This window comes from Amblyraja radiata, chromosome 3 (genome assembly GCF_010909765.2).
Source record: "Amblyraja radiata isolate CabotCenter1 chromosome 3, sAmbRad1.1.pri, whole genome shotgun sequence".
In the NCBI taxonomy this organism is placed as follows: Eukaryota; Metazoa; Chordata; class Chondrichthyes; order Rajiformes; family Rajidae; genus Amblyraja; species Amblyraja radiata.
In genome coordinates, this window is record NC_045958.1 from 56,637,808 (window position 1) to 56,709,896 (window position 72,089).

The window sequence follows — 72,089 nt, forward strand, 5'->3', positions numbered from 1 at the left end:
AATTGTCTGAAAAAGGTATAATATTTGCGGTAAAAAAATCATTTTTATGGCATTGATTTTGCCTACCATTGAGATAGGAAGTGTTTTCCAGTATTGAATATTCTTATGTAGTTTGTTCAGTAATGGGGGGAAATTTGCTTTAAATAATGATGTATATATCTTAGTTACATAAATACCTAGATATTTAAATTTTTCATTTACTATTTTAAATGGAAATTGTTGTATTATCTGTTTGTTATGTTCCCTTATTGGCATAATTTCACTTTTATTCCAATTTATTCTGTATCCTGAAAGTGAACCAAATTGGGTTATTAGCTTTAATAAGTTTGGAATACTAATTTCTGGTTTTGTAATGTAAATTAATACATCATCTGCGTATAGAGAAATTTTATTCACTGTGTCCTTTGTGTTATACCCATGTATTTCCGGATGCCCCCTTACTCTTTCTGCCAGTGGCTCAATAGCAAGCGCAAATAATAATGGAGATAATGGGCATCCTTGTCTACAACCTCTAGATAGGCTAAATTTAGATGACAACCTTTGGTTTGTAAATATTCTAGCCGTGGGATTTGTATATAACAGTTTTATCCATGTACAGAATTTCTCCCCTAGCTGCATATTTTCCATCACCGAAAATAAATAAGGCCATTCGACCTGATCAAATGCTTTTTCAGCGTCAAGTGAAATTATTGCTAGATCTTCATTAATAATTCTCTTGGAATATATAATATTAAATAATCTTCTTAGATTATAATATGAGTACCGTTTCTGAATAAAGCCTGTTTGGTCAGGGTGTATTAATTTATTCATCACTGTACTTAATCTATGCGCTAATATTTTAGTTTAAATTTTCTGATCTGTATTTAAAAGTGCAATTGCTCTGTATGATCCCGGGTCTTCCAGATCTTTATCAGCTTTAGGAATAAGTGTTATTATTGATTCATTTAAAGTGTCTGGAAGTTTCTGTTGAATATATATATACTCATACCGTCTTTGTAAACGTGGGCTAAGCAAATCATAATTTTTTTTATAAAATTCGGTACCTAAACCATCTGGTCCTACTGCTTTACCATTTTTTAAAGAGCCAATAGACTCCTCAATATCCTTTATCGTAATCTCCCTTTCTAATAATTCTCTATCGTTTGAATCTAAACCTTTTAAATTACATTTTATTAAAAAATCTGATATTCCTTCTGATTGTGCTACGGTTTTAGTTGAATAAAGGTTATGATAGTATTGGAGAAATCTATCATTTATGTCCTTGGGCATTTTTAATAATTCTCCTGTCTCTGTTCTAATTTTATGAATTGTTTTTTCCCCTTCCATTTTTCGTAACTGACGTGCTAATAATTTTTGTGGTTTGTCTCCAAATTCAAAATGTAATTGTTTGGTTTTTTGATAAAGTTTTATTACTTGTTCTGAATACATTTTATTTAATTTATATTTCAATACAGCAATTTTATTATGTTTTAAAGTAGATGGCATTCTCGCATTTTCTATATCTAGTTGCTTGATTTCACTTTCCAATGTTTGTTGCTTAATCCTGTTCTCTTTATTATAAAATGCTTGAGCAGAAATTAATGTACCTCGAACATACGCTTTAAACGTTTCCCACATAAGAGAAGTAGGTGTGTCAGGGTTGTCATTTACCTCAAAAAATATTTGAATCTGTTTAATAATATATTCCTGGCATGATCTTTCGTTCAAAATTTGTGGGTTAAATCTCCAATATGCTTGTTTCTCGGACATTCCATTTAATTTAATCATGAATGTTACAGGTGCGTGATCTGAGATTATAATGTTATGGTATTTTGAATTATAAATAAATGGGATAAACGTAGAGTCAACTAAAAAATAATCTATTCTTGAGTATGTTTTGTGTACTGGTGAGTAAAATGAATATTCCCGTCCAGTTGGGTTTTCTATTCTCCAGACATCCTTAATATTAGTGGTATTAATAAATGAATTTAGAAATACACTTGATTGAGATTTTACATTTTTTTGCCTTGATGATCTATCTAAGTATGGATCTAATGTACAATTGAAGTCTCCTCCAATTATTAATTTATATTGTGTAAATTCAGGAATTTTATTAAATGTTTTATTAAAAAACTTGGGGTTATCAAAATTAGGCCCATAAACATTAAGAAGAATCACTTTTTCTCCATTTAACTCTCCAACTAATATAATATATCTACCATCAATATCCACTATTGTTGAAGAGTTCTTAAAAGGTATTCCTTTACGAATTAGTATTGCAACTCCTCTGGACTTATGGGAAAAGGAGGAATGATATGATTCAGCGATCCACTTAGCTTTAAGTCTATGTTGAGATTCCTTTTTAAGGTGTGTTTCTTGAAGAAATATTATATCTGTTTTGATTAAATTTAGATGTGCCAAAACTTTACCTCTCTTAATTGGTTCATTGATTCCCTTGACATTCCAACTACAAAATGTTATTCCCTGACCCCCTCTTGTCATATTAACATCTTGCATATTGTTTCTAAGGTGGTCTATAACCGAGCAGAAGGTACAACACATAGAACCTGACCCTGCTCCCGAACCTCAAATAGATGAATTTAAAATCATATACATCGCTCTTCCGAACACATCTCCTTGTATTAGTCTTATTTTTCCATTCAAACATTAAGTTATAAAAATATTTAAAGTGAAAAAAGTGATAGAGTTGGTTAGTATAGGGTGAAAGAAAAAGAACTACATCTACAATTAGTGTAGTTAGTGATAGCCACACTAACGTGGCTAGAATTCTAAAGACTTCCGTAGCCTTTGTAAAAAAAAAAATTTCCAGCTCCGTGCCCGAAGAAAAAAAAAAAAAGATTATTTCTAACATTCAAATAACTTCTTTGGGAGTAACAAACTTATTTACATACCCATACATACACACACACAATATACATACATATATATATATATATATAGATATATATATAGATATATATATAGATATATATATAGATATATATATAGATATATATATAGATATATATATAGATATATATATAGATATATATATATATATATATATATATATATATATATACCCATATGTATACATACATAAGCACGTAACCCTGCAGAAAAGTTCAAAAACAGCAAAAATTCACAACGTTATTATTCTCTACATATCATATTAATTTTTTCGCTAAATCTATAAATTTAATTTTAAATCGAAAAATAAAGAGAAAAAACCGTTAAACTTTTTTAATGACGTAGGCTAATTTACCTCTTGCATATCTTCCTATATAATATAAGTATGTAATTCATTTCTACGTTAATCGAAGACTATTAATTATTAATCATTGTTATCAATCATATACAGTATTAAATTTTTATGAGAAATGTTAATGTTAATAATTTTAGTGGTAATATAGATATTTAATAAGTATTAGTTGTTACCTATATAGTTAGGTATGAATATACAGATAATAATATTGATTAATAAACAAAAATACAAAGATCACGGTTTTATCCAATGTCCTCCGTCCATTTCGGTTTCCGAATGTCCTTAAAGCTCTTAAAAAAACTTTAAAGGTCCTTTTAGATCTGGCTTGACTCCTAAGGAGTAATGTAAATTCTTCAGTCTATGGTCATGTTACCGACTTCTTTGGCATATTCCAGTGCTTTTTCATGGTCTGTAAAAAAGTGCTCCTTGGACTTGTAGAAGACTCTTAGTCTTGCGGGGTAAAACAAGCTGTATTTCAAATCAGGTACATTCTTCAGTATTCTCTTTGTCTCAGTGAACAGCGCTCTTTTCTTGAAGACTTCTGCCGGATAATCTCGGTAAATACTGAATCTCACACCTTCAAAAAGGAGCTGTCCGCCTCGAACAATTTTCTTCATTATATCATCAAATTCATGATCCAATTGCACCTTTACGATAATTTGTCTTGGATGGGCATCATCTTGTGTACGACGTCGCTGCGCTCTATGAGCTCGACCGAGTGAAGGTTTGTGATCCAATTTTAAGGCTTTTTGTAATAGGTCTGCCACAAAATCCCGAGTGCCCATTTCCTTCTCACTTCCTTCTTTCACCCCTACAATTCTTAGATTCTTACGTCTTTGACGCCCCTCCAAATCAATACACTTATCACTTAATTTGATCACCATATCGGAGAGGCGTTGGTTTTCAATAAGGAGTCGACTTACAGTTTCCGCACTTGTCGTCGCCCATTTCTCAAGTTCGGTTATCGCTGTTCTATGTTGATCAAGTACGTGATGAATGGGGTCCACCTCTGTTTTAACCTTCGTTTCCACCGAAACGAGCCTGGTTTCCAGCACTTCCATCTGATCCTTGATCTCTTCCTCCCTCGTCCTCTTCCAGATTTCCAGCATTTGTTGAACGGTAAAAAGCATTTCTGCTTTAAAATCTACCTTAAAAGAGTCAAGTTCCTCTTTAAACTTCTCTCCAAACTTCTCTCCAAAGGTTTTCATTTCGGCAGCGAGAAAGATTTTAAGATCCTCCATTTCAGACTTTTTCTGTTTCATTTTCTTCGGAGGGTCTTCCTGGGCCGTCGTTGTAACTGAGGCCGAGGCCTCTGTAGGGCCTTCCTCTTCCTTCTGCGGTTTCCCTTTACCGGCTTTTTTTTGTGTCCCACGGGGGGGGGGGGTATGTTGTAACGACATACCGTAAAGTAGCGCGCCTGATGACGTCACGCAGGCAGCCGTTCAGATCGCGATCGCTGCAGGTAAGACCCGATTTTCTCCCGTTTTTAATTTCTTCGGCCCGGAGCTAGTTGGCGCTGGACTCAAGCCTCCATAGCGCCACCGGAAGTCGAGATTGGGCATTTGAAACAGACAATGCAAGTACAACGGAAAGTTGTTCTCTTTCACAGACGTAATCAATGAGAGAGCAATCCACACAGAATCCATGTACAACAACGAAAATTGTGCCGTCTTCCCGAGAGATCCTTTTCAAACATCAGCTTGAAGCTCTCATACGACTCCATCAATGTGTTGAGATCTGCATTGGCCATGGCTTCAGCAAGTGCCTGCTTTGTTGGCGATCGGATTAGCTCTTGAAAGATGCCCTTTGATTCCTCTGGTATAACGGACAGCACTGCATCTTTTCCAGCCATAGACAGACATTCATCAAGAAGGAGCCTCTCCAAGCACTTCACCATTGTCTTGAGGCAGGGTAGACTTCTGTCGTAGTTCTTTCCTGTTATAACACCTTTCATTGAAGCAGTAGACATGAGTCCCGATTCCATGAGGACATCCTGAAGTCTGGATCCTTCCATTTTCTTTCCAAGCATTTTGAAGTATGCACAAATGACATGAAATGTGCCAATCAACACAATGTGTTTCTTGTAGACAAAAGTGCTGGAGAAACTCAGTGGGTGCAGCAGCATCTATGGAACGAAGGAAATAGGCAACATTTTGGGATGAACCCCTTCTTCAGACAAAGTGGTTCTTGTACTTTGCAGGATGACTCCTCACTAGAGGATATGCCTTCATGCAGACATCCAAGTCGAATGTTGTCATGGCATATTCTTGGCCAATATCATGACTTGCTTCTTCAGAAGCTCGTAAACACTCTTGAACTGTACTAAATTCTGTGATGGGATGATTGATCACAGGATAGTAGTCAATTGTGGTCACATTTGAAGGCACCTCACCTGTTGCTGAGACAAATCCAGCCCAATCTGGAAGCTCTTGACCTTTCTCACTACTCGCTTTCTGGGAAAACATCCATGCCAGATCTTTTCTTGTACACTGTTTGAATGCTTCATCCCCATCATCACGCTTCCAGTGCTGAACACGAACATCTGGATTTGCTTTCCGGTTGACATAGGATGATGGAAGAGGGCCACAAGAAAGAGGGCCACAGGAAAGAGGGCAAAGTGTGAAAAAACAAAATTTGACAGATTGAAATAAGGGGTTACAAATCATAGTCCAAATGATTTTTTTCTTGGAAACATCATTTTTCCGACAGAAGAGATACCAATTAACAAAATGACACCGTAGAAGTAGGATCATGGTGGGTGGGGGGGGGGGGGGGGGGGGGGGTACGGTAGGCCCCTCTGGCCCACGGACTATTAGCTTGCAGTGTTATTTCCAACCTAAGTGATTTCCTTGGGTTTACATCTCGTACTTACATTCTGTACCATTGATGCATTGAAGTTAAATCCACTAGATTTATATTGCATGACAAAGCACATTTGTTTCTAAGGTAAGGTAAGTTTTCCGAAACAATCTCTCACTCATCCTCACAACTCACAAAACCATGTTTATAATACCAAAGTCAATTCTGTATGAGTATCTATATTACTAAAAGTCTGATCTTGACCACTTCCTGTTGTTCTGTATATTGATTTTAGAAAAAACGCTGCCACTTACGGCTGTGATTTTTGGCCATCTTACTCAGTCCCCCTCCGCTGCGCAGGACAAGAGGATTTTTCCCATCGATGAAAAATTAAAGAGTTATTAGTGTTTAAAAAATGTTGCGATTCTCTCTCCTGAAGGCCACGCCCCCTCCGGAAGTGTTGAGTGCCTCAGTCAGTCTCTGCAAGATGGGGGAGCGAGAGGGTCACGTCTCTCAGTCGGAGCTGTGAATAACACTGAACACATGTCTACTAATATGTGAGTGGTTTTACTGACCTGTCAATGCCTTAATGTGGTTTGAAAATATAGTTTGGAAATGCTAAAGCTGTGTTGCCTTTGGTTTGGAAATGCTAAAGCTATGTTGCCTAATTAAAGTTGCCTTGCCTAATTGAAGTTGCCTTGCCCAATTAAAGTTGCCTTGCCCAATTAAAGTTGCCTTGCCTTCTATATAATTAAAAGTCTAATCTTGACCACTTCCTGTTTGCACTTTATATTGATTTTAGAATAAATGCTACTACATACGGCTGTGATTTTTGGCCATCTTACTCAGTCCCCCTCCGATCATCAGGTGCCAAGGATGTTTCCCATCAAAGAAAAATAAAAGAGTTATTAGTGTTTAATAAATGTTGAGATTCGCTCTCCTGTCAATCACACCATGAAGGCCACGCCCCTTCTGGTGGGAGGGGGGGATGGACTATACAACCCAGAAGTGTGGGTGTGTCTCAGTCTCTGCAAGATGGAGGAGGGAGAGGTCATGACTCGCTATCTTTAGTGGCCTTGCACCCTGCTTGAAATGGTATGAAACTGCACTTGAATTTGGTGGCCTTGCACCCTGCTTGAAGTTGTAAGAAACTGCACTTGAATTTGGCGGCCTTGCACCCTGCTTGAAATGGAATTTCAAGGAATAGCCATGAGTCAACTGGCAGCCCACCAGCCGTGAGTGAGTGAGCTGCCAGCACAACAGGCTTGAGTGACTGAGCCGCCAGCCCAAGAATCCATTTGGCCCACAATGTCGATACTAGTCCTCTAGAAACCAGTCCCTTCAGCCCACAACACCCATACTAGCGCTCCAGAAAGCCCCCCCCCCCACTGAACACCAATATTGGAATTGGTGGAGAGGTGGAATATTGCGTTGGGGGACCAGCTGTGATGCTGGGACCCAACGGGTCCCACTTAGTCTAGTTTCTGATATAATTGCATAGAATTCCCAATCTTTAATGAATCTTTGCAACTCTATTTAAATGCTGGCAAATTGTTTGTAAATCAACAGTGACATAGAGACCACCAAAATAAGAATGTTAATAAGAAATTAAATAAGGTTTCAGATGCTTAATTATCTCGACCAAGAGAGTGGTGGGAAAACAGATGTTTTCAACTTGGGGAAATGGCTGAGACAAAGACTCAAGGAATTTATGGAGAAGCTGGAAATGCACAGGAAGATGAAAAAAATATAGATTAAAATGACGGTGTTAAAAGGGAAAGACAATCATGTTCAAATAAAACAAACATGCCAGCATGGACCAGTCGGAATATCTGCAATTTTATGGGGAGATATTGTTTCAAATAATTCAATTTTGCACAAAACAAAACCAGGTACTTGTAACCTCTGAGATTGATGATATTGACCCAAAGAAAGAACCGTGACCCAAACTTCAAGTTTCATGTGAAGCAGTCAACCAAATGTCACCCACTTATTACTACCTTGAAAAACAACTGATTAATACTGGTGTCAGAGGTTATGGGGAGAAGGCAGGAGAATGCGGTGAGGAGGGAGAGATAAATCAACCATGATTGAATAGCGAAGTAGACTTGATGGGCCGAATAGTCTAATTCTGCTCCTATCACTTATGATCTAATGAACCCTTCTACCAAACTGCAGTAGACACAATATAAACTGCTCATTAAGTATATTCTAACCATTTATTTATTTATTTTATTTTTTAAGCAAAAAATGTATTCAATTATTAAAAATAATATTTACACTACAATAAAACAAGCCAGAACCCACCACCATAATACAATACAAACATGTATCCATAATAAACTACTATACAACTATGATACAATCCTTATTGAGGATACATTCAACACCCTGCGGAGCCCAGCGGTCCCGGAACGTATATTCTAACCATGGGGAAAATATTCCGGAATAGACCATCGTCTGCTGGTTGTCGTTGAAATAGAAACACCACTGTAGTACTCTCGCAGGTATCTTTGCCTGGGTTAAGCTGAGTGAGGGAACTTGCCTTCATTCGCCACTCAGATTTCCCACTGGCCCACATTCATCTAGTTCAGATCCAGAAGACTGAACCTGCTTGGTGAGTGTCCTAATGAGTGCGACCCATTGCAGCACCGCGGTCTTGACTGATGTAATCAGGTCACACGGCTGGGCCAGAACATGATTCATTGGGAAATCTACTGAGGAAACATTTGACTGACAGCAAAGTCACCCCCCAGGTACAAAATGAGTCCATCCTGCACCTTATTAGTCTCCTTGTTCTTAAGTAGGTTGAGTCAGGTACAATTGTATTTCTAGGTCATAATATCTGGCCAATTCATGCACATTAAGTAGTGGGATTGAAAATTGCCTTCAGCATAACTTGCGAAATGTATGCTATTGATTTTAAACGGGAAAAGTAAAATGTATGGGCGATAAATTGGGCTGTCAATTGATTATGGCCATTTTGTTTGATGCCAAAGACCAGTGCAATAGCCAGTAAATCTGTGTATTGTTTTACACTTACCTGTCAAGAAAATCAATAGCATTGCATCACAACTCAGAATTCTAATCATTGTTGTCTATGCAAGCACATGCATTGTAACAGAAGATGAGGGGATACATTACTAGAAAATCCCATTAAAACTATCTGAGCATATAAATTCAGCTAATTGACTCAGCTTCATTGGTGCACCCATGTGTGGAAGTATTTAATTAAAAGTGCAGGGTGTTTCAATAAATATGACATCTGCATTGGTAGTTCTCTTTGTAAAGAATAAACTAAAGGGGGGGGGGGAGAGGGGGTAGGGGTCTTCGAGAAAGCAATGATTCACCTGTCTACACGACAATTCATTTTTGAAAGTTAATAAGATAAGCTAATGGCTGCTGGACATTCAAAGCCACATTGGCTGAATTATTGAGCAGGGTTCAAAATGTGCAGTCTGCCTCTGTTGCCATCTTTAGAATCAAATTTTGGTAGGAACATGGTATGAGCAGTACTAGCAGCATATTGGAACCGCTCAGACTACCTTTAATCTGACTTTACCTTCCACTAAATGCTATTCCCCTTACGTGCTTTTGTGAACTTCATGACCCATCAAAAGTACTCTGTTTAAGCAGCTCCACAATTGCCCACTGGCTTTTCCATCCTCCACAGTCTGCAGCAACACACCATCCTCTAGCACCCTGTTACCACTTGGATTTTGACATGAGATCATCGTTTGGGCCCAGTCACCACCTGGACTTTGACCAGAGATCCTCAAGGTGCAACACCATTGCCTGGTCCACTGGAGGACATCATGTGGATGTCTCCAGTGATTCACATTCTTCATCATTGTCTATGTATCCTCACAATCTGGTCAACATAAGGGCACTGCAGCAACAAACAATAGAAAGAGGTAAATAATAGTTGTCAGACGGGGACAAAGAAAAGTCTTCAGTGGATATGGTATCAGGGACATCCTGAGAGGAGCCCTGTATTTCTGAAGAGACCTCCAATCCACAAGTCCATGGTACAAGTAGAAAGGTAATTTGCGACTGCACAGAGCAATGTCATGTCACCAATTAGACTTGAAATGGTAGATGATGTTCACATTACCTGGGTGCCTGTCAATGGTGATAGCCCATAAATGGGCATTTCAACATTTCCCCCTTACCTTCAACACCATGGCCATTGCACATTCCTCCACAGACAATGTCCTGCATATCACCAATGACCAGATAAGATCCTTGACCAAGATGCTTAACTTCCACAGCAGAAGTTGTGCATGTTGCACCAAGGGACTTGAATCCTAATTTTATGAAACCATTCACAACGTACAAATCAGACCTGTGGCTACATACAGCTCCTATGACTCTGAAGAAACAGACCCCCCCCCCATCCTTTTGGCAAATTAAAACATGCCCTTTTTTCTCACTTTATTAGTTTTGATGGAGGTTCTTAGGCAAACATATTTTCTTTGTCTCTTCATGGATGTTGCCTGATCTGCAGAGCGTTTCCAACATTTTCCATTTTAAGGCACTTTCTGCTAATTCTGTCACTTACAGGACTTCCTGTTTATTGTCGCTACTCTCCATGGCGGCTTCATTCTAGTCGCCGCTAATTTTTCAACATGTTGAAAAATTCACGGAGACCATAATGAGCCGCGACTAATTCCCAGAATGCGGGAACGCCTCACGACCATGAAGGCGACTCCCCGGCAACCACAGGCGAACATATGGCAACCATGTGGCGACTGCATAGTTTCCTGCAGCCACCTTAAAAGTCGCCTAAGTGGGACATGCCCATAAGAAGCACCAGCTGTTCTGCATGAAACTGATGATATATCCCAGCATGTTCCATCTGAATAATTCAACTACAATATTAAATATTAATCATTCACAAAAATGTAGTCTTTATCACTTCAGTATTTGCACTTCACCCACAATTCACACAGCAGCAACTGCAGATGTAATTTTCAATGAAATTTTCTTCTTAATAATTTAGGCAGCATCAACAGAGATCATCTTGTGCTGATAAGAGAAAGGAGCAGCATTGGTCCTTAGAGCCCACTCTGCCACAGTAACAAAAATCCACAGGAAATGAGACATGGAATAAAGCTCAGTTGATTCTGGCTTCATTAATTCAACCAAGTCATTATATTGTGTCACTGTTTCCATAAAGAGGGTAAAATTAATGATGTTGTTAGAAACATGTAGATTTAACAACCAACTGCAAATTTATGGGCAGAAATGAAAGAAAAATAGGAATTACTCTTCTTGCTGCCATGAGCATAATATTGTAAACAGGAGTACCGTTACAAAGTTAAATATGGACACTGACTTTTTATTTTAATCAACATTACCAATACGGGGTAAACAAGTTGCTGATTGTTTTCTCCCTTTTCACATCGGTATGTATCACGTTGAGACTGCAAGGATGATTTTGCAGTAGCCAGTAACATCAGCAGTATTGCTTCCCCAACATCTCCTCACAGGGCCTTCATTAGTCATGCTGTAACTGGCTAACGAAAAACTGCATTTTGAGAAGCCAAGAGTTCAAGATAACAGCAGTCAGTCAAAGATGAAGGGTGAGGGCCTGAGCTATGTAGTCAATGCAGCAAGAGCACAAGGGCACCAATTTTCATAGCTGCCATGAGCTGTTTTGGATGAAATCATTGCAAGGAATCAAAGAGGCTGAGCACTTGCCTTAGTGATTTCCCAGAGATAGTGGTCAAGATCCTTTTGAAGAGATTGACAAAACTTTCTGTGCTGCGCAATGCAAGAGTGAGGTTTTATGAATTTATAAGAGAGATCAGAGAGTGCCATGGCACCATTGCAATTCTACAATATGCACCACACATGGGGAAGGAAATTAGTGAAAACCTCAATTTGCTCTCTCAACAGTGGCAGGAAACTGTAGGCAGGAAACTGCCTCTGCAAACATTTACTAACATTAAGTCACTATGGCTTCATATAGTAGCAATGTTACAAAATATTGAGAATTAAAAAATAAGACTCCAATTTACCCCCATCAGATAAAGCATAGAAAGAAGTTTAATTTGACACCTAATTCACTTTTATAATCATCAGTATTAAAAAAATTATGGCCATTTTCATACTCGGAAATTAGCATCTTGTTCCCTATTGCTTTTCCATTGACAACACAAAAGCTGTGATCGTGGACAGTCAAAAGCCCATAACTTTCTTAAAAATAAAGAGAACTGAATGAAATTGTCAGATATTAAAGATTGAAGCATTCTGAAACAAATATAAAACATCTTACTTGGATGACCCGAAATTAAAGCATATAATTAGTTAATTACCTAATTGGAGCTAATTACAAAATTGACCGTTGTGACGGAAATAATAATAATAAACACCCAGACTGCCTTGAAAATTCAAAAATGTGATATTGTCAAGATCAGAACTTTAATATTATTGTATTATATGCTGTAGGTCCGTAACAGATAGGTAAATAAATTACAATTTGTAGCAATAGACCAAGTCTTTATGGAGAAGATCAGTTGCTAGCTGGTACATTGGCATTTCATAATCAGTAGCATCATCATACTCCTCAGATTGTAACCAATAAACAACTCTGTACACCTTGTTTTTCCTCAACTTTTCAATTTTGGCATTGTAAACTACAAGTTTTTGCTCTTCAAACCAAACATGACATGCCTTTCTGCCCACTACTTTCCCATTAAGAATGTCCTGTAGATTCCATTACTTAAGAAAAGGATAATTTTTAAAAATAGCCTAAGTATCCAAATAACAAACTAATCCCATTCACACAAGAATTCACAATATAACATGATTTTAAATCACACTGTCATGAACATATACCAGCTGGAAGGAATTTAATGTTTAATTCCCATAAATTAATCTAGAAACATCCACTCAATATAATAAAAATTATTATTTATTTGCACAATACATGGGACTAAAACTGATATTTAGTTTAAAAATATTGACTATGGATAGACAATAACACAAAATATGGACGATTTAGATGCTCTTATGACATGATTGTCCAAAAAAAAGAGCGTTTTAATCATCTTGCTTCTGGAACGTGATCGATTGGAATGTTGCATTTGCGGTGAATTTGAAGCCCATATCGGCAGGAAAGACACTGCCGAATCGTATGGGGCCCAAATATCATTTTTGCAATGTAAAATTAGATTAAAGCAATCCCAAGAAGCAAGACTATATGTAAAATAAACGACTTACCCTTTGTTTTGTCCCATTCTTGCGATCCGTCACGTTGAAGGCGTTGAGGGCGTTAGAAGTAGCTTTTTATTTTAATTCAATTATTAAATTGTCTCGCCATTTTAAAAAAAAACAAAAAAAACACTGTAACGGAAGTCCAATCGATTTTTCTTCAGCAGCTAGCTGGATTTTAATCCGGCCCCCCCCCCCCCCCCCCCTCAAAGACGCCAAAGTCACGCACACGACCAGTGGCAGAACTGCAGCGCCGCTGAAGGTAAGTTTTGGAACATCGCTACATATAGACACGCAGACCTTCTGAAGTTTTTCTCCATCTTCACAAGCACTTCATCTAAAGGATCTGGGGGCTTGAGCAGTTCCTCTTCAGATCCACTTGCTCATTTGAGGAAGGGAAGTCCTCTGAGCCATTCAAGCTCCTCTAGCAATAAGTAGCAACCGCCCTTGCTGTCTCCTCCCCTTCCTCAACCCTCTAGCTGTCTCCTCCCACCCTCCCATCCGCCCGCCCTCGGGCTCCTCCTCCTCCTCCTCCTCCCCTTTTCCTTCCTTCTCCCCCCCCCCCACCCCCCAACAGTCTGAAGAAGGGTTTTGGCCCGAAACGTCGCCTATTTCCTTCGCTCCATAGATGCTGCTGCACCCGCTGAGTTTCCCCAGCAATTTTGTGTACCTTCGATATTCCAGCATCTGCAGTTCCTTTTTGAACTCCTCTAGCAATAACCTCTCTTTCCTCTAAAAATGTTCCAAAACCAACAAAAGCCAAATTGAAACTAAGAGCATCTAGAATGAAGTGATCTAAGTCCAAAAGGTCTGGGATCTCAGAAAATAATAGAGAAATAAGAGGAAGCTGTGGGACCAATGATAATGTGAAAGCAGAAGTCTCTTCAAAGCAGGGCAACACTCATTATCTGTACCAATAACGTCAAGTCAAGTCTGAAGAAGGGTTTTGACTCAAAACATTGCCTATTTCCTTCGCTCCATAGATGCAGTCTCACCCGCAAAGTTTCCCCAGCATTTTTGTCTAAGTACATTCTCAAGTTGCCTTTCCCCTCACTGGCTATTTCTTATCTGAAAGAATAACAGAAGAAATGGAAGTAATGTAAACATGAAACAACAACAAAAAAGTGCAGAAAGTGTTGCAAATGGCAGATTAAGTATTATTTGTGAAAATGATAAACAGAGTACAGAGTTAATATTAAAAATTCACAAAGTGCTGGAGTAACTTAGTGGGTCAGGCAGCATGTCTGGAGAACATGGATAGGTAACATTTGGGTTGGGTTGGGACCCTCATGGAAGGGCGATTGCAAGATGAAGATTAAAGATGTAATCAGTCTGAAGTGGGACAGAACAATGAGCTACATTATATTTCTGGAAACAACTTGGAATCCATTTTCTTAAAATAATCTCAAAGACTTGCAAAATAGTTTAGAGATACAGCACGGAAACACACCCTTTGGCCCACCGGGTCCACGCCGACAATAATTCCCACATATTAACACTATCCTACATCCACTAGGAACAATGTTTACATTTACCAAGCCAATTAACCTACAAGTAGGTTGGAGTGTGGGAGGAAACCAAAGATCTCGGAGAAAACCCACGCAGGTCACGGAGAGAACGTAAAACTCCATACAGCCAGCACCCGTAGTCGGGATTGAACCTGGGTCTCCAGCACTGCATTCGCTGCATTCACTGCAACACTACCACTGCGCCACCATGCTGCTGGCTTGACTTAGATTTTTTTTTTTTAAATCTGAACAAATCCTGATGTGCAAATCCTGACCTTTTAAATATTACTCTGATGTGCAAAATTAAGTCCCACCTGAAAGGAATCAGATTGTCCATAGCACAGCAAAGAAAACTGGGAATGAAAGGCAATTCAACACAAGATCAACAAAGATGGCACCAAAAAAAAACTGATCTTGGTGAAAGATTTGAGTTTTATATCAACATGATAAACGGAAGGAGAATGGAAAGGCAACCAGGGATAAGCGAGAAGTTAAAAGTTGCTTAAAAGAGATGAATTCAGAAAGACCTAGTATGGAAGGAAAGGTCAAAGGCAAAGTCAGTCCCAAAGCTACTGTAACTGTTCGGACACCTTAGTTGCTACAATTTGCTTTGCATTAACACTGATTCTTGGCAGAGTGCCCTGATGGCATCTATGTCTTGTCTAGGAAACTACCAAGTGTTCCCAGTTATTAACTCAACCCAAGTCTGAATAATTCTAGGATCAGATGTGATCAGGCATCAGAGTAGAAACAAGCGAAAGATGAATTAGATGGTAAATGGGCATGGTTCAAAGATAAATTCAAATGAAAAGAGTGCATCTGGAAAATTCTACAGAGCATCTGTTGTTTGGGCACTGCAGGTGCCAACTTGTTGGGTGATGGAATTGTGCAGATTGTAGGGTGATTCAAACCATCTGCCAAATTGGGAAGAGCAGTAAACCATGTGATGCTCAAGTACACCGGAAATATAAAGAGTAGCAATCAGTTGCGACAATGATCAGATGCCAAAGCTGCCATGCTGGCCCTCAAGAATGCATCTAATGCCTTGCATTCAACTTGCGCTGATGATCCTGCACTTAAAACCAAGAAGAATTGCCCCAGCTGTGTTATCTTAAGGATCATCAATTACTTGCATGTCATTGCATACTGGCTTATGGGGTACAGGATTTGCATTAGGCATTTTCTAGAATTTATGACAAATGTTGTCATCTGCATTGACTACATTTGCCGGAACTGAATGCATGTTAACTTTATACCAGCGAGTGATTTCTTTATTCAGATAATTAGATTTTAGGCATGGCTTTAAACAAATCAAAGAGGGGAACAGGGATTCCACTGAAAAATGGTCAGCCTGAGAAATTCCATTCATTAAGTTGAAATAAGAGAGTCCAAGAAGATCTCTGCAAGCTCCAATATGGAATGATTAATTGCATACACACAATGCCATTTCCACTATTAAGTATTGGTCAAGAATTTGAAGTCAATAACATATAGATATATGCAAGCTCTTGGCTTCCAGCACCATTCTAAAGAGATTTCAGCATAGTTGGAATGACTGAGTTGAAGACTCATTTTCAGATCTTTAAGGGGCCAGCGCGGCGACCTAAATCGCGAGTTCAGACGAGTTTGCCCTCGACTCATACTCGCAGAATGGTCGACACGAGGTCCTAGGAGGTCTTTGTAACTCTCCTTCATGCTCGAGAGTAGTCCCAGCGTGCTCGAGGCCTCAGCTAGGTCGCGGCGTATTTTTTAACATGTTAAAAAATGCCCGCAAGTAAAAAAAAGGTTGCCATGGGAAAAATAGATATTTTTTACTCATGAGATTAGTTGAGATAGGTCGTAGTAGGTCATAATGCTATTAGTAGGTAGTCAGTCAATCGTATTTAATCGAAGGTAGTCGAAGGTAAAGCTCGTTGAAAAAAAAAGGTAAGTAAACCGACTTGTAATTGTAAATGCCCGCTAAATTTTATTAAACATTGTCTGGCTTCTTAAAATTGTCTCCACTCGTTCTTGGGACTACCTCCCCTCTCCCCTCTCCCCCCCCCCCCCCCCCCTCTCCGCGCTCTCTAATGAACTTACCGAACTGTGCCAGCCATCTTTTACCTTCCTGTTCATAGCGGGTGTGAATTTCAGACAGCGCTCCCCCACTTTCCCTGGCCCCGCCTTTGCTGTGTGTGTATGTGTGTGCGCACGCACACACATAGACGGTCGATCTGGCTCACAGTTTCATCGCTGACGATTGATCCAGTTAGAGGTTTTTCAGGCGAGTGCCCTCGAGCTTGAAGGTCGAAGACAGTCGCTGAAAAGTCACATGAGTGGGACAGGCCCTTTAAATACACTTCTTATGGTGGAATCCAAATATATAACAGAGCAGAACCAAAGCATTTCTTCTTCCATTATATGTGCGTTACTTACTTTCTGGTACTTTACACATTGTTTGGTTAAACTTGTCACTGATTATACTAACAAAAGAGATAGGAACAGGAGTAGAATAAGTAGACCCTTGAGACTTCCCTTCCATTTGTCAGGAATATGGCTGATCTGATTTTGACTTACATTCTACTTTCCTGCATGTTGTCCATAAACCTTGATTTCCCTAAAGATCAAACGTATCCATGTTGCAGCATAAAATAAAATCACTGGTTCAGCCCCCACAGCATTCTAGGGTAGAGAATTCCAAATGTTCACTTGCCTTTGGGAAAAAAAATTCCTTCTCATCTCCAACCCATGTCCTAGATTTCAACAGCTGGAGGAACATTTCCCCAGCAATTGTTGGCACAATGCCTTCACTTGAATCACATTTTCTCGATATCTTTCCTTACATACATTTGTAATTTTTACATTTTGATTCTGGAAAACATGCTCTAAAACCCAAGCGTTTCTGGGAAAAAAACATGATTTCAGTCCCACTACAACTTGCCATCGTTGCACTCGAGCTGACCTCAGACAATGTAGTCTTGCAGATAATTAGGCACAACACTCTTTAATCATCTTTTAAATGTTGTGATCAGGGATTTTCTGCCCTCAGAACGAGATGCTTAATCAATTTTAATTATGTTGTTTCTTATCTTTAGTAATGGTAGGTTACTATTAATTAAAAATTGTGATCATTTAATTAAGTTAGTCACAGCAATATAAAACCATCATCGTGATATTTTCAAGGCATATAATAAAGCAAATTAAGTTTTCATTTGTTAATTACTCTATCCTTTATAATACAATGTTTGGAGTTTGCAATGCAATATCCGGAATTGCGGAGAGACATTTAGGCTTCCAGATGGGTTGCACAGAAAAATATTCTCTGTTATAATCAAATTAAATGAAGAGGTGAGGGAGGAAGCAGAGTCAATTGTAAACACCTGTAAATACCAAATGGCCTGACTTAGAGTTTGACATCCCATAGAATGTGATATTTATGATATTCAATCAAATAAACATAGCAAGAGTCTGTTGCTTTTATACCCCAACAGAACTCACACACTAGTCAACTTCCTCGTGTTATGCCACCTTTTTGAGAGCATGGTACTAAATGGCCTACCCCTTATTCTTAAACTGTGACCCCTGGTTCTGGACTCCCCCAACATCGGGAACATTTTTCCTGCAGGGGATCTCTTTTCTGTACAGGGAGACTGGTCATTTTCAACAAAGGAATTGATTTGATTTTGTGCGGTCATGTAATACCAATAATAGCAAATCAGAACCCCCATTGACATTTCTGCAAACATTTTATTTTCAGTGGTGTTATTTCAGAATAGTCGGACGTTTCTGCTCATGTTCACAACATCCCTGCTTCATATACATAAACAGTAAAGTTACTTCTCAGCTTTGGTGGAATGAGAAATAAAGCAGGGAGCAGAGGGAGACAAAGGAACTAAGGACTCTGAGCAGCAAAGTCATCAGGTTCATTGAATTTGATTTGAAGTATATTTTCAAGCACAAAATGCCCACCGTGGTCCCATGCTCCAAGTAGATTATAGAGGGTTTGCAGCCATGTCAACAACCAGACTCCTGAAGTGAATGGGAGTTCGAGGACAGGCCTTCCGGCAAGCCGTCAGGTTGCTGTCAGAGGCTACCGAGCGAAGCAGCAACTGGCTGTGGCTGAAGAGGAAGGACTCCAAAAGGGCTGCAAAATGACCAGCAAGAGGGATAAAACAGAGGGGAGTGCACCTGGGATGCCAGGTGTTGTTGTTGAGCCCTCTGGAGGTATCGTGGGCCTATCAACAAAACTCCAAGGAAGGACGGTGCCCATCTGATGACCCCAATGAAGTATTTATCCTAACCCCCACTCAAGATAGTAAGAATGTGCCAATTATAGTAGGGTCTAGACTAAGTGGGACCCGTTGGGTCCCATTTTCACATGGGAGGGCTGGTCCCCCAATGCAATATTCCACCTCTCCACCAATTTCAATATTGGTGGCCAGTGTTGGGGGGGAGACGTTCTGGGTATTGTGGGCTGTAGGGACTGGTTTCCAGAATTCAAGTGGTTTCTGACCACTTCAAGCAGGGTGCAAGGCCACCAAATTCAAGGGCAGTTTCATACCACTTCAAGCAAAGTGCAAGACCAACGAATTCAAGTGCAGTTTCATACCACTTCAGGCAGAGTGCAAGGCCACCAAATTCAAGTGCAGTTTCATGCCACTTCAAGCAGGGTGTAAGGCCACCAAATTCAAGTGCAATTTCATGCCACTTCAAGCAGGGTGCAAGCACCAAATTCAAGTGCAGTTTCGAGGGTCCAAGGCCACCAAATTTAAATGCAGTTTCCGACCACTTCAAGCTGGGTGCAAGGCCACCAAATTCAAGTGCATTTTCGTACCACTTCAAGCAGGGTGCAAGGCCACCAAATTCAAGTGCAGTTTCATGCCACTTCAAGCAGGGTGCAAGGCCACCAAATTCAAGTGCAGTTTAATGCCACTTAAAGCAGGGTGCAAGGCCATCAAATTCAAATGCAGTTTCATATCATTTCAAGCAGGGTGCACGTCTAACAAATTCAAATGCAGTTTCATACCATTTCATACAGGGTGCAAGGCCACCACATTCAAATGCAGTTTCATACCATTTCAAGCAGGGTGAAACCACCATAAAACCACCATAAAACCCCGCAAAGCACCACATAAACACCACATAAACACCACACTCACAGTTCAGTAGACATTCAGTGTGTTCAGTTGATTCCCAGCTCAGACAGAGTCGTGACCTCTCCCTCCCCAATCTTGCAGAGACTGGGCAACACCCACACTTCCGGGTTTTATAATACCACCACCACCCCCCCCCCCCCCCCCCCCCACCACACCCCCCCCCCCAACCAGAAGGGGCGTGGCCTTCAGGGCATGATTGACAGGAGATATATTCTCAATATTTTTTAAACACTAATAACACATTTATTTTTCATTGATGGGAAGAATCCTCTGCACCTGATGAGCGGAGAGGGACTGAGTAAGATGGCCAATAATCACAGCCGTAAGTGGTAGCATTTTATCTAAAATCAATATACAGTGCAAACAGGAAGTTGTCTAGTTTAGACTTTTAATCATGCTTTATTTCACACCAACCACCAGCAGCAGCCATTTGCTGTGCTTTATTTCAGACCATCCACCACCAGCAGCCATTTGCTGTGCTTTATTTCAGACCAAACACCACCAGCAACCATTTGCTGTGCTTTATTTCAGACCAAACACCACCAGCAACCATTTGCTGTGCTTTATTTCATGCCAACCACATTTTCATTTTCAAACCACATTAAGGGCACTCAAGGTCAGTAAAACCACACTCACAGTTTAATTGACATGTGTTCAGTGTTATTCACAGCTCAGATTGAGAGACGTGACCCTCTCGCTCCCCCCATCTTGCAGAGACTGACTAAGGCACTCAACACTTCCGGGTTTTATAGACCTTCCGGAAGGGGCGTTTCCTTCAGGAGAGAGAATCTAAACATTTTTTAAACACTAATAACTCTTTTATTTTTAATCGATGGGAAAAATCCTCTTGTCCTACACAGCGGAGGGGGACTCTGAGTAAAATGGCCAAAAATCACCATAAGTGGCAGTGTTTTTCTCTAAAATCAATATACAGAACAACAGGATCAAGATCAGACTTTTAGTAATATAGATTGTAATATCGTCCTATAAGCTTAACTTCATTTAAAATTGATGTTCAAGATTTATTTTAGTGTCCTCGAGCTGCATGCAGACGGACAGTTTTGCAAGGATCAGTTTGGGCTAGGTAACTCTTAGGTGGGCTGTGCAGAAGGTTTGGATGAGTATCCAACATTGGGCAGTATGAGCTGGCAATCAAAGATCCTATAGGTTAAATGCCCACTAAACTTAATTATACTTCTTAAAAGTATCTCCACTTCCTCCCCCCTTTTCTCTCCCTCCCCTCACTCACCCATCTCTTCTCTCCCCCCCCTCTCCCCTCCCCTCTTTCCCCCCTTTCTCCCCCCCCCCTCTTTCTCCCCCCCTCTTTCTCTCCCCCCCCCTCTTTCTCTCCCCCCCCCTCTTTCTCTCTCCCCCCTCTTTCTCTCCCCCCGTCTTTCTCTCTCCCCCTCTTTCTCTCCCCCCCTCTTCTCTCCCCCCCTCTTTCCTCCTCTCCCCCCCCCCTCTTTCTCTCCCCCCTCTTCTCTTCTCTCCCCCCCGGCCTCTTTCTCTCTTGCTCTCCCCCCCGTCTTCTCTCCCTCCCCCCTTTCGCTTTCCTCCCGCACCCCCCTCTTTCTCCCCCCCCCTTTCTCCCCACCCCCCCTCCTTTTCTCCCCCCCCCCTCTTTTCTCTCCCCCCACCCTCTTTTCTCCCTCTCCCCCCCCGTCTTTTCTCCCCCCCCCACTCTTTTCTCACCCCCACCCCTCTGTTTCTCCCCCCCCCCCCTCTTTCTTCTCCCCCCCCCACCTCTTTTCTCCCCCCCTCTTTTCTCCCCCCCTCTTTCTCCCCACCCGCCTCTTTCCTCCCCCCCCTCTCTTTCCTCCCCCCCCTCTCTTTCCTCCCCCCCCTCTCTTTCCTCCCCCCCTCTTTCCTACCCCCCCCCCCTCTTTCCCCCCCCCCCCCTATTCTCCTCACAGGGAGGACAAGCAAACTACACAGAGAGTAACCGCTATAAGATCTTTGCTGGCAATGGAGTCATAGAAACATAGAAAATAGGGGAAGTAGGCCATTTGGCCCTTCTAGCCTGCTCCAGCAATCTGTATGACAGTGGCTAACCATCCAAATTCAGTCCCTTGCACAGCTTTCTCCCCATATCCTTAGACTCAGAACTGCTGTAGCTTTGGGAGCAACAACAGCAGCAGCAGGAGGAGATTAGCAAGAGATACGACTGATTGGCTCTAGCCCAAGTGGGAGGAGAGAAGTGAGTCAGTGCTGGGAAAACAGCTGAAAACTGAGGAATTTGGTTTGTAAATTGGTAAATCAGGCAATTTATCAGTCAATTTAAGTAAGACTGCTCTTAGGGAGCGGCAGTGAGTGAAGTGCCCTTGTGAGTGAAGTGCCCTGTGAGAAAAGTGTGAGTCTTTGGCTCGAGAGTCAAAGTGCCCTGTGAGAAAAGTGTGAGTCTTTGGCTCGAGAGTCTTCGGAGAGGAGGCTGAGGAGAGGAGACCACGCAATACGCTTGAGAGGTAGAGACGAAAGAAGGAGATGTCAGGCAAGCTGATTCAGTGCGATGCTTGCAGTATGTGGGAGGTCAAGGACACCGCTGGTGCCTCTGGCTGCCACAAATGCGAAAAGTGCATCCAGGTAGAGCTCCTGAAGGGCCGTGTTGGGGAACTGGAGAAGCAAGTGGATGACCTCCGGTTCGTCCGAGAAACGGAGTCGTTCCTCGACAAGTCTTACAGTACGATTGTTACACCTAAGGTACTGGAAGAGAGAAGGTGGGAGACAGTGAGAACGGGAGGGAAGCATGGAATGCCAACATCCCTGGGTGTTGTACCTCTTGTGAACAGGTTCACCCACTTAGAAGCTGTCGGGACAGAAGAGGTGTTTACACTGGGCGGCGGACTGGCTTGTGATGCGAATAGGGCTGTTGAGCCAAAACCAAAAAGGCCTAAGGCAGGCAACGCCATTGTAGTAGGAGACTCCATTGTGAGAGGTACGGACAGGGGTTTCTGCGGCAACAGACGGGATGCGAGGATGGTGTGCTGCCTTCCTGGTGCCAGGATCCAGGATGTCACGGACAGAGTGCAGAAAATCCTCAAGGGCGAAGGTGAACATCCGGAAGTGGTAGTGCATGTCGGCACAAACGATGTCGGAAAGAAGGGGATGAATATTCTGCAGCGTGACTTTAGAGAGCTCGGAAAAATGCTGAAAAGCAGGACCTCCAGGGTTGTTATCTCCGGTTTGCTTCCAGTTCCTCGTGCTGGCGAGAGCAGGAACAGGGAGATACGGGACCTGAACGTGTGGCTGAGGAACTGGTGCACGGGGCAGGGATTTAGATTCTTAGATCACTGGGATCTGTTTTGGGGTAAGGGGGAACTGTACAAAAGGGACGGATTGCATCTTAACAGGTGTGGGACCAGCATTCTGGCAGGCAGGTTTGCCACTGCTACACGGGTGGTTTTAAACTGAATAAGGGGGGTGGGGTGTCGAATGGGCTAGTGGAGGATGGAGTTAAAGGGAAAGGGTTTCTTAAATGTGTGAGCGTAGAGACAGAGGGGTGTAAAATGAGGGTAGAAGCAATAGGTAGCAAGGTGAAAAGTAAAAGTGGCAGGCCGGAAAATCCAGGGCAAAAATCAAAAAGGGCCACTTTTCAACAAAATTGTATAAGGGGTAAGAGTGTTGTAAAAACAAGCCTGAAGGCTTTGTGTCTCAATGCAAGGAGCATTCGTAATAAGGTGGATGAGTTGAATGTGCAGATAGCTATTAATGACTATGATATAGTTGGGATCACGGAGACATGGCTCCAGGGTGACCAAGGCTGGGAGCTGAACATCCAGGGATATTCAATATTCAGGAGGGATAGAGAGAAAGGAAAAGGAGGTGGGGTAGCGTTGCTGATTAGAGAGGAGATTAACGCAATGGAAAGGAAGGACATTAGTTTGCAGGATGTGGAATCGGTATGGGTAGAGCTGCGAAACACTAAGGGGCAGAAAACGCTGGTGGGTGTTGTGTACAGGCCACCTAACAGTAGTAGTGAAGTTGGAGATGGTATCAAACAGGAAATTAGAAATGCGTGCGACAAAGGCAAAACCGTTATAATGGGTGACTTCAATCTACATATAGATTGGGTGAATCAAATTGGCAGGGGTGCTGAGGAAGAGGATTTTTTGGAATGTATGCGGGATAGTTATCTAAATCAACATGTAGAGGAACCAACGAGAGAGCAGGCTATTTTAGACTGGGTATTGAGTAATGAGGAAGGGTTAGTTAGCAGTCTTGTTGTACGTGCCCCCTTGGGCAAGAGTGACCATAATATGGTTGAGTTCTTCATTAGGATGGAGAGTGACATTGTTAATTCAGAAACAATGGTTCTGAACTTAAAGAAAGGTAACTTTGAGGGTATGAGACGTGAATTGGCCAAGATTGACTGGCAATTAATTCTAAAAGGGTTGACGGTGGATATGCAATGGAAGACATTTAAAGACTGCATGGATGAACTACAAAAATTGTTCATCCCAGTTTGGCAAAAGAATAAATCAGGGAAGGTAGTGCATCCGTGGATAACAAGGGAAATCAGGGATAGTATCAAAGCGAAGGATGATGCGTACAAATTAGCCAGAAAAAGCAGCATACCGGAGGACTGGGAGAAATTCAGAGACCAGCAGAGGAGGACAAAGGGCTTAATTAGGAAAGGAAAAATAGATTATGAAAGAAAACTGGCAGGGAACATAAAAACTGACTGCAAAAGTTTTTATAGATATGTGAAAAGAAAGAGATTAGTTAAAACAAATGTAGGTCCCTTGCAGTCAGAAACGGGTGAGTTGATCATGGGGAACAAGGATATGGCGGACCAATTGAATAACTACTTTGGTTCCGTCTTCACTAAGGAAGACATAAATAATCTGCCGGAAATAGCAGGGGACCGCGGGTCAAAGGAGTTGGAGGAATTGAGTGAAATCCAGGTTAGCCGGGAAGTGGTGTTGGGTAAATTAAATGGATTAAAGGCCGATAAATCCCCAGGGCCAGATAGGCTGCATCCCAGAGTACTTAAGGAAGTAGCTCCAGAAATAGTGGATGCATTAGTAATAATCTTTCAAAACTCTTTAGATTCTGGAGTAGTTCCTGAGGATTGGCGGGTAGCAAACGTAACCCCACTTTTTAAGAAGGGAGGGAGAGAGAAAACGGGGAATTACAGACCAGTTAGTCTAACATCGGTAGTGGGGAAACTGCTAGAGTCAGTTATTAAAGATGGGATAGCAGCACATTTGGAAAGTGGTGAAATCATTGGACAAAGTCAGCATGGATTTACAAAAGGTAAATCATGTCTGACGAATCTTATAGAATTTTTCGAGGATGTAACTAGTAGCGTGGATAGGGGAGAACCAGTGGATGTGGTGTATCTGGACTTCCAGAAGGCTTTCGACAAGGTCCCACATAAGAGATTAGTTTACAAACTTAAAGCACACGGCATTGGGGGTTCAGTATTGATGTGGATAGAGAACTGGCTGGCAAACAGGAAGCAAAGAGTAGGAGTAAACGGGTCCTTTTCACAATGGCAGGCAGTGACTAGTGGGGTACCGCAAGGCTCAGTGCTGGGACCCCAGCTATTTACAATATATATTAATGATCTGGATGAGGGAATTGAAGGCAATATCTCCAAGTTTGCGGATGACACTAAGCTGGGGGGCAGTGTTAGCTGTGAGGAGGATGCTAGGAGACTGCAAGGTGACTTGGATAGGCTGGGTGAGTGGGCAAATGTTTGGCAGATGCAGTATAATGTGGATAAATGTGAGGTTATCCATTTTGGTGGCAAAAACATGAAAGCAGACTATTATCTAAATGGTGGCCGACTAGGAAAAGGGGAGATGCAGCGAGACCTGGGTGTCATGGTACACCAGTCATTGAAAGTGGGCATGCAGGTGCAGCAGGCAGTGAAGAAAGCGAATGGTATGTTAGCTTTCATAGCAAAAGGATTTGAGTATAGGAGCAGGGAGGTTCTACTGCAGTTGTACAGGGTCTTGGTGAGACCACACCTGGAGTATTGCGTACAGTTTTGGTCTCCAAATCTGAGGAAGGACATTATTGCCATAGAGGGAGTGCAGAGAAGGTTCACCAGACTGATTCCTGGGATGTCAGGACTGTCTTATGAAGAAAGACTGGATAGACTTGGTTTATACTCTCTAGAATTTAGGAGATTGAGAGGGGATCTTATAGAAACTTACAAAATTCTTAAGGGGTTGGACAGGCTAGATGCAGGAAGATTGCTCCTGATGTTGGGGAAGTCCAGGACAAGGGGTCACAGCTTAAGGATAAGGGGGAAATCCTTTAAAACCGAGATGAGAAGAACTTTTTTCACACAGAGAGTGGTGAATCTCTGGAACTCCCTGCCACAGAGGGTAGTCGAGGCCAGTTCATTGGCTATATTTAAGAGGGAGTTAGATGTGGCCCTTGTGGCTAAGGGGATCAGAGGGTATGGAGAGAAGGCAGGTACGGGATACTGAGTTGGATGATCAGCCATGATCATATTGAATGGCGGTGCAGGCTCGAAGGGCCGAATGGCCTACTCCTGCACCTAATTTCTATGTTTCTATGTTTTCAGCCGTTAAAACTATATCTTATCCCTTCTCGAATAAAGTTAATGATTTTGCCGCAGTTGCCTTCTACAGTTTTCCACTCTTTGGATGAAGATATTTCTCCTCTGATACCTGATAGAAATGTATAAAATTATGAGAGGCATAGATAGGCTAGACAGTCAGAACCTTTCCCCCCCCAGGGAGGAGATATCAAATACTAACTAAAGGGCGTAGCTTTATGGTGAGAAGGGTAAAGTTTAAAGAAGATGTGTAGAGCAAGTTTTTTTTTTTTACACAGATGGTGATAAGTGCCTGGAACATGATGCCGGGGGTGGTGGTGGTGGCAGAAACAATAGTGGCATTTAAGAGACTTTTAGAGTCTTGTCATCAGGTTCAGCACAGAATATTCCTGTGCTCTACTGTTTGTTCTCTGTTGTGCTCCTGTACTTAAATCCTCCCACTGCGAAGACCAACAAACCATTTAAATTCTTAACGGCCAGCAACAGCTACATGCTTATATTTTAAACCAACTCCCTCTGTCCTAATCTAGCACATTCAGATAGTAATCTGCCTTCCTGTTTTTGCCGCCAAGGTGCATCATTTCACACTGCCTACATCTCCCATACATTTGCCCACTCCATCAACCTGTCCAAATCATACTGAAGCCTCTTAGCATCCTCCTCGCAGCTCACACTCCCAGACACATTTGTGTTGTCTGCTGACTTGGAACGATTATACAATTCTCTCATCTAAATCTTTAATTTATATTTTGAATAATTGTACGTATTCTAAGCACTAAATACTGCATTTCCCCACTCGGCTCGGCCTGCCTCGTGGAAAAGGATGGTATATTCCCATTCTTTGTTTCCTGTCAGCCAACCATTTCTCTATCCATGTCAGTATATTACCCACAATCCCTTGGGCTTTAATTATGCATTGTTATCTCTTCTGTGGGACTTCATTGAAATCCTGCCAAAAGTCCCAATTAGGCTGTGGGCCGAGGAGCTTTTTTGTGCAGTTTCATGACCCAAATCACGGAACAACATGAAATATTATTGTGTAAAAATATTATATAAATCATCCCTGAAACTCGTCAAGAACAAAACTGGCACATTTTTATTAAATTAGAGGAAACATTGAAAATTTTCGGATATGTTTAGTCCAATCAAAGCACGTTTAACATTGAATCAGACGCCAGTTGGCCAATCACATGCTTTGTTTCAGGCTAGCTAGGCAGAGAGCACACCATGGCTGAGAGTACTTCTACTGATGCCTGTTTTACTGGAGATTCCGATGAAGGTTATTTGTTGTTCTGTGGAATATATGTCGTGGAAACTTGCAGCAGGGTAATTGAATTTAGTGAGAAAAGCATTAAGAAGTCTGAAGAATGTGCAGCTAAGTGGATAGAAGTGGAAGAAAGCCTTGAAAGCAAAGTCGCTGCTGAGGTGCTGCAACACAAAGAAGACAGCCAAGTCGTGAAACCAGTGAAACATTGTGAATCAACTGGAACTGAAAGGTAAGATCTAAAGTCTGAATTTATGAAAATTAATCTGTATGGACTTTGTCTGTTACTTTGTCTGTATGAACGGCTGCCTGTCCTGCAGCTGTCCGTTTTTTCCCCTTCTGTTTTATTATTTTTAGTACGTTAAATGTACAGTCAGGGGGTCTAAATCTTTTATGTGTGGGGGGAAGGGGGAAACTGCTTTTCTAAGTCCCTACCTGGTCGGAGGGGTTGCCTTCCTCCGAGCAGCGTCTTCGACCTGTCCTCGCGGCCTACCAGCGGGTCCTGGAGCGACGTTTCCCTGAGGGGACCTGGCCAGAACATCAGCGTTGGCGGCGGCGCAGAACGTCGGCGTTGGCGGCGCAGAACATCGGCTTTGGCGGCAGTGCAGCGCTGGAGCGCTATTGCGGAGCGGGCGATGCCTTTCCTGGGTCGCCGCGCTGGGACTCCAGTATGCTGGGACCGCCGAGAAAAAAACATCATGGAGCCGCCAGCTGTGGAGCGGCCGGCTGCGACGTTTGAACTTTTTTGAACTTGCATCTCGCCGAGATCACCAGTGTGCGGAGCTCCGTCTGGCGTGGTCTGTTGGCTTGGAAGCCGCAGGCTCCGGTGGGAAGGCGGTCGTTCCTGGCACCCCAAGCTGCTGGGGGTTCTCCCGACGCCGGCGTACCATCACCCGGCGAGAACATCGGGCGCCATGGCGGCGACTGTGGAGGCCTCAATTGGGCCCGACTTTGGGTGGACAAGGTGGACAAGGGGATGGGGACTGGACTTTGTGCCTTCCCCCACAGTGGGAATCACTGTGGGGGGATGTTTTGGTGTTGAATTCTTTTATGAATACTGTGTTGTATTTTTTATTAGTGTGCTGCATGGACATCAGAATTTCCCCTGAATAAGGGGATTAATAAAGTATTTATCTATCTATCTTTAATTAATTTAATTGCACCCTTTTATAATGTGAAAAAATGAGATTTGGAGTGTACATTCACTCATTCATTCATTCATTCACTCATTCATTCATTCATTCATTCATTCATTCACTCATTCATACATTCATCCACTCATTCATTCATCCACTCATTCATTCACTCATTCATTCACTCATTCATTCATTCACGAATTTGAGGGCCTAAACTACGTGTATCCATAACAAAGTAAATTAAACATTTTCACTAATGCCAGCTTGTTGTAGTCTAATAAGTCTTTAACATCTAATCTCGGAGCTGCCTGCGATCACTCACCAAGTAAAAGTGCTCCGACCGCGACCGCGGTCTCCGTTAAGAAGCGGCCGATTCGCGAACGCGGAGACGCGGAGTGTGTTTGGATCATCTCCGCGGGAGGGGAGGCTGGACATAGTGCCGTCCGTAGCGGTAGTTTCCAGGCCCCGACCACTGGAGAAAAACGGAGGAATATTGATTGCACTTTATAGGCTTCCATCAGTGAGAAATGGTCAGAAATGGCTGATGTTTATGTAGAAATAAATTGGTGTATGTGAACTTGAACTTGAACTAATTTATCTCTGGTAGTAACAGTCTTATTCTCATTAACATTAAGAAGAGGTTGAAATTTTATGAATTGAAGTCCATGCAGCCGTAATGACTATGAGATGTTTTTTTTTTTGTAGCCTCTGCCTGACCCTCCACTTGAACTAACTTATCAATGGACTTATCAAAAGACTTGTAATCTGATGAAGAATATTCAGATGACGATCAGATATAATGTAAACAAATAAATTGGGGAAATAAATGATTATATAAAGTTTTAATTTAATGTCAATCGTTTCACTGTTTATTTGGTCAAATTATTTAAACAATGAGTGAATTATGATAATGGCATGCTGGTGAATGACAGTGTGACAGTCCACCCAGTCATCCACACATACATACATACATACAAGCATCCACACACACATCCATCCGTACGCACACTTCCATGCATGCACACACACATCCGCACACACACACATCCACACATCCATCCGCACGCAGACATGCATGTACACATCCATGCACACACATACATCCACACACATATATCCACATACACATCCACACATACATGCACACATCCATCCATTCACACATACATCCAGCCACACATACATACACACTTACATCCACACATCCACAGATACACGTTTGACAGGTATACACAGACACACACACACAAACTACAGATACTTAAACAATGCAACACTTTTAGGGTTATTTTAGGTTAAAGGTGATAGCCCTCATTTGCAAAGGCACCATGGGCAGGGGGGGGGGGGGGGGAGATATTTACATCAGAAATAAGACAGGTCTCTTACAGGTCTGTCACCCAGCCTGGCACTGCCCCAGTCCCACTATGGCCATTACCCCCACTCTCCCCACTGTGGCAGTCAGTGGGGTTCAGTAAATGGGGGTACCAAGAGGATTTGTCCTGACCCTTTAATTAAGCAGGTTCATGAGCCCTTAAAACCTGAGACCTCTGCTACAGTCTCATTACATTTCCTATTAAAGTGACTGGAAGATGCCTTGCAGGACTGTCCCCCAGCCTGGAACTGCCCCAGTCCCACTATGGCCGTGACCTCCCCTTTCTGCACACTGGCAGTCAGTGGGGTTCAGTAAAGGGAAGAACCCACAAGAACTGCCCTCACTAATTAATTAGGCTGGTTTAGGAGCAGGACCTCTGCGACAGTGTCGTAAAAATACCTCACAATTATATTCATCATATTATTTTTATATAATATAATTATACTTAATTATATATGATTACAGTCATATTTACAAGTCATATATACAGTATATGTATATATAATAGGTATAATAATATAGAATTTAAATGGACTGCAACACGGAAATGGGCTGCCCAAGGTGTAATATGGGCATTGGCCATCAGTTGGCGCTTACTTTCCCGATCTCATTTTCTAATTAGTTTAATTATTTAATGTACAACTTTCGGCACTGACGAGTTATGATTTCTTTCTCAATTATATTTCATCTAAATCTGTGGAAAATATCTTGTAGTTCCGAGATGTGGGTCACGAAAATGGATTTTTGATGCTCGGGTCACAGCCTAAATGCACCATGTCCTCCTGCTCTCCCCATTCACTATGTTACATCCTCAAAAAATCCAGTGTGTTTATTAGGCATGATTTCCATTTCATTAACGTCTGCTGACTTTGACTGATCGTGTTTTCTCAGTGCTCCATTACATCTTTAACAATGGTCTCAAACGATTTTGCCACTACTGACTAAGCTAAACATCTATAGTTTACTGTCCCCCCCCTCCCCCCCCTCCCCTCCCTCCCCTCCCCCTCCCCCCCCTCCCCCCCCCCCCCCCCCCCCCCCACCCTCCCCTCCCCCCCCCTGCCCCTCCCCCCCCACCCCCCTCCCCCTCCCCCCTCCCCCTCCCCCCCCCACCCCCCTCCCCCTCCCCCCCCTCCCCTCCCCTCCCCCCTCCCCCTCCCCCCCCCCCTCTTCCCCCCCCCCCTTTTTAAAATTGTGGGATCACATTAGCCACCCTCTAATACATAAGAATTGATGCTGAGTTGAAATAATGTTGAAAAATAACCACCAGTGCATCAATGCTACTAAACATTTCTAGTACTATGGGATACAAATTATTGGGCCTTGGGGTTTTATTGGCTCAATCCTCTCAGTTGCTCTAACACTATTTCACTACTGATAATGAGGACCTCCCTCTCACTGGAGGTTACCTCCTTTAACATTTCTGGCAGATTATTTGCATCCTACTTTGTATTTGCTCAAATGCTCTATCGTTTCTTTGTTTCCCATTATAAATCCCCTGTTGCTGGCTGTAAGGGGCCCACATTTGTCTTTATTAATCTTTTTCTATCAACGTTTCTTCAGAAGCTCTTTTGTTCCTGCTGGTTTTCTTTCCCATCCCAATTAATCTCTTGATCCTATTTTCCCAGTCCTTAAAATTGTTGCTTATTCAGATAAACCTATATGTCTCCTCCTGTCTCTAATTTTATTTGTTAGCTCCGGATGAATCATGCCTTCTGTTTTATTTTCATGGCACAAAGGACAAGTAATTCCTACAGTTCATCTGTAATCTGCTTAAATGTTTGTCATTGCCAATCCATCATCAACCCCATAAGTAACAGTGTCAACCTACCTTCGCCAATTCTTGAATCATAACATTTTGGTTTCCTTTAGTTAGATTCATTACCCTAATCGCAGAATCAACTCTGTCACGTTCCATCTTAATAAAGAATGTTGCCATATTAAGGTTGTTTATCTCGTAGGGGCCTCACACAAACAGATTTGCTGTTTAATGGCGGCGCACACAGTTGCAGCAGCTCGATGTCCTCCCGGTGAGTGCTTCGTGTTTTTTGTGTATGTGTGCGTGTTGTTTTGTGCCCTGTGTACTTACTGTCGGGCGAACAACGTCTACGGCCGGCAGGATCTTCTTAGGATTGGAGCCGGTCGCGAACGGGGGGTTACCGCCGAGTTTGTACCCTCATACAAGATCCCGGCGGACATAGCGAGGAGCCCCGACTCTCCGTGGATCACCATCCCCGCGGGGAGGAGGCGAAGACGGCGCAGAGAGAGAAGGCAAAAGCGAGGTGGCAGGGCCGGCGCGCTGGCCAGGCTACAGAGGCAGCCACTCAAACCACCGCTTCCCAGCCTGGTTCTCACGAATGCCAGATCCCTCGCTAACAAGATGGATGAACTGAGGCTACAGACTGCAGCTAACAACGCCGTGACGGACAGCTGTATCCTGTTGATCACGGAGACCTGGCTTCATTCATTCATTCCGGACTCTGCTATCGAGCTAGCAGGCTACACAGCACAGCGGCATGACAGGACAAGAGACTCTGGTAAGAGCAGAGGAGGAGGGCTCTGTGTGTATGTGAACAACACCTGGTGTACAAACACAGTGATTGTGGACAGTCACTGCTCCCCGAACCTGGAGTATGTGACTGTTAAATGCAGGCCCATTTATCTCCCTAGAGAGTTTACTGTTGTCATGATAACTGCTGTGTACATACCACCGGATGCTAATGCTAACTCGGCTATCGGACATTTGTATGGTAGCACTAGCAGTCAACAGAGCATATATCCTGATGGTGTTCACATCATAGCAGGGGACTTTAATCACGCGGACTTGAAGAAAATGCTCCCCAAATTCTACCAGCATGTTAAATGTGCTACAAGAGGAGCTAACACACTGGACAAGGTCTACTCCAACATCAAGCTGGGCTACAGGGCTAGACCACTACCACACCTGGGTCAGTCGGACCATATGTCCCTGCTTTTAATTCCTGCATATGCCCCCCTCAGGAAAACCGCTCCTACCATCACAAAGACCATCACAACCTGGCCTGATGGTGCATCTCAGCAGCTGCAGGACTGCTTCGACAGGACCAACTGGGATGTGTTTGAACACCGGGACCTGGAGTTGTTCACAGACAGTGTACTGTGTTACATTAAAAACTGCATGGACACGGTCACAGTGGACAAACGCATCCGGGTCTACCCCAACCAGAAGCCCTGGATGACCCGGGAGGTCCAGCGGCTGTTAAAAGAGAGGAACACCGCTTTTAGGTCTGGCGATAGGGCGTTATACAGCACGGCCCGAGCTAACCTGAAGAGAGGCATCAGAGAGGCCAAATCAGACTACAGGAGGAAGATAGAGGACCACCTGGACAGTAACAACAGCAGGCAGGTGTGGCAGGGGATCCAGTATCTCACCAACTACAAGACAAACCTTGGAGCTGCTGAAGGTGACGCCTCGTTGGCAGAGGAGCTGAACCTCTTCTTTGCTCGCTTTGAAGTGGAACCACCCGAGACAGCCACATCACACCACATGGTCCACAGCAGCTTAACCCTCAAGATAGAGGAGCATGAGGTGAGGCGCACGCTGCGGGCCATCAATCCAAGGAAGGCTACTGGACCCGACGGCGTCTCTGGACGCGTGCTGAAGGACTGCGCAGACCAGCTGGCTGGAGTCTGTACGAGGATTTTCAACCAGTCTCTGGCCCAGTCCACTGTTCCACCCTGTCTGAAGTCCGCAACCATAGTCCCCTTGCCCAAAAAAAAAAAACACATTTCCAGCCTCAACGACTACCGGCCAGTCGCACTCACACCAGTGGTGATGAAGTGTTTTGAAAAACTGGTCCGGGGTCATATCACATCACTCCTGCCCCGAAGCTTTGACCCCCACCAGTTTGCGTACAGAGCGAACAGATCTACAGAGGACACTGTAGCCACAGCTCTCCATGCTGCACTGTCCCACCTGGAGCAGCGGGGGAGCTACGTGCGGATGCTCTTTGTGGACTACAGCTCTGCTTTTAATACCATCCTTCCCCACAAACTGGTGGACAAACTGGGGGACTTGGGACTTCCACACTCCACCTGCATGTGGATAAATAGCTTCCTGTCGGGTCGCAGCCAGAGAGTCAGAGTGGGCCATCACACATCCACGGCCCTCAGCCTCAGTACCGGCTCTCCACAGGGCTGCGTGCTGAGCCCCCTGCTCTACACCATCTACACACATGACTGCACCCCCGCCCACCACAGCAACACCATTGTCAAATTTGCGGATGACACTACGGTGGTGGGACTCATCTCCGGGGGGGACGAGTACGCCTATCGGGATGAGGCGGAGCAGCTGACAGTGTGGTGTGGAGAAAATAACTTGCTCCTCAACACCTTAAAGACAAAGGAAATAATAATAGACTTCAGGAAGAATAAAACGGACATGGTACCATTAATTATCAGAGGGGACTGTGTGGAGAGGGTGGCGGATTTCCGCTTCCTGGGAATCCATATTGAGGAGGACCTGACGTGGAGCGTGAACACCTCTGCGCTGCTGAAAAAGGTCCAGCAGAGACTGCACTTCCTGAGGGTGCTCAGGAAGAATAACATCACTCAGAGACTGCTGCTGTCCTTTTATCGGTGCTCCATTGAGAGCATCCTAACATACTGTGTATGCGTGTGGTACACCAGCTGCACAGCGGCTCAGAGGAAAGCGCTCCAGAGGACCATTGACAACGCCCAGAGGATTGTCGGCTGCCCTCTCCTTACCTTGGAGGACTTACACAGTTCCCGCTGCATCACAAAATCCCAGAGTATTATAAAGGACATTTCCCACCCCGGACACTCCCTGTTTGAACTGTTGCCGTCAGGTAAATGGTACAGATCTACAAGGACAAGGACAAACAGACTTAAAAACAGTTTTTACCCCACTGCTATAAAGGCACTAAATGTAGCTGCCAAGGAACGCAGGGGCGATACATACTAAGGGACTGTGGTACACTGTGAAATCCACAGAAGGATGTAGGGTTGGGTGTTTATGCGTGCTATTTTCATATTTATTTTAGTTGTTTATCTTTTTTTTAAATATTTTACCTTGTATGTATCGTTAGCTTTTAGAAATGTTTGAATGGTGCACTGACTGGCTGACATTTTTTAATTTTGTTGTACATGGTTCATGTTGCAATGACAATAAAGAAACTATTCTATTCTATTCTAAAACGTTCTCATTATACAATACCAGTCCAGAACAGTAATCTCTCTCATCGGTTTCTCAATGCATTGTTCTAGAATACAAAGCTGTATACACTCTAGCAGTTCCTCCACATTCTGCATACAATTCCCACTAAGATTTTCTGTCCCTAGATTTTTCTTAGTTCAACCAATGCAGATTCCACATATTCGTTCTAATAGCATTCTCTTTTATAATAAACTCTTTAATCAGCAGCACTTCTCAGTTCATTTTCCCTTTTCCCTGTCGTTTGAAAATATTGAATACCCACGCAATCCTTGGTCTCAGACGTCTCAGTCCTCTGGTCATAACCCTGATATTACTACCTTTAAGGTCATATTTTTAAAGTATACTTCCTTGCTCACCACATTCATATTGTAGGGCTGCATTGTTTTTTTACCTATATCATTGGAACTAATATGCACCATGGCCAGTGATAGTTAATCCTCCTTCTTCAGGGGATTCTGCAGCTGTTCTGAGTCACCCTTCAACACAGCAAAAGGTGACATAACATGCTGGAAACATGAATGCAGAAATGCCTGTCTGCTCTCTTCACAAGTGAATCTCCAGTAAATTTAGCGCTCCCAATCCTTTTTCTCTCTTCCTGAGCGACTATGATGGCATGGATAGACACAATGTAGAGCAACTCAGTGGGTCAGGCAGCATCTCTGCTGAAAAGGAACAGGTGATTTTTTAAGGTCGGAACCCTTCTTCAGTCTCCTTATCTCTCATCAGAAAGAGGAAGGTATGCTTACTTCTTCAAAGTAAGCATACCTTGAGGAGCTTTTGGAGTGGAGCAGACAAAATGTGTAGAAAGGAACAGCAGATGCTGGTTATACCGAGCTGTAGACATACACCGCAGACATAAAATGCTGGAGCAACTCAGCGGAGCAGGCAGCATCTCTGGAGAAAAGGAACAGGTGATGTTTCGGGTTGGAACACTGTGGTTTGACTGAAGCTTTCACCTCATAAATCATATACTCCAGCAATATCCCAAGTACAAAAGCTGACAGAGATGTGGATGACAGTCAAGGATCCTGCACTACCTCCCTTCTTCTACTGTGTCTGGAAAACACCCATTCCTTTCTGCCTGTGCACTCTTCATGTGTGGCATCATACATCACTAAACATGCTATCTACATAGATCCCAGCATGTTGGGTGCCCCACAACGAATCCTCCCGCACCTTACAGAAGATAGATTAGGACAGCAACAGAAGAGGGCCTTTGGCTCATAGTTCCGACTGAACATGATGCCAAATTACTTATTTTAGTTGTACATACTCTGCTTGTACATGGTCCATAACCCCCCATTCCCTGCATTTCCATGTGTCTATCTAAAAGTCTTTAAATGCCATTATCATATCTGCCTCCACCACCACCTGTGGCAGTGCATTCCAGGCAGACATTATGCACTAAGTCAAAAAATAGCCCTGTGCATCTCTTTTAAATGTTGCCCCTCTCACCTTAAAGTTATGCCCTTAGTCTTTGACATTTCCACCCTGGGAAAAAGGTCCTGACTTTCTATCCTTTCTATGCCTCTCATGATTTGATATACTTCTATCAGGTCTCCCCTTAAGCATTCTGGAAAACCTCTTCTGCACTCTTTTCAAACTTCCTGTATTGGAGTGATCAGAAATGCCCACAATACTACAAATGCAGCCTGACCAATGTCCTATACAGTCGCAACAGTACTTCCATACTCAATTATACTAAATGTCCTGACTGATGAAGGCAAGCATACCATGCACCTTCTTTCCTACTCCATCTACTTGTGTTGCCACTTTCAGGAACCCGTGGACTTGGCTCAAACAATACTCATTGTAGTCCAACAACAACAAGAAGAATAGGACAGCCACTTAATTGGTATCCCAGCCATCATAGTACAAATTCATTCCTTCCAGTACTGCGCAATAGATGCAAAATGTGCCATGTGTTGTAGAAACTCACCTAGACTCCTCTCCCAAAACTGTAACTTCTGAAACCAAGAACAACCAGAGAAAAACTCCGGAATGCTCTCCCACCTGTAGGCACCCTATACTACCTATCACACGTTATGTTAATATGGAAATAGTTTGTCTTTCCTTCGTCATTGTGTGATACAAACAATTCCTGAAACACCCCACTCAATCAAGTTCAAGTTCAAGTGAGTTTATTGTCATGTGTCCCTGTATAGGACAATGAAATTCTTGCTTTGCTTCAGCACACAGAACATAGTAGGCATTTACTACAGAACAGATAAGTGTGTCCATATACCATAATATAAATATATACACACATGAATAAATAAACTGATAAAGTGCAAATAACAGAAAATGGGTTATTAATAATCAGAGTTTTGTCCAAGCCAGGTTTAATAGCCTGATTGCTGTGGGGAAGTAGCTATTCCTGAACCTGGTTGTTGCAGTCTTCAGGCTCCTGTACCTTCTACCTGAAGGTAGCAGGAAGATGAGTGTGTGGCCAGGATGGTGTGGTTCTTTGATGATACTGCCAGCCTTTTTGAGGCAGCGACTGCAATAAATCCCCTCGATGGAAGGAAGGTCAGAGCCGATGATGGACTGGGCAGTGTTTACTACTTTCTGTAGTCTTTTCCTCTCCAGGGCGCTCAAATTGCCAAACCAAGCCATGATGCAACCGGTCAGCATGCTCTCTACTGTGCACCTGTAGAAGTTAGAGAGAGTCTTCCTTGACAAACCGACTCTTCGTAATCTTCTCAGGAAGTAGAGGCGCTGATGAGCTTTCTTGATTATTGCATTAGTGTTCTCGGACCAGGAAAGATCTTCAGAGATGTGCATGCCCAGGAATTTGAAGCTCTTGACCCTTTCAACCATCGACCCGTTGATATAAATGGGGCTGTGGGTCCCCCTCCTACTCCTTCCAAAGTCCACAATCAGTTCCTTGGTTTTGCTGGTGTTGAGGGCCAGGTTATTGCGCTGGCACCATATGGACAGTTGCTCGATCTCTCTTCTATACTCTGACTCATCCCCATCAGTGATACGCCCCACAACAGTGGTGTCGTCAGCGAACTTGATGATGGAGTTCGCACTGTGATTGGCTACGCAGTCATGTGTATAGAGTGAGGACAGCAGGGGGCTGAGCACGCAGCCTTGAGGTGCTCCCGTGCTGATTGTTATCGAGGCTGACACATTTCCACCAATACGAACAGACTGTGGTCTGTCAATGAGGAAGTCGAGGATCCAATTGCAGAATCCTTACCAGAAGGACTATAATTTTTCAAAAAGGCAGGTTCTCAATAGCAATTATAAATGGGCAGTAAAAGCAGAGTTTTGCCAGTAGCACCCACCACACAGATGTGAATTTAAAATAAGTTTGTTAACTAACATTTATCTCTTTCTGAAGAAGGGTTTCGGCCCGAAACGTCACCTATTTCCTTCGCTCCATAGATGCTGCTGCACCCGCTGAGTTTCTCCAGCATTTTTGTGTACCTTTTATCTCTTTCCATTGGTTTCTTCATCAATGAAGCTCCTCTAGGAAGATAGACACACAATGCTGGAATAACTCCGCAGGTCAGACAGCATCTCTGCAGAAATGAAATATGTGATGTTTCGGGTCAAGACCCTTCTTCAGATAGGTCTGTATACCCAAATATAAAAAGACTACCATTGAATCAAAAGTTGACATTTTGGTTTGGAAGGAAGAGTCCGCATCTTCAAACTTAAGCACAACAGCAATAGAAATACTTTAAAATAAATCAAATTATATGGCAGCAAGAATGTATCTGTTCTTCACGCAGGGATCCAGCAAGTATCATTCAGTGTCTTTTTTGTTATTCCTCCAGTCACCAGATAGGTCTGAAAATGGGTCTCGCTGCAAAACATTACCCATTCCTTTCCTCCAGCAATGCTGCCTGACCCACAGAGTTACTCCAGCTTTTTGTGTCGATCTTCGGTGCAAACCAGCATCTGCAGTTCCTTCCTAGGAAACCTGTTTTGCTAAACAGCAGCAGTTGTATTCTGCCTCACTTAAACCTTGCTCCCCACATGATAGACAACTCTTTGAGGAGTCAGAAAACCTATAAATCACTAACAATTTGAATTTCTTCAAATAAACACTGCTAGAACATTGTTAGCATTTCTTGGAGACATGGAAATACTATTAAAGTAATGGGAAAGTATGCACATGAGTAACAACGCCCAAACATTGTTTTATGAATGGTGCAACGTACTTGTACTATTCTTACAACAAATAATATTTCAACCATGCATTGGATTAAAACTTAATACGAACAAACCAGCTGAACTAAGTTTAAAACAATTAGAATTCCCAGTCAGACTGGATGCATAAACTTGGATTCAACACTTGAAAGTGTTCAAAACGCCGTAAGTGGCAGCCTCACCAGCAGCCTGCCTTGTCCCTTTCTCCTTTTGTTGTTTTAGTCTGTTTTATTTGTATGTTTTAGTGTATCTTTAGTTTTGTATTATGCAGGGGTAGGTGGAAACTTTTTTTTAGCTCTTCCCTCGACGGAGATGCAACTTTTTCCGTAACATATCTCCGTACACACTTCGGCCTAACATGGTGGAGCTGGTGGTCCCTTTGTTAAGGATCGACTTCGGGAGCTCCAACCGCAGGAGCTACGACCACCCCAATCGCAGGAGCCTCAATCGCCCCACTTGCAGGGGCATCGATCGCCGACTGCGGCAGCTTCGATCACCCCAACTGCAGATGTTTCAATCGCCCCGACCACGGGAGAAAAGGAGGAAGAAGGTAAAAGTTATATGTCTTCCATCACAGTGGGCAATGTGAGGTCGCCGAAAATCAAGATGGACGTGCTGCCTGCGCTAGCGGGGACTAGGAGGGATTGCCAGGTGCAGTGATCTTGGTGTTTGCGGGAACTTCGCAACATGAGAACATCCTAGAATCTGGTGCGAGTGTGGACCGGTTACTGACTGTTCGGACAGACTGGAACTGCAGAGAGAGTAAGAACGGTTGGTACAATTCTGGTCACATCACGGTGTGGCCCGGACATTGAACTGATGGCTGTGGGTCTCTGCTTATGCTGTGTGCCCTAGGGATTCTCACATGCTGCTGTGGTGGCTACTTATGTTTAATCTTTATGTAGTTTTGTATCTTGTTTTTTTGGTATGACTGTATGGTAAATCAAATTTCACTGTAATACTCAATGAAATTTCACGTGACAATAAAGGGCAATTGAACCATTGAACTCTTGAATTGCTGTGCTGTGACACTTCATAATACAGCAAGTTAGAGATTTTTCAAACACAATGTACAGGAACACAGGAAACAGAAGAACTGTACAGTTTAATTTAAATATAATGATTGGTGAATGGTAAGTCTATAAAACAAGAGCAAAATAGTGATGGAATAACAGGGGCAAGGTGAAATCAATAGATAATCTATGGAGTAGAAAGAACAGATTCTACCTGTTAGATTTAATAGATGCCGCAGGGCCAAATGGACCATTTGTGATAATAGACTATATATCCATCTATAAATAAAAAAATAATTGCTATTGCAGACAAGTAACACGTAATCTTAATAGTTACTGTGTGACTGCTGTAGAGTTTGGGCAAACAAAATCTAACACGTTCTCAAGAGAACACAAGATGAGAATAAAGCAATGCATGGTACCAGTGTGTTCTGAAACTGTACAAATGCCATACCTCTTTCATTTTCTACCCAGTCTCCTGGAGCTACTAAATGTGGTCTGGCTCCAGAAGTATCATTAGCTCTCCACCATTACATTCAAGCACCAGCTTTGCCAAACACTTAAAAGGCATGTAATGAAGTGGTTGTATGTAATTGTTTCAACAAAGGAAGAAAGAAACTGCTCGTCCTTCTAAATGTTCACAGGATAAATAGAGGAAAATGTAACAGTGGAGGCCATGCAAACAAAATGGAAGTGATCTCTTGACATTTTTGAAGAGAGAACATGTATGTGAACTGTTAACTGGCTAATTAATCATCAGAAAAATAAATCACAATCAATCTTGTTCACAAATATGCATTTGTCCAACATTATATTATACTGGTTAGCAATGCAAGTCATTGCGAAACCAGGTCATTTTGTTTCTCTTTCCATGTCCAGAGACAGCGATTTTTTGCAGATTTACTACGATCTGCAAAATCGGCACCATCCAGGAATTAAAGAGCCCTTTCCTGATCTGTTTAGCTCAGTACACCAGGTGTTGCAATTACTCGGAGCCATCAGAAAAACCATTGCACAAACTATTCTTGCTATTCTCCTGCCTTGGGACTAATCCTGCACCTCTCCACATTTTTTTACTCAAGTGCTTTAACTGGGTCAGCATTAATTAAAGCAATAGACTGTCACTTAGTATGATAAATTACCCAGTGTACAGTAGTTATTTCTTAATTTATGTTTCTCCCACAGCTTGTCTTAGCTTGTAACCAGGTAGTTTGGTCCTGAACATATTCAGCCTATTCTTTTCATTCATGATTCAAAAGAAACTTTGCTCCTCTCCAAGATCATCTTCATTTTCCAATAATAGCTGAACTATAAAGAGAAGCCAACACGTCTCAATAATCCAAGATTTTAAAGTGATCTTGCCATGCATTGAAATCTATGATTTTATTCACTTTATTGTTGCTGCAAGAATGACCTAATTGGAACACTGTTTCAGATACAAGCTCACAAATGCTGTACAGAGAATGTCATCATTCATTCCTAATAGAATACAGAACAGTACAACATAGGAACAGGCCCTTCAGCCCATGTTGTCCGTGCTGAATATGTTGCTAAATTAAACTGATCTCATCTGCCTGGATATGATTTATATCCTTCCATTCATGCATATCCATGTGCCTATCTAAAAGCCTCTTAAATGCCATAATAGTATTCACCTCCACCATCACCCCCAGCAGTGCATTCCAGGTGGTACCCGGACGTGGCGTCGAAGGACGAGAAGCTGAAGCAAAGAAGTGGAAGCCATATAACCGAATGGAAACGAAGCCGAACGCCAAATAACCGAAAGCATACGAAGACGAAACGCCAACTAACCGAGAGGGTGGGACGCCTAAAAGCAAACTAACCGAAAGGGTGGGAACGCCTAAAAGCCAATTAACCGAAAGGGTGGGACGCTTAAAACCAAACTTACCGAAAGGCCGCTCTGCCGCTCTGCCAACTCACCGAAAGGCTGCATCGCCTACAAGCCAACTCACCGAATGGCCGCTCTGCCGAAAAGTCAAATTACGGACATGACATCACCTGGGGGGGGGCTGGACTTGTCAGCGATTGGTCCAGACCCCTGTGTCCATCACACTCGGGCCGATGGATATGGAAGGGTGGGGGTCATTTTCCCACACAAGCCATAGGTGATTGGGCACTCTGAACCTGAGCACCAAGTTATAAGCGGCCGAAGGAGCGCATACCTCGGGACAGCCCCCACTATCCTACGGCCATGGCCACTGCCGCCCTCCACCTCGTCTCCCCTGTGCGGCCACACTGTGACGGGCTGTGTGTCGGCAGCGCCGGGTGGAGCAGAGGTGAAAGATCAGCACCTACCAACAATGAAGGCATTATGAAACCAGCTGCCGCAAGCCCTTCCCACAGGACGGGGTCGGCATTAAAACTCAAAAAGAGTTACTGATTTAAAAACAAAAATGTTACATGTATAAATAGTTCTTACATTCAGGAACCTGGTTAATTAAATGGGGAGGGATGGATAGCGGGGACGGTGATGGCGATGCCGCCCAGGGGTGGAGATGGGAATAGCGGTGGCAATGCCGCCTGGGGGCGGGGGGAATAGCGGGGGAGATGCCGTCCAGCAGCGGAGCACCACACTCACCCAATATGCGAACTCTTCACCAACTCAATCTGCTGCTGGCGTTGCTGCTGCAAGTTGGTCAGAGGCGGTAGGGTGACCGCCGCCGCCGCTCTTTGACAGCGGGAATATCCAGCTCATTGCTGGAGGTGTTTCTGTGGCGACCCTGGCTCAGCAGCTGATCCGGCGCATTAATCCAGACCGCCGGCCATCTGGGGGTCCGACTACCGGCAGCAATCAGTTGGCCGTCGCCATCATCCGACTGACATACAACCCGTTACAGTGCGACCGCACGGGGGAGACGAGGCGGAGGGCGGCTTTGGGAGAGTGGAGGCTGTCCCGAGGGATGCGCTCCTTCGGCCACTTACAACTTAGTGCTCAGGTTCAGAGTGCCCAATCACCTATGGCTTGTGTGGGAAAATGACCCCCACCCACCCGTCTCCATCGGTCAGTGATGGTGATGGATGTGATGGATGCCGTTTTGGCTTTGTTTCCATTCAGTTATTTGGCTTCCACTTCTTTGCTTTGGCGTCTCGTCCTTTAACGCCACGTCCGCACACTTTCCAGGCACCCACTACTCCCAGCGTGTATTAAAAACTTGCCCTTCACATCTCCATTAAACTTTGCCTGTATCATCTTAAAGCTATGACCTCTAGTTCGATATTTTTACCCTTGGAAAAAGGTTCTGACTGTCCATCCTAATAATGCCGCTCATAATTTTACGTACTTCTATCAGGTCTCCCCTCAACCTCTGAGAAAACAATAGACAATAGGTGCAGGAGTAGGCCAATAGGCCCATCGAGCCACCACCGCCATTCAATGTGATCATGGCTGATCATCCCCAATCAGTACCCCATTCCTGCCTTCTCCCCAATCCAAATTTGTCCAACCTCTCCTTATAACGAATACCATCAAATCCAGGCAGCATTCTGGAAAACCTCTTCTGCACCCTCTCACATCTTTCCTGTAATGGGGCAATCAGAACTGCACACAATGTTCCATATGCAGCCTAACCAAATTATTCTGCAACATGTCTTATAAATCAAGATAACAGATGAATTGTGGAACATGTAGTTCGTGGATCGTGATCCATTGTATTCCATAAAATATTCTGCATTCATGGTGTAACACACAATATTTAACATTGATTTTCATGGAGCGTGGTGGTGAAGCTGAGGAGCTGCTGCCTCACAATGCCAGTGACACTGTCTTCTTGATCATGAGGGTTTACCCTGGGTATGCCTGTTTTTCCCCTCTTCCTGAACACATGCAGATGGCAGGCTAATTGCCGTTATAAACAGCCCTAGTATGCAGGCGAGTGGCAGAACCTGGAAGGTATTGAGGGGAAACATTGCGAATAAAGAGGGGCTAGTGCAGTGCAGTTTAGTTTAGTTTAGAGGTACAGCATGGAAACAGGCCCTTTGGCCCTCCGAGTCTGCACCAACCAATGTTCCTCCCACACTAACGCTAGTTCTACACACACAAGGGACAATTTACAATTATACAAAACCAATTAACATACAAACCTGTTCATCTTTGGAGTGTGGGAGAAAACCGGAGACCTCGGAGAAAATCCACGGTCATGGGGAGAATGTACAAACTCCGTACAGACGTACCTATAGTCAGGATTGAACCAGAATCACTGGTGCTGTAAGGCAGCAACCTTACTGCTGCGCCACTATGTCACCCATGTAGTGCTAATTTAAACTGAGTACTTATGGTCAAGATGACTGGATGACCAACAGATCTATTTCCATTCTGTACGAATCTTGAATATTCAGTTTGGACGTCTCATACAACATCCATTCTAAACATTGCCTCAGTATCACCTGCATTTGTAACCTATGTAAGAAGAGTAGGAAAGAACTGCAGATGCTGGTTTAAATTGAAGGTCGACACAAAATGATGTAGTAACTGAGCGGGACAGGCAGCATCTCTGGCGAGAAGAAATGGGTGACGTTTCGGGTTGAGACCCTTCTTCAGTCTGAATTACTCCAGCATTTTGTGCCTACCTTCTATGTAAGAAGAGGTTAGCTGAGATCTTAGTTGGTCCCCTGGCAGTGCTCCAGCTGAAGAGGACTCTTGTTTCAATCTCCAAATGAGGAACATGATTTAGATTAATGGTTTATCAGAAATTCCGTGGAAACCCCATAAATCAATAAATTATTACACCAACCATACATCTTTCTAATCCTCTGATCGTGAATGATGGTGTGGTTGTTAATTGAATTGATGTTAATTGATAAGGATAATTTTTAAAGTCCAGTTCAGTTGAAAATCATTAACCAAAACCCTTCTTTGAATAATCCTCATTAAGAAAGGAAAAATCTCAAATTATGTTTTTGTTCCGTCGATTTCAATCTTTGACAGGATCAATTCTATTTTCGTTTAAATATTTGACACTTGGAAATAATGGGATAGTGAGCAGAACTTACTTGTTTGGGATCAAACATATGAGTGAAGGAGTGCAGATCAGATAAAAGCACCACCAGCGTAAGGTCACACACCCACTCACTGCTGGATTCTCAATGATCAGGAAGAGGATCAAAGGCTTCAGCAATGTCAAAAGGACTCGGCTTTGCTCAATGAAAACATATACTCGACTGCCAAATGACACCAAGTAATTCTCCCTCTAAATGTTCAATATTTTAAGTCCTGATAATTCCACTGTGCTGCTGGATCTCAGTCTCCATCTTCCATGCAAACATATGTTGAAGACCAGATTTTTTAGTCAGGAATATATTGTTGCACATAGGGAACAGACAGAAAATAATCAACAAGTTAAACTGCTTTTGCCCAATTAACACAAGACCACAAAAATCAAGAAACTGTTATCTTTAAAAAATATATATATATTTTTTTTTTTTTAAGTGCCACTTTTTCACAAATTATTCTTGTAAAAATTAAACAATTTTACTGGTCCGTGGAGCTGCAGCTTTGATAAAAACGGAATGTATGGAGAGATCGCTGGTTGGCACAGAACTCGGTGGGCTGAAACCTTGAAGTCTAAAATTCTAAAGAATAGGTCAGTGGGTGATGGGCAGATGAAATATTTGTATCATTGTGCTGTAGGCTACCCAAGTGGAATACAAGTTGTTGTTCTTCTAATTTGCATTTGACCTCACTGTGGCAGTGGAACAGGGTGGGGATAGACAGATCGGTGTGTGAATGGAAATGACATGCAACTAGGAGCTCAAATGGCCACTGTGGACAGAGCGCAAGGGCTTTGCAAAATGGTTAGCATTGTCTTATTGTCGCTCGTCTCATTGACAGGCATGAAGAGCACCAAAACCAATAGATGAGGTTGAAGGAGGTGCACATGAATCTCTGCCTCACCTGGAATGGCTGTTTAGGTTGCTGGATGGTGAGGAAGGAGGTGCAGGAACACATTTTACACGTCCTACTGTTGTTCCAGCAAGAAGCCAAGGGCTCCAAGATCTTCTTGATGTGTGTGGAGTTGCATAAAGACTGGATGAGAACGAGGTGGAAGTTGTCAAAATGGCAGAGGTCACAAGTGTTGTCCAAGATCTTAGCGGGAAGAGTCTGGACAAGAGGAGACAGGATAGAATTGAGGTATGAAGAAGTAGGTTTGGTGGAGCAAGAGCAGGCAGAAACAATAGGTCGACCAGGATAGTTTTGTTTGTGGATCTTGAGTGGGAGATAGGGTACAGGTGATGTTTCAGGGTCGGAACCCTTCTTCAACTGTGGAGTAGAGATCTCCTGATGGGAGAAGTGGCCACATGTTCATTGAAGGGATCGTGCTCTGGAGGATGTATGGGAAGATGTTCAAGAGCTGCCATCTGGCTTCTGCGAGATATTGAAATCCGATTAATATTGCAGCTTACTAGCAGCATGGAATGTACATTCCCTAAGAATCATAAGAAATCTGAAGGCACTCTCAAGTAAAATGGCAAGTGAGAATGGGTGCCATTGGCAGTCTTGTGTGAATCACATCCTAGAGCAAAATTGATGAGACCCTGGTTGCTTTGTGAGGTAGATCTTACTCTGCTGAACGTAAAGGCCTTTCCTCTGCTAGATCCCCCAAAGTGGAGGATTAGGGCAAAGTGGAGCACAGGATTGGATTGAGAAAGTTGGAGAGCGGTTGACAGGAGAGGGGTTCAGGCCAAGGAGTCAAATGCATGAATGACTGGGCAATCCATTGGACAGATATCAGAGATTGATGCTCGCTCAGATCAAAGGTCAGTCAGTGAGACGACCAGGATCTCACTAAACGGTGGAGTCAGGTAGAGCAATGACATGTCTTACCATTTGCAACTTACATCGGAGGATTGTAATTGTTCTTGATTTGTAAATAATTGCAGTTTTTCTACATGCCCTCTCTGGTACAACTGGTGGAATGGCAGTGTTAGATGAGTAAGGTTTCCACCTGGGAATGGGCACTGGAGGTTGTGTCTGACACATGGCAAATGCGGGTGTTGTTGTTTGCTCCTGGCCCCTGCAGTGTGCCAGTCACAGCCTTCACAGTTCAACCAAATGAGGTGCCATGCAATTAAAATGTCAAGCTTTGGATCTTTGCACTGGCAAGGGTTTTTTTGGAGGGTGAGGAAGGAGATGGTGTGGGTTGGGAGGATTGCAACAAAAATTAATTTTAAGTGATTTTCCAAGTCAGATATAAGGTCATAAGGTATAGTAGTAGAATTAGGTCATTTGGCCCATCAAGTCTACTCTGCCATTCATTCATGGCTGATCTATCACCCTCCTAACTCCATTCTCCTGTCTTCTCCCCATAATATCTGACACCTGTACTAATCAAAAATCTATCTATCTCCCTCCTTAAAAATATCCACTGACCTGGCCTCTACAGTCTTCTGTGGCAGAAAAATGCTACAGATTCACCACCCTCTGAATAAATAGATTTCTCATCTCCTTCCAAAAAGAACATCCTTTAATTCTAAGGCTATGAGAGTCTAGACTCTAGACTCTCCCACTAGTGGAAACATCCTCTCATTATCCACACTATCCAAGCCTTTCACTATTCTGTATGTTTGAATGAGATCCCCCCTCATTCTTCTAAACTTCAGCAAGTACAGGCCCAGTGCCGACAAATGCTCATCATAGGTTAACTACTCTATCGAGATGATTGCAATTCCATCTAAATGATTGCAATTGCTTCAAGTACAATCTCTGCATTTTTACCTAATATCCTACTTGGTTGCATGGCTATAGAGATGAGGACTGGATGTTGGCAGCAGTCAGGATTTCCACACAATCTTCCACTGTAAAAGATGAATTCATCAGCTGTCCTACAGATGTAGAATGGGCTGTGTTACACATGACAGGTGCACAAAGTGCAACATTATGTTATATTTGCTTGTATTATATTGATAATTTGAATCCACTCAGAATAACTATGTTAACTCCATGTACACAACAGTCTCTGATATGAAGGACAAAGCCATAGCCCAATGCAACAAAATAGAAAGCTCTCATTTCATGAAATCTCAGCGGGCAGATTAGTTACTTTTCCCCCAAATCTTGGTTCTACTAACATAATCTTTGCAAGCCAGCTTGTCATTTAAAGAGTTCGAAGAGCATCTTGAAATTTATTATTGAAAAGAGTACAATGCACATGAACATAAAAATACTGAGTGGTTCTAAATTATAAATGCATCCAATCAAACTCCTGCAGAAATTTGTGCAGTGTCCCTTGTGTAACAGAAAGACAGAATTTCAACTTTCCCCAATGTATTTAGGCTACAGCTGGTCTTGCATAAGGTTTCTGTCTTCAGATGTCGAACATAATTCATTATCATATATCCAGCACATTATCTTCAGGTATTATGAGAGCTGCAGGAATTAAACTACTGTTGGAGGGGTTGTAGAAACAGATTAAATATGTAAACAGATTTGATGTTCTTTAATATGATAGCATTGACATTGGACATCCATTACAGTGACATTTGATCACGGCTAATCCAAGATATTCAAAAACATTATTGAAAACATTTTCTCCATGCATTTAACATATTTAATCAGAACAGCAAAAACAGACATTTATTTATAACCATAATCAACCTCCATTTTTACAGTCTAACAAGTTCATTGTTTCTTGTCACCTTGTTAATTATACAAATCATAAACTAGAAATTAGATCCACTTGTAAGCATAAAAGCTGTTTTACGCACATTAGAGCACGCTAATGATCATTTCTAAGTCAAGTAACATCCATTGGGAAATTGGCCCAGGCATTTCTGAGCACAATTCGCCTTACACTGGCTAGCCTTAAAGGGTCTGCATTCTCACATACATATCATGGGAAATACATCTCGCGGATTCATTTTTCAATGACCAAAGCAATTTAAAATAATTCAATGGAGCTTCCTTCACCGATCCAGTTTCTTTTCAACATTTGTACCTTGCATAGTGTAATCACATGGCCTGCATCTAGCAGTGGGGTGAGGGACACTGGTGGCACCAAAGTCAATCAGGCCAGACAATTGCATAGATGGTTGGGGGTCCAGAAACACTGAAGAAAGCCACATTACCCCATGTTGCCTCACCTCCATGGTATCCTTCACTGTTCAGTTAATGCTGCTGCCACCGAGATAATTATTTTGGCACTCATTACCCAGCAATTGGTTCAAGAATGCAGTAGTTGCTCCAAGCTCTACAACAAGACCTGTTACCACCCTATTTTAGTAATTGAAGACATGTACCCACAGCCATAAAGCTAGTTTTCAGTGAAGTGCTAGTGAATTTTGCAAACTTTTGCAGAAGATGGGAGTGGTCATATATAGTAAACTAGACTAAGTGGGACCCGTTGGGTCCCATGTTCACACGGGAGGGCTGGTCCCCCAACACAATATTCCACCTCTCCACCATTTCCAATATTGGTGGGGGGGGCTTTCTGGTGTGCTGGTATGGGTGTTGTGAGCTGAAGGGAATGGGTTTCAGAGGGTTACTATGGACATTGTGGGCCAAATGGATTCTTGGGGTGGCAGCTCAGTCACTCAAGCCTGATGTGCTGGCAGCTCACTCGTGGCTGATGGGCTGGCAGTTGACTGAAGGCTATTCCTTGAAATTCCATTTCAAGCAGGGTGCAAGGCCACCAAATTCAAATGCAGTTTCCTACCATTTCAAGCAGGGTGCAAGGCCAATGAATTCAAGTGCAGTTTCATACCACTTCAAGCAAGGTGCAAGGCCACCAGATTCAAGTGCTGTTTCATGCCACTTCAAGCAGGGTGCAAGGTCACCAAACTCAAGTGCAGTTTAATGCCACTTCAAGCAGGGTGCAAGGCCACCAAACTCAAGTGCAGTTTCATACCACTTCAAGCAGGGTGCAAGGCCACCAAACTCAAGTGCAGTTTCATGCCACTTCAAGCAGGGTGCAAGGCCACCAAATGCAAGTGCAGTTTCATGCCATTTCAAGCAGGCTGCAAGACAAACAAATTCAAGTGCAGTTTTATACCACTTCAAGCAGGGTGCAAGGCAACCAAACTCAAGTGCAGTTTCATGCCATTTCAAGCAGGGTGCAAGGCCACCAAACTCAAGTGCAGTTTCCAGCCACTTCAAGCAGGGTGCAAGACAAACAAATTCAAGTGCAGTTTTATACCATTTCAAACAGGGTGCAAGGCCACCAAATTCAAGTGCAGTTTCGTACCACTTCAAGCAGGGTGCAAGGCAACCAAACTCAAGTGCAGTTTCATGCCATTTCAAGCTGGGTGTAAGGCCACCAAATGCAAGTGCAGTTTCATGCCACTTCAAGCAGGGTGCAAGGCCACCAAATGCAAGTGCAGTTTCATGCCATTTCAGGCAGGGTACAAGGCCACCAAATTCAAGTGCAGTTTCATACCATTTCAAACAGGGTGCAAGGCCACCAAATTCAAGTGCAGTTTCATACCATTTCAAGCAGGGTGCAAGGCCACCATAAAACCCCACAAAGCACCACATAAACACCACACTCACAGTTCAGTAGACATTCAGTGTGTTCAGTTGATTCACAGCTCAGACAGAAGTCATGACCTCTCCCTCCACCATCTTGCATAAACTGAGCCACACCCACACTTCTGGATGTTATAATCCCTCCCCCCTCCCACTGGAAGGGGCGTGGCCTCCATGGCGTGATTGACAGGAGAGAGATTCTCAGCATTTTTAAACACTAATAACACTTTTATTTTTCATTGATGAGAAGAATCCACTGCATCTGATGAGCGGAGGGGGCTGGGTAAGATGGCCAAAAATCACAGCCGTAGTGGTAGCATTTTATCTAAAATCAATATACAGTGCAAACAGGAAGTTGTCAAGTTTAGACTTTTAATTGTGCTTAATTTCAAATCAACCACCACCAACAACCATTTGTTGCACTTTATTTCAAACGAACCACCACCAACAACCATTTGCTGTGCTTTATTTCAAACGAACCACCACCAACAACCATTTGCTGTGTTTTATTTCAAACCAACCACCACCAACAACCATTTGCTGTGCTTTATTCAAACCAACCACAATTTCATTTTCAAAACACATTGAGGGCAATCATGGTCAGTAAAACCACACTCACAGTTCAGTAGACATGTGTTCAGTGTTATTCACAGCTCAGACTGAGAGATGTGACCCGCCCACTCCCCCATCTTCCATAGACTGACTGAGGCACTCAACACTTCCGGGTTTTATAGTCCCTCCGGAAGTGGCGTGGTCTTCAGGAGAGAGAATCTCAACATTTTTTAAACACTAATAACTCTTTTATTTTTCATCGATGGTAAAAATCCTCTTGTCCTGCACAGCGGAGTGGGACTGCATTTTTTCTAAAATCAATATACAGAACAACAGGAAGTGGTCAAGATCAGATTTGTAGTAATATATAGATAACACATATTTAGCGCATTGTAATAGGGTCTATTTCAAGATATGCATATTAAACTTGCATATGAAATATTAATAATAATGCACAGCATACATCGTTTATTAATTAACTGTGCAAACTTTCTGAAATCTTGCTGCAGAACGGTGGCGCGGCGATACATTTGCTTCCTTACACCACCGGAGACCCAGGATTTGATCCAGACTATGGGTGCTCTCTGTATGGAATTTGTACATCTTCTCCATGACCTGTGGGGCTTTACCTCGAGAACACTCCAAAGACATACAGGTTTGTAGGCAAATTGGCTTTGGTAAAATAGTAAATTGTTCCAAATTTGTGCAGGATAGCGTTAGGGTATGAAGATCACTGTTTGCCCCAGACTCTGTGGGCTGAAGAGCTAGATTTCATGCTGCATCTCTAAACTAAACTAATCTCTAAACTAAACCAAACAAGTAAAAGAATACAAAATTACATCACTATTAAGCAATGCTTATCACGTCTCCCAATTCATCCCCCATCATGTCTAAAACTGTCCAGTCCAACTTCACAATGACCATTAATTCATTCAAAAATACACAATCTAAAATGCCCTTATGCATGCAAATGCATCCAATTACTAACCTGTGCTTAAGCCTCCTCCCTTGCTTCCATCCAGGGATCCCAGCAGACCTTCCAGGTGAGATAGAGGAGGTGTGTGTGTTGATTCCAGATTTAATACTCTCTCCCTAGTCTGGTTCAGTAAACCACTGAGTCGAACACAGGAGTCCAAACCCTTCTTTATTTGTATATAACACTGTGAGGCCGGCCTTGGATCCACTCACTCAAGCTCTCAGCAGCCTTATGTAAACAGAATAGAAGGAAAGATAACCGACATACCCCAACAAAACGATCATCCTTATATACCCCTATACAGTGGTGGGAAAACTAACACCGTGAAGCTACGGGGGGAGGCAACCCCTACAAACCAATCATGGCATCTATTTAGTACACAGAAACAAAGTAAATACATACATTCGGAGAGGTAACCCCTGTGGACCAATCACAGATACCGGCGGGAAGATACAGAAACAAAGTAGAAACATAAACTCCCCTAACCAATCACAAACGCGGATCAAGTGGCAGTGTATTGAAACATAACAGAAACCTCTTTAGGAACCCAGACTTAGTGGCGACAGGTGGGTCACATGGGCAGAAGCTTCTTGGAGCTTCTTCAGAGGTCCAGACATACTGGCGACAGCTCGGTCACATGGGTCTCCAGCACCTTGCAATGTATTGTCACTATCAGTGAAGCCCAATCTTTCACAGACACCTGCCATTTACCTGAAGTACCCAAATCCCTGCATATTCACATTCCCCTCCTTTTATCATTCCATCATAACCAACTCTTTCCGTAAAGGATTCCATTACATGATCTTTACAAGCAGGGTGAAATGACCAATGGTAATGATGGTGAAGTTGTGCTAGGAGTAAGTCTCCACTTCCCGACTTTTCATGGGTGTAGATTCTAAGACATCCGACCAATGAGTTTCCACCTCCTGACTTTTCATGAGCGTGGATTCTCTTGGGCCCATCATGTCAGGATACTTCCTTCTTACGACCAGTAGTCCAAGGTAAACAAATAGCAACAGCGTGTCTAGGGGAACTCAACTCATCTATACTAAAATAAATCTCTTAAAGAAAAATGTTAGCAGCTTAAGTTTTACTACTGATAAATTTACAATGGTGAAGGTGCACCCATGCATTTCTTTCTTCTACCTTGTCAGCATTCAGGGTTGTGAGGAGGTCCTTCCCACCGAGCATCCAGACCCTTTCTTACCCAATTCTGTACCCAACAACATCACCGGCTTCAACTCTACACTCTAAAGGTGATAGTTCAATATACGCCGCTCGTACCCTGGAATGCAAATCATTTAATACTCTCGTCAATGATAAAACATAATCAGTCATTTCTGTGGTCATATGATGAAAATGAACAACTCTTGTGGTACTCTGGTTCCATGGGGTTCTGAATGGATGACCATACACAATTTCTGCTGGGCTCATGCGTGCTTTTCCTGCTGGAGTAGTGCACATCTGGAATAATGCTACAAGGAAGTAATTTAAACCAGTTAACCCGTTTCAGCTCTTAATTTAGCAAGTTTTGTTTCTAATGTCTGGCTAGCTCGTTCAACAAGTCCAGCAGCGTGTGGTTGATAGGTGCAGTGTAACAGCTGCTGGATGCCCATTTGTTCACAAAACTCTTTATTTACTTGTTCTACAAAATGAAGACCATTATCTGAACTTAGCCGAATTGGAATTCCATATCTCGGAATAATCTCTCTCATGAGTACCTTGACCATCGTAGAGGCTTTGTTGTCCATTGTAGGGTAGGCTTCAATCCACTTGCTAAATACATCTACAATTACCAACACATATTTATATCCCTGACATCTTTCCAACTCAATGTAGTCTGGAGGTTTTTTTCTATGGGTAAGGATATTTACCACTTTCACAGTTTATGCCTTTGACGCCTAATGATGCTGACAGATCAGACAACGGCTACTAATCCTCTGTGACAGAGTTTGAACCTCGGATGCCACCATGTAGCTAATAGTGTATCGCCAGTTGCTTGACCACCACAACGAGTTACAAAGTGTACACATTCAATAACCCACATTGCTAGTTCATCCATCATACAAGTTTGTCCTGCCGGGGTAATCTACAATCCTGATAATAATAATAATAAATTTTATTTAATGGGTGCCTTTCAGACATCTCAAGGACACCTTACATAGTAATCGGAATAAAAACATATAATCGGAATATAACAAGTAATAAAGACATCACAGAGACACAAATTAAAAACAGAATTCAATCCAAAAACAGAATATCAAAAACACAGTGTGAAGAGAGAGCAGCGGCAGCCAAAGCGCGCCAGCGTCCACTCTCTCTTCACGGCAGCCATCTTGGACACAGACCTACAGGACTACAATTAGACAAAAAAATCATTCCCCCACAGTGGGTAGCACTGTGGAGGAAGGCACAATGACCAGTCCTCACCCCATGTTCACCCCAAAGTCACCGCAATTGCCTCTACGGAGGCCCGATGACCCTGGCCGTTCTCACCGGGTGGTCTTGCCCCGGCGTCGGGAGAGTCCTTTCGGCGGATGGGCCACCTGGAACGGCCGCTTCCTTGTTGGAGCCCGCGGTTGCCGAAGCCGACAAGGCCGCGCCGGTTTAGAGCTCCCAGGCTGATAGACAATCAACCGTACAACCGAGTTGCTTCCATATTTTTACATCTTTCTGAGGAGCGTCCTCCTGTAACCTAATGATGTCTTGGATAGTTGGCATTGGCTTTTCCGGGGGAGACTTGTCTTTATCGACACTTTTAGTCTGCCTCATCATTTTAGGCACAACCACCCTGCGCTCCCGGGACATTTCTTTAGCTCCTTGGTCAGCGCAAAGATTTCCTATGTCTACTGGGGTTTGACCTTTAGTATGGACACTATATTTTACCCCAGACATTTGGTTTGGCTACATTAAGGCTTGTAACAGGTCTGAAACTAATTTCTGGTGGGATATCTGTGTTCCTTCTGGTCAAGAATCCTCTATTCCTGCACAACTGACCAAAGTCATGGACCTCTCCAAAGTCATACCTAGAGACGATGTAAAGATTGGTGTTTCAAAGGCAGCTGCTTCTATACTATTCCCGGTTTGATCTACAATGGCATATCCAGAAAGCTGTTCTTCTAGGGGTCCGATTGACGCACTCCCATCCACATACAGGGTTACGTCAAGGACTGCCATAGGAATATCTGTTAAATCTTCCCTAACAGAAGTATTTTCCTTGATTACAAATAGGCAGTCATGCCCTGATTCCATCTGTTCTCCCAGTGGTTTATCAGGAAAGGATGTTGGATTGATGGTAGTACAATATTTGAACTGCAATTTGGGGTTGTTTAACAGGTATATTTCATACTTATTCTGGCGAGCCATGGTGAGGTGTTGAGTTTGCAGTGGTCCTTACAAGGCACCAACTGAGTGAGAACTATACTGTTATATCCTGTTGTAAGGTCAAATTAGCAGCTGATTGTAAGCTGTTGTAGATCGTATTCAAGATCTGTGTGCAAATGGGATGTCCTCGTACTACAGGATCAATCTTTGAGGAGTACTAAGCTACTGGTCGATGTTTGTCTGCATTTTTCAGGGTAAGAACTGCAGTGGAACAATCAGAGAGGATTGTACAGTATAATTGGAATGGTCAATCATAAAGTGGCCGTACTAATGCTGGTGCCTGTAACTAGACTAACGGGTCCCACTTAGTCTAGTTAGTTTTTATTGACTCTGCAACAGCGGCTGGCAGGCAGTTCACCAAAATTGCACAATACTGGGGTGAATTTGCACCGTTCCAATAATTAACATCTCCCGACTGGTCCACATACATTTCTGAAAATCTTTCCGGAAATTCGTCTGCCCCCTCTGGTCTGATGTCCAAAATTTCAGAAATATCAATTGGTTTCTGCAGAGTGATAGTAAGGGCAGCTAAGATGGCATCCTCTCATGCCGTGCTCTGGGCAAACAGGTTAGCTAGTGCATCATGAGTTGGGAATCCCAAGCCATCAAAAAATCTTGCATGTTCTGCTGGAGTTAAAACTTGTTGCATTAAAGCTCAGAAATCTCTTGAATCTGCATGAAAGACTCTTATGGTAGTTCGGAGGTAATCTATAAATGAAGCCGGTGACTTTTTCCTATCAGGCATCCGGCTCAGTATGGCCATCATCTCAGTCGGCTTCCATGGGGAATAAACATTTATTGTTTGGGTGTTTCCAGAGCCAATTGCATTTGCAGGATTGAAAGTGGGGTTAGGCATTTCTCTAACCGAGAATTGGCGGCGAGCGGGTCGTCGTTCAACTGTCTTTTCTGCCCTTGCCTCGGGCTCAGCTTCAGTGTCCCAGGAGATCAAATCACTCTCCGACTCTTTGTTCTCAGTCTGAGGGGGAAGGCGATAATTTTCAATGGACTGGTTCCGTTCTCTCGGTCTACGCCTTATCCTTCTTGGTTTTGGGGGTTCCTGAACTGATGGTATGGGTATACATCTCCTTGTTTTGCTCCTCGTGCCGAGCGCAACTGGAGCGTCTGCCAATGTGGGGGCTGTTGGGGTCAGTGAACTCTGAGTTGTGATGCAGGGGACACAGGTGGTGTTGCGGGATTAATATATGCAGGAGGTGCATGAGGTGGGGGTTCCAAACATGTCCTGATACGGTCACTTCTCCCAATCTTATAAATACTCATTGGCTCCCTCATCTAAGCAAAAGTCAACCATTGGATCATGCAAGGTAGACAAAAATGCTGGGGAAACTCAGCGGGTGCAGCAGCATCTATGGAGCGAAGGAAATAGGCAACGTTTCGGGCCAAAACCCTTCTTCAGACTGATGGGGGGTGGTGGGGAGAAGAAATGAAAAAAGAGGAGGAGGAGCCCGAGGGCTGAGGGATGGGAGGAGACAGCCCGAGGGCTGAGGAAGGGGAGGAGACAGCAAGGGCTAACAAAATTCATGCAATCCTTTTTCACTATCATCTTTTAACCTATCCGGGGACCGCTTGGTCTCCCGTTCTTTATATTCTTTATATGCGAGAATATTCATTTTTCAATATATCGATAGGCTTAATCAGTCCTCTTTCTCTTGTATCTATTCCTAACTTCAAAGCCATTTCTTGCCAATTTGCCAACATCGCGGCTTCCCTCTGTTCCATCAGCTCTTGATAACGTTGTCTCCAGAGACCAATAAGCCTCTTGGCATTAACATTTTGACGACACTTCCAAGGTTTTTTTTCTATGTATTTCCCATCCTCCAGGTTTCCAACCCCTCCCTCAGGCCACAATTCACACCCTAATTTTTCATTCAAGGTTCCAGACAAATGCTTTAATTGTTTCGCCTCATCGGAATGCTTAAAACACAATATCTGTAATGGACTATCAAGGTCAGTAGCAGTATCTAGGTAATTACCCATTTCAGCCGATGATCACACAAAAGATCGATCTACACACAAAACAATTCAGCAAATATTTCACACACTTACCTCCAATCAAACAGGGCCCAAACAGTTCACACACAATCCTTCACAAAGCATCTTAAATCGGTAAATTAAAGCGTTAATCACACAACGTATTTAAGCAGTACCACAGTAGCAGAATCACCCGAACTTAATTACACAAACTTAACCAAAAGCATATACAACTATAATACAAGAGCAAAATCACACTTAAGCAAGAACATATAAAACTAACAACTATAATGCAAATGCAGACTAGAATATAATATATGAGCATACAATTACAGTACAAGAGTAAATTACACAATCATAAGCAAAAATATTCAATATGAACACTTTAAATTTAGCGGAATTTAGGATAGAAAAATTTGGATCGCTCAATCCTAGAATATCACAGATGGGTCCTCCCAACCTCAGTACTAATTTTTACAGTAGCTATGCCAATCTACCTTAGTAATGATCCCTAGTACCAACAGCGACTCAAACCCGTCACAGGCAGGGACTCTAACCCTCCTACTTATAAAATACTGATCCTCACCACTTACTCTGCTCTCAGTGCCGATCTTTAAAGTGAATCTGCCAATCTCACCTCAGCGCTGGCCCTCAGTACTTAACCGCTTTGCACTGAACCTTTTAAGGTACCCTGTCAATTCGTACCCCAATACTGGGTGGGGACTCGAACCCAAACCTGGGACACTAACCCTCCAAGGTGGGAATTCCAACCCTACAGGGAATCGAACCCTCACCCAAACCTAGGACTCAAACCCTCCAAGGTGGGGACTCTAACCCAACAGGGACTCCAACCCCCACCCAAACCAATGTTTGCCAGATTACTAACCTTAATCGATCTCATCAGGATTCCATGCACAAGTCAGTGAATGACCAATTCGTCGTCAGATTAGCGGAGCGGGGAAAACCGATGCAGCAAAAAGTACTCACACCGGGGGCCCAATTTCTCCTGCCGCAATCCGAGGTGACTTAGCTCCTCTGCTGCAAACTCGGATTGGCAATCCGTTGAGATCCCGGTCAAGCCCCTAAATGTTGATTACGAATCTAATACTCTCTTCCTTGTCTGGTTCAGTAATCCGCTGACCCGAACACTGAAGTCCAAACCCTTCTTTATTTGTATACAACACCACAGGACCGGCCTCAGATCCACTCACTCAAGCCCTCAGCAGCCTCACGTAAAGAGAACAGAAGGAAAGACAACCGACATGACCCAATGAAACAATCACCCTTATATACCCCTATACAGTGGCGGGAAAACTAACGGCGTGAAACTACGGGGGGAGGCAACCCCTACAAACCAATCATGGTTGACGTGGATAAGCTTTTGACGTGACCAATTGACGTGGATAAGCTTTTCCCACTGAGAGTAGGGAAGATTCAAACAAGGGGACATGACTTGAGAATTAAGGGACAGAAGTTTAGGGGTAACATGAGGGGGAACTTCTTTACTCAGAGAGTGGTGGCTGTGTGGAATGAGCTTCCAGTGAAGGTGGTGGAGGAAGGTTAGTTTTTATCATTTAAAAATAAATTGGATAGTTATATGGACGGGAAAGGAATGGAGGGTTATGGTCTGAGCGCAGGTATATGGGACTAGGGGAGAATACGTGTTCGGCATGGACTAGAAGGGTCGAGATGGCCTGTTTCCGTGCTGTAATTGTTATATGGTTTATATGGCACCTATTCAGTACACACAAACAATGTAAAAACATATTCGGTGAGGTAACACCTCTGGACCAATCACAGATACTGGCGGGAAGGTACAGAAACAAAGTAAAAACATAAAACTCCTCCAAACAATCACAAATGCGGAATCTGAGAGGTAGCTTTTTCACACAAAGGATGGTGGGTGTATGTAACGAGCTGCCAGAGGAGGTAGTTAAGGCTGGGACTATTCCAATGTTTAAGAGACATTTGGACACGTACATGGATAGGACAGATTTAGATAGATATGGGCCAAACGCCTGTGAGTGGGACTAGTATAGATGGGGCATGTTAGTCATTGTGGGCAAGTTGGGCTGAAGGGCTTGTTTCCACACTGCATCACTCTATGACTAAAAAGTAAAGAAGAAAATGCATGTAGATAAGTAGAGCAGATTTGAAAGAGGAGTGAAATGTAAAGGCAGAGAGAGGCTAATAGGCGGAAAGGAACATAGGAAAGGAGGGGTGAGAGTGGGCTTGGGCAGATGGGTGAAGGGAATATGGTCACAAAGTGCTGGAGTAACTTGGTGGGTCAGGCAGCATCTCTGGAGAACATGGATAGGTGATATGTCACAGAGTGCTGGAGTAACTCAGTGAGTCAGGCAGCATCTCTGGGAGAAAAGGTATAGATTATATTACGGGTAGACCGTTCTTCAGTAATATTCATGATGTGACATGCATAGACATTCCTGAATGTTACCCAAACCATCGTGAGCTACTTTGTTATGGTGCTTGCCCTCTCCTATAACGTCTCTGCTGCCTTGGGTGATGCAGGACAGGGCACAAGCTCTGGGACATGGTGTGAAGCTGTTGCTGTCTGTCCCAGCCTGGTAAAAACCTGGATGGAGTGGATTTGGAGAGGATGTTTCCACTAGTGGGAGAGTCTAGGACCAGTGGCCATAGCCTCAGAATTAAAAGACATTCCTTTAGGAAGAAGATGAGCAGGAATCTTAAGTCAGAGGGTGGTGAACTGTGGAATTCATTGCCACAGACAGCTGTGGAGGTCAAGTCAATGGACATTTTTCAGGAGATTGATAGATTCTTGATTGATACGGGTGTCGGAGGTAATGGGGAGAAGGCAGGAAAATGGGTTTGAGAGGGAAAGATAGATAGAGTCATAGAGTGATACAGTGTGGAAACAGGCCCTTCGGCCAGCATGTCCCATCTGCACTAATCCTACCTGCCCACGTTTGAACCATGTCCCTCCGAACCTGTCCTATCCATGTACCTGTCTAACTGTTTCTTAAATATTGTGATAGTCCCTGCCTCAACTATCTCCTCTGGCAGCTTGTTCCATACACCTACCACCCTTTGTGTGAAAAAAATACTCCACAGATTCCTATTAAATCTTTTGCCCTTCACCTTAAACTTATGTCCTCTGCTCCTCAATTCACTTACTCTGGGCAAAAGACTCAACCATATTTATTCAAATCATGATTTTATACACCTCTATTAGATAATCCCTCATCCTCCTGTGCTCCATGAAATAGAGTCCCAGCCTACTCAACCTCTCTCTATAGCTCTGGCCCTCTAGTCCTGGCAACATCCTCATAAAACTTCACTGTACCCTTTCCAGTTTGATGACATCTTTCCTATAACATGGTGCCCAGAGCTGAATACAATACTCTGACAAACCTCACCAACTTCTTATGCAACTGCAACATGACCTCACAACCTCTATACTCACCCTGACCCGCTGAGTTACTCCTGCACTCTGTGAAATGTCACAGAACAGGGCAAGATTAGCAAGTTTGATGATGATACAGAATTGAGTGGTTTTGCAGATAGTGAAGATGGTTGTGAAAGATTGCAGCTGGATCTGGATCAAATAGCCAGGTGGGCAGAGGAATGGTTGATGGTTGCATGGTTCCTTGAAGGTCGTGTCGCAGGTATATCAGGTGGTCAAAAAGTATTTTGGCTATTTGGCCTTCGTCAGTATTAAGTATAGAAGTTGGGAGGTCATGTAGCAGTTGTATAAGACGTTGGTGAGACCGCATTTAGAATATTGTGTTCAGTTCTGGGCACCATGTTATAGGAAAGATGTCAAACTGAAAAGAGTACAGAGATCCCCATCCTGGATCAGTCCAATCAGGGTTGTGTCGTCCGCAAACTTGAGAAGCTTGACAGAGGTGTCTGTGGAGGTGCAGTCATTGGTGTGTCGAGAGTAGAGGAGAGGGGAGAGTACGCATCTTGCGGTGCTCCTATGCTGAGCGTTTGTGGGTCCGAGATATGCTTTCCCGCCTCACATGCTGCTTCCTGTCTGTCATAAAGCTGGTGATCAACCGACAGAGGGGTTCAGGCACAGTCAACTCAGAAAGTTCGGAGCGTAGTAGCTATGGCACAATGGTGTTGAATGCAGAGCTAAAATCAACAAACAAACGCATAGGTCCCCTGGTGGTCTAGGTGCTGGAGGATGAAGTGCAGGCCCAGATTGACTGCATCATCCACAGATCTATTGGCCCAATATGCAAAATGCAGATGGGTCCAGCATAGGGATTGTGATATTTTTCAGCTTGGCCAGCACAAGACTTTCAAGGGTCTTCATGACTACAGAGGTCAGTGTGACAAGCCTGTAGTCGTTAAGACCAGTAATCCTTACCTTTTTGGGTACATGGACAATAGTGGAGACTTTGAAGCAGGCAGGGACAGTACATCTTTGCAGGGACTGGTTAAAAATGAGTAATTGGGTGTGAAGTGGTGATTGAAGTGGGGTGAGTGTAGAAGGGCCCAGTCTTTGCAGACTGAGGTCAGTCAGGCTGTGAGTGGGTGTGAAATGTTGGTTGGGGTGGGAAATGGTCCAGTCTTTTCATACAGTCTTTTCGGGTCTGAAGAAGGGTTTCGGCCCGAAACGTCGCCTATTTCCTTCGCTCCATAGATGCTGCTGCACCCGCTGAGTTTCTCCAGCAATTTTCTGTACCTTTTCATACTGGAGTCTTGCCTTAAGTAGGTGTGAAGTGGTGAATGGGAAGGTGAGGGTGCAGGGTCCATTCTTTGCAGACTGGGGTCTGGCTGTGTTTGTTGGGGAAGGGGTATCAGGGTTACGTTTCTGATTTTCAAACCTGCAGTAAAACTCATTCAGGTCGTTCATCAGCTGACGATTGTCCAAAGAGTGGGGTACTTTCCTCTTATAGCTGGTCATTTCTTGCATGCCCTTCCAAACTGAAGAAGAGTCACTAGCTGAGAACTTGCTCCTCAACTTCTCAGAGTACCTTTCCTTGGCAGCTCTGATTCCACTTCTCAGCTCTTTATCAATTAGCCTATCTTTTAACTCCTTAACGATTAGGCAATCGGCTTTACGCATATTTGCCCCCACCCCCCCGATCTCAAAATGGAAATGTTACATCTGTATATAATGATCCCATTAAAATGTATATTTATGTCACATACTATGGAATTCATATTTTTCAGTATTGTTATCAAGGAAAAGAAAGCAGTTACAATTGTTTGATATTATTTGATATTGTTTAATATTATTCATATGGAGGAGAAACTATAATAGCTCTAAAACCAAACTTAATTTTGCACTCACTAAAGATAATCCCCCTTTCCCTCTCCCCTCCCCATCTCTCTCTCCCCTCCCTTCCCCTTTCTCTCTCCCCCTCCCCCCTCTCACATCCCCCCCTCTTTCTGGCGGGGGGGCGAAGATGGCGGGGGGGCGCGGGCCCAGCGAGCGGGGGGGATGAAGGTGGCGTGGGGTCAGCGGGGGTGGTGTGTGGATCAGCGGGGATGGCGTGGGCCCAACGGGGGTCAGCGGGGTTGGCGTGGGCCCAGCGGGGGTGGTGTGGGCCCAGTGGGGGTGGCGTGGGCCCAGCGGGGGTGGCGTGGGCCGAGCGGGGCTGGCGTGGGCGGGAGATTGCTTGGGCCCCGGTTGCGGGGAGAGGCGAGGGAAGCGGGCCCCACCGTAGCAGCGTCTGGTGTTGGGGTTACAGCCGCTGGGTTCAGATTCAGCCACTCTGGCTGACGGGAGATGGGAGAACGGGAGAACAAAGAACTGGCTGTTTCCAAAGTGGAAACGCTGATTTTTTTTTTTACCCAAATTTTTTTTCATAAAAAAAAAAAAAAAGAATTCCTTACTCTGGGGGGGAAAAAAGGGGGGTGCGGTCGCACCCAATGCACCCCCCCTTCAGACGGCCATGGCAAGCATGTGTTCTCGGCACCCTTCTTTACGCCTTGCACATTCATGACAGTGTACCAATGCAACTCATTTAAGTTTACAGACGACCACTGCAGAGGATCGGGTATGAAATAAAGATGAGAAGGAGTATACAGGAAGGAGTTTGACAACTTCATAATCTGGTGCCAAGACAACAACCGTTCCCTCAATGTCAGCAAGGCAATGGAGATTGTGATTGACTTCAGGAAGCAATGCAGTACCCACAATCCACTAAACATTAATGGTGTCAGAACCAAATCAACTCCAAGAGGACATCCAAGAGGACATCAAGAGCCGATTGGCAACCTTGCGAAAAGCAGAGAACTTGAGGAAACTTCGCAAGAAGAAAGAACACACAAGAACACGGTTCTACAAAGACCCTTTCAAGTTCATCAAAGACCTCTTCGCAAGAAAAAAGTGGAACTTTGAAAACATCAAAACGGGAATTGGAGGAACACCTGGAAAAGGCCCACCAAGACACGAAAAGGCATGAGCAGTTAGTCATCCCACATGACATCCCGCCTATTCAACCACCTGAATTCAACCTGGACACCAGCCCTCCGAGATGGAAAGTGGTAGAGAACACTGTCCGGCGAGCAAGAGCAGCATCAGCTCCGGGGCCAAACGAAGTACCATACAAGCTCTACAAGAACGCACCAGATGTGTTACGCTTTCTATGGAAGCTCATGAGGGTGGTGTGGAAGAAGCAAACAATACCTAAGGCGTGGCGAAGGGCCGGCGGCGTGCTAATACCTAAAGAAAAGGATGCGTCAGACATCTGCAAATTCCGGCCAATATGTCTCCTCAACGTCGAGGGAAAAATCTTTTTCAGCATTGTATCACAAAGGCTGTCCACCTATCTGGTAACAAACAAGTACATTGATACATCTGTACAGAAAGCAGGAATTCCAGGATTTTCGGGCTGCTTGGAGCATACAAGCATGATCTGGCACCAGATCCAAGCAGCTAAGAAGGAGAAGAGAGACCTACATGTGATCTTCCTCGATCTGGCCAATGCATTTGGTTCAGTTCCCCATGAACTCCTTTGTGAATCTTTTGCCTTTTTCCATGTACCAGAGCTCATCACCACACTGGTCAAGAGCTATTTCCAAGACCTGCAGCTGTGTTTCACAACAGCTGACTTCAGTACAACATGGCAGCGCTTGGAAGTAGGCATCATGGCAGGCTGCACAGTCTCACCCTTGGCCTTTACAATGGCCATGGAAGTCATCATCAGGGCCTCAAAATGGGTGATGGACGGTGAACGAACCAGTCTGCCACCCATCAGGGCATACATGGACGACATGACAACACTAACCACTACTGTAGCATGCACCAAGCGGCTACTTGGAAAGCTGCAGGAGAACATCAAGTGGGCCCGAATGAAAATCAAACCAAGTAAATCTCGAAGCATCTCCATAGTCAAGGGGGTGCTTAGAGACACAAGGTTCTGCATCGGTGACGACCCAATACCAACAGTATCTGAGCAGCCAGTTGAAAGCCTGGGCAGATGGTACAACGCAAGTCTCAAGGACAAAGAGCAGGTGCAACAACTAAGGCAAGAAATTGTCAACGGCCTGGAGAACATCAATCAGACGCTACTGCCTGGGAAACTGAAGCTCTGGTGCCTACAGTTTGGACTCCTTCCTCGGACAATGTGGCCACTGACCATTTATGAAGCCCCAATAACAACTGTGGAGAAGATGGAGCGAACCATAACTTCATACGCGAAGAAATGGCTCGGGGTCCCACGATGTCTAACTAACATCGGCCTATATGGCAAGGGGTACTGGAACTACCTCTCACTAGTCTAACAGAGGAATACAAGTGTTCTAAAGTAAGACTCCAGATGACACTGAGGGACTCTAGAGACAAGACCATCAGTGCTGTTGCGCCGCCCCTAGTAACTGGCCGGAATTGGACACCATCTGATGCAGTACAGCAAGCTTCATCAGCCCTGAGGCACAAAGACATCGTGGGGCAAGTCCAGCAGGGAAGAGGAGGCTTTGGCCTTACGACAAGTAAACCAACTTGGCAAAAGGCCACAACATCAGAGCGGAGGACATTGGTGGTCGAGGAGGTGCGGCGACAAGAGGAGGCCGCAAGAAGTGCAAAGGCGGTCTCTCTTGCCAAACAGGGGTAATGGATGCAGTGGGAAGGTGTGGAGCGGAGGAAGATCAGCTGGAAAGAACTATGGGAAATGGAAGCAAGCAAGATCAGCTTCATCATCAGAGCGACTTATGACGTGCTTCCATCACCAACGAACCTCCATCAGTGGTACGGCGAGGATCCAACCTGTGCCGTCTGCCCAACTCCAGCGACCCTCAAACACATCATGGTAGGCTGCAAGACCAGCCTCACGCAAGGGAGATACACGTGGCGGCATAATCAGGTACTAAAAAGTCTGGCATCAGCCCTTGAGAACAGGCGGTGTGCGACCAACTCCTTGCCTCCGAGAGCAAGCAACCCCCCCACTAAGGGCAAAAACCTTTGTCTGAGAGGACAGAAAACATCTAAACATCCTTCCACCAGATCAGAAGAAGGAAACCAATGCAGGACCCGTGACTGGAGGATGCTGGTGGACATCGGCCGACAACTAATTTTTCCACCTGAAATTGCTTCCACCAACCTCAGGCCAGACTTGGTGTTCTGGTCCCCTTCACAGAAGACTGCTTACATCATAGAGCTCACAGTTCCATGGGAGAACTCTGTTGAGGAGGCCTATGAGCGTAAGAAGCTGCGCTACGCAGAGCTTGCAGCAGAGGCAACACAGCGTGGCCTCTTGGAGTAATTAGAGATGCTCAAATTAGAGATGGTCAAAATCTTCAAGATCCGAGGATAAATATCACCAGCAATTTGTCGTGAACCGGCCTTATCAAAACTGTGGGCAGGAATGAACACCAATGCCTCCACTTCCTTATAAGGTGTAGCAAGTTCAACATATCCCCAACAACCCGCTCCAACTTCTGCAGATGTGCCAGAGAAAGCATTTTATTGGAATGCATCACAGCATGGTTTGGGAACAGCTCCATCCAGGGAGTTGTGGACGTAGCCCAGACCATCATGCAAACCAACCTCCCTTCTATGGACTACATTGAGACCACCCTACAATTGGGAATTGAAAACCGCGCAATGCTGACAACTATGTATACTACCGCTATATACTTGTACTGTATCTGCGATGCTTATCCAAGTAGTATCTAAGTGTTTATGTATAGTGACACTTGTACTGAACTGTATACAAAAATGACTTTCACTGTACCTTGGTACATGTGACAAAGTACCGTTAAACCATTGATTTTAAATTCTCAGACCGACCATTCTTTGTGATATGAGTATATATTGGATGTCAGCTGCTCTTTACTGCCACCATGTGGAGACGGGTAGAATGACAAGCATCACCCGGCTAGAATTCCCCAGCCTCTAGATTAGAGCTGTGAAGAAATGCCGTACAAGAAGGTTGATCATAAAATGACAGAGGCTACCATGTTCAGAGAATACATCGACCACATCACATGCCTTTGTTTAGTGAACAGCTTTAAATGACACACAAATAGAAAAAAAAAATCACTCTGATGAATTACGGAGAGTCGGATTGTCAAGGAAGACTCTCTCTAACTTCTACAGGTGCACAGTCGAGAGCATGCTGACCGGTTGCATCGTGGCTTGGTTCGGCAATTTGAGCGCCCTGGAAAGGAAAAGACTACAAAAAGTAGTAAACACTGCCCAGTCCATCATCGGCTCTGACCTTCCTTCCATCGAGGGGATCTATCGCAGTCGCTGCCTCAAAAAGGCTGGCAGTATCATGAAAGACCCACACCATCCTGGCCACACACTCATCTCCCTGCTACCTTCAGGTAGAAGGTACAGGAGCCTGAAGACTGCAACAACCAGGTTCAGGAATAGTTACTTCCCCTCAGCCATCAGGCTATTAAACCTGGCTCGGACAAAACTCTGATTATTACCAACCACTTTCTGTTATTTGCACTATCAGTTTATTTATTCATGTGTGTATATATTTATATCATGGTATATGGACACATTTATCTGTTTTGTAGTAAATGCCTACTATTTTCTGTGTGCTTAAGCAAAGCAAGAATTTCATTGTCCTATACAGGGACACATGACAATAAACTAACTTGAACTTGAACTTGAACTAATGCTTCCAATTTTCACATTTCAAAGGTGTGTTACCCAGCATTTGACAGCCTCCCCAGAAAACTGAAATATAGTGGTGTTTCATTATCAGTTCTTTTTAAAGGACCTATAGCAATATGGAATGGAGTGAAAAATTATCATTCTTATCAACATTGTTCTTTATACAGTTGGGTATCAACTATTGGTTCAGGTACCTTTATAATCCTGAGCACTAGGTAGTTAACCCATATATTGTTTTCAGAAATGATAATGTAGTGGCAGATAGAGATGTAACAATCTGTGTTAAGCTGCAAGCTCCTCAATATTTCAATATACACGGTCAAGATTTTAAGATATATCTGATGTTGCACTTTTAAACTATTCTAAAAACTGGAGTGAAAGTGATTTTAAAAAGAGCTGCTTGAAATAAAGCAATTCCAATGAGAATGAAGTATTTATTTTCCCGTATAAAAGTAATTATAAATCCCAGCTGAACCTACTATAATTTGTAGATCGATAATGTATCCCAGTAGTAAGCAATTGTGATGAATTCATGGTTAAATTAGCAGATTGACACATAATTTATCGGGATCAGATTATTCTGGGCATTACAAAAATAACATTCGGAAAATCACCCTTAATATAATTAGCATAATATGCAAACATGGACCATTTTTTTCCTCAAAATATTTTACAATTCTGTTTATTAGTTATCATTTGTATCTATGAAGTAATTTCCATGTAAGACATCATACTGAATTGTGCACAAGTGAGTCAAAATCTAATTCAAATTCCCAAGATAATTTAATTGACACAAACTCCTCTTAATCAGAGACAGGCAGATTAATCTCTGCACCAATCAGTGATTAAGTCCACTGTGTTTGGCACATCCTCAAAGCTGTCAGCAACATCATTGAGCACGAAGGACTTTCACAAGCTTTGCTCTTTTTCAATTGACAGTTTTACCCCTTCCAATTTATTCATGTCACATTCCATCCAAAAAAACAAAAATTGTCTTCACCAGATTGGCAAATCTTTTCCTTTAAATTCAGCTATATCAATCAATTCCAGAGATATGAGGTTTTCTTATCAGTCGTGAGCCAGACTAATTAAAACAGTGAAACAGAGAGAATGAATAGATGTCTCACTGAATAAGTGTGATATACTGTACTGACCTCCACATAACAACATGGCACATAGTTTTCCAAATAAACCCCAACATTGGTTTCCCCACGTTTCATGTACCATCTGCCTGCTTCATTTCTCCTCCCTGATGATAAACAGAATATATACCAGCATTTACTTTGTCTGCCATAAGAAGCAAGTTGTAGGGAGAGAATAGGGAGTAATATTAGATTTCATTTTCCATTTGCTTAAATTTTAAATAACAAAAAATGTATAGCAACAATTATTGTAAGGGCAGAAAATCAAAGTAACCAAGTAATTTCTATTAAGAGATATACTCATTTCATTTGTACCTAATTTAACCATTCTGTATACTATCTAGCGGACACTGAAACAGGGAATGAGAAAGAAACTAGTTAAAAGTTTAATGATTAAAAACAGTGGACAGTCTGCCACTCTGAATTAAAGGTTTAATAAACGTAGACAACCACAGCACAGGCTCTTTGGCCCACAATGTCTGTGCCGAACATGATGCCAAGACCATCTCTTATCTGCCCTTGCATAATCCTTCAGCAATGAAGGATTGTTGTTGAACAAAAGGAGGAGCCTGCATGGTTTGTAACTTTGTCAGCATCGTAGGTGCCCGCTATTTGTATACATTGGATATGCAAGCAAAGAATTTCACGTGACAATAAAGTATTCCATTCCATTCATGTATCATGGCAAGAAACGCTCCTGCATGTAAAGTCAAATATTCAATCAGCATTCACAGAAGACCCATGCCAATTTTGTTTCAAGCCCAAGGGGAATAATACTCTAATTAGCACAGCATGTCTTGCAATTTAGAGTCACGATTCCTGCGGTTTCCGTGCAAAAGCCAGGTATTTGTCCCAAGGACACTGGGAATCATTGCTGGGAATTAGAGTTTTAAGTAATGAGGTTACCTTGGGGCATATTTGTCCTCCATTTCCTATGGGGCTAGGTGGCAATACACTTCTCCACTAGTTGATGAGGCACTGTGCAGCGAGTACCTGGAGTAGGAATCATCAGCATCAGGAATTCTTCAACAAGAATTGAGAGGTGGATGGCATTGGGACCAAGATTGTAAGCGTCACCTCTCTGCTAACTTTCTTTGGAAGGGAAGAGACCTTTACTGAAGAAGGCTATCACCATCTGTGTTAAGGCATGAAGCTCTCTTCAAGTCACACTCCAACAATAATCTGCGCATTTGTGCTACAGAATCCTAACAGCAATATCAGTCATGCTTGTACTTCTTTAACAATGCTGCTGTAATCCAATATCCTCTAAGATTCTGTGCAAATCATCCATGAAAATCCTGCCATTTCACATGGCGTACTTTGCATGCACAAAGTTTACAATTGCTTTTTGTGACAGCTTTCAAATGACATATTGAAATGTTATGCAAAAAAATCGAATTTTCAGCCCAACAAAAGAGAAAATAACAAGATACTAGAAGGTCTAGCATCAACACTCAACAGATCAGGAGACAGAGATCAGGATTGAGAAATCAGCTGACCAAAGAAACATATATCCGAATAGGTCATTATCTGGTTGAGCCAGCAAACCCATCCAAAATAATTAATCTTGCGCCTTTTCTACTATTACTTATTTGCACCTCTTGGTGTGGCTACACTACCAGAGAGGGGAAGAACATAAGGTGCTGGTGTAACTCATCAGGTTTGGCAGGATCTCTGGAGGGAATGGACAGGAGACGTTTCAGGTCAAAATCTTCTTCAGAAGATGCTGCCTGAACCTGCAGAGTTAATCCAACACATTGTGTTTTACTCAAGATTCCAGCATCTGCAGTCCCTTGTCCAGCGAGGAGACCTTGGAAGTGTTTCTTGGACTTTACTTGTATGTTAAAGCATTTTCACTGTTATCACACCAATGAAGTTACAATAGCACTCCTGAAGTAGTTGAAACCACTGAACACTCCCTAAATTTATCAAGACGTATTAATGTGTATTGACAATAAGGACAATCATGAATGCCCAGTGAATGAAATAAATATTCATACTAAGAATAAGACTCATCACACACATAGTATTGTCCATCAGACCAAATACTACAACAACTAATCTGAAATCTATACTTAGAATATAATTGTGTACTTTATTTCAGCTAATCATATTCAGAGCAAAATGCATACAATCAAAATTGCCTTTTTATATTAATAGCAAATTATATAAAGTCAAAGTTGGGGTAGCAATGGATTCTTAGTGGATTGTAGAGATGGAAGAGATAGGGATGTGTGCGTGTGCTTGTCATAAAAAGACTTGCTAAAGTTAATGTCAGAGGATGAGACGAGCAGGACCTACAATCTCGAAATTTACTTAAGGACTTGGCGATTTTTTTGGCGACTGCCGGCATCATTGACTGACATATCAAGTGACCGAAAAAGTCGCGGCGTGATGCAGCGTGACACAGCAGTGATGCGGCGTGACAATGTATTGACGCGTGGTGTTTCCTCAAGTGTCGCAACATTTTTTTTGTCGCCGTTGAATGTTCAAAATCTTTCAGCGACCCTAATACGTCAGCCAACGACACCGGCAGTCGCCGGAAAAAAATCGCCAAGTGGGACAGGCCCTTTACACTTCAACAAAAAAAGAGCCATGCAGTTGTTAATCAGGTTCACCCTCAAAAAGCAACTTTTTGTACATATCTAGTCTCAGCGACCACTGGGAAATTTGGCTTCTCGTTCACTATTGTATACTTTTGCTGGAGCAAAACTACCCTGAAGAAGAGTCTCGACCTGAAAACGTCACCTATTCCTTTTCTCCAGAGATGCTGCCTGACCCGCTGAGTTCCCCCAGTATTTTGTGTTTATCTTCCAAACATCGGCTGTGGTGCAACATGAAAACATACCCGTAGTGAAAATTTCAACCACAATTATCGAGAGGATGACAGATCTTACGTATTCACA

The 72,089-nt window shown here is 43.3% G+C and overlaps 1 long non-coding RNA gene across 1 annotated transcript; it reads right to left on the minus strand.

Annotated features, from left to right (window-relative positions):
* Positions 1–19,054: 19,054 nt before the first annotated feature.
* LOC116970672 lies at positions 19,055–40,231 on the minus strand. Its single transcript, XR_004411254.1, has 3 exons — positions 40,220–40,231; positions 32,291–32,293; positions 19,055–19,090 (listed from the first exon to the last, which is right to left on the minus strand). It is a non-coding gene; the product is annotated as an uncharacterized LOC116970672 (long non-coding RNA).
* Between the last annotated feature and the right edge of the window lie 31,858 nt (positions 40,232–72,089).